This window comes from Corvus hawaiiensis, chromosome 27 (genome assembly GCF_020740725.1).
Source record: "Corvus hawaiiensis isolate bCorHaw1 chromosome 27, bCorHaw1.pri.cur, whole genome shotgun sequence".
Taxonomy (NCBI): domain Eukaryota; kingdom Metazoa; phylum Chordata; class Aves; order Passeriformes; family Corvidae; genus Corvus; species Corvus hawaiiensis.
In genome coordinates, this window is record NC_063239.1 from 44615 (window position 1) to 116703 (window position 72089).

General features: G+C 48.9%; 1 long non-coding RNA gene across 1 annotated transcript; it reads left to right on the plus strand.

Moving 5' to 3' along the window:
• Window positions 1-13555: 13555 nt before the first annotated feature.
• LOC125317604 lies at window positions 13556-35987 on the plus strand. The gene is made up of 3 exons (XR_007200128.1): window positions 13556-13567; window positions 19894-19897; window positions 35829-35987. It is a non-coding gene; the product is annotated as an uncharacterized LOC125317604 (long non-coding RNA).
• Window positions 35988-72089: the final 36102 nt, after the last annotated feature.

Consider the following 72089-nt stretch of genomic DNA (forward strand, 5'->3'; position numbering starts at 1 on the left):
CCAAGTATTAATTCCGGGAAAAGCCCAGACTATAATTAAACGACATCCAATTAACAGCTTGAAAAGACCCATCTGAAAGTTGCAGTTACAAACTTTGACTCCAGTGCCCCCTTGGAGCGCTGGGAGATGATTCCCTAATCTCCTTTAATTAAGACATTCATAAGAATGCCAGGCAGGGATTTTGGAAAGAGCTTTTTAAGCTTCCCATTCCCATTTAGGAAGGAACAGCAGAGGCTGGATCCACGTGAAACCATCAAGAGCTCAATTAAAAAATAACTTTCTGATGGACAGTTTTACTTCTTTTTGTGTTCTGGTGTAGAGCAAAGGAAAAGATTATTAAAAATATAATTCACACATTGAAGTGCTACAGTTGGAATGGGAATAGGCCCATTTGATCCTGTTATTCCAGGCAACAGGAAACGAAACTTTTGATTTTAGCTTGGAATTTGACAGAATCCTGGATTGGTTTGGGTTGGAAGGGACATTCAAAGACCATCGAGTCCAACCAAGGGGCACCTTCCACTAGACCAGGTTACTCCAAACTGCATCCAGTTTCTCCTTGAATATTTTCCTTAAAAACACCGTTTTTCCCCCCTAAAAATACCAAACAGAGCACCTCAGTGAAGCACTGACAGCAGGGATTTGACTTTTCCTCTAAAACCCCTGACAAACCCCCCATCGCTTCCCATTTCCCTCCCATTCCCGATGTCATTTTGGAGAGCAGCTCCCGTTCAAACCCACGTGCTCACATCGATCCCCTGCAGTTTAACCTCGGCCACATCCAGGTCCTTTTCCTCAAAAGCACATCCCTTTCTTTCCCTGTGTTCTGGGAGAAGGCTGATGTGGCAGGACGTGGCTCAAGGCCTCTCCCAGCAGCACCAGCAGCCTTTGGAATTGTTCCACCTCCATTTTCTCCGGGAGAGAGCAGCTGAAATCAATCTCTCTGCTGCATTCCCCTCTCTCCCCTCTCATTTCTCTTCCCTTCCTCGCCTGAGACCGGAGGTGGAAAAGCCATTTTTTGGGAACCAAGCCTTTGTCAGGATGATTTTCCACTCGTTATTCCTTCCTCGCCTCCAGCTCCACACAGAGACCTCCTACCTCCCCTCTGGAGGGGACACCCCTGATTGTATTTTTCAGCTGTGTATCCCCAAATTACAATAAATTCCTTGCTCCTACATCACTCCTTAACCTCAGTTAAGTTTATTCCTCTTTTTCCCCCCTCAGGACCCAACAGAGCAGAATTCCCAATGCATCCACTTCCTTCAAAACTCCTTTATCCCTTTTTTTCTGAAGCCCATTTCCCAACACATGGTTTGCCTCGAGGAGATCCTCGGGGTATTTATTCCTCTCCAGACAGAAATTTGGGATGTTTCCCTTCATGTTTTTTCCTCCTAAGGATTCCAAAACCAAAGGCTCTGGATAGAGATCATTAAGCCTTAAATGACCTATAAATTCCTATTAAAGGAAGGTTATACTTAATTCACTCCCCAGATTTCCACCCCGCATTGCTTCTGGCTGTGCCAAACTCCAGGAGGATCAATAATTCCAACCTGGTTGCAATTCCATTCCCGCTCAGGAACAGTCGCTCACCATCCCGGGATTTCTTACAGCCTCATTGCTTTCGTTTCTGAGCATTTCATTTCCTGCACGAAACCAACCACACCCACAAAGTCCTCAGAGGGTTTCTTGGGAGACTCCCCCAGTCCTGCCCTGCTGAGGAAAAGCATTTTCTGCCTGAAATGGTTTTTTTTTTGATCTTTTTCTTTTCCCTGGATAGGTGGGAACAGGGAAGAAAAGGGTCGGCAAAGGTTTCTCCTGAGAAAAGCGTTGGTAAAACTTGTTTCCTTTGGATTTGAAGATCCCAACCCTGGGCCAGGCCTTGGCAAGCCCAGCTTTTCTGTCCCAATCACCCTTTGCAAAGTTGTTTTGTTCTGCTCCACGAGCTGGCAAAGGAAACTCCGCAGTTTTCACCAAAAAATGCACATTAATCCCGTTGTATCCATCCAGGTTGTTCCTTTGGGGATGGGATCTACCCCTGGCTCCCAGCACAGCCTCGGTTCTCCTTGGAGGGATCCTTTGTGGTGCCCCAATCCCACCTGGGCCGCGTGAGGGTTTGTTCCTGCTCACTGGAGACCATCCCTGAGCGCAGGGTCCGGCTGTTCCCGCGGGGGCACGACCCAGGAGAGGCAGCCGGGGCCTGTGCCGATGGCAGATGGCTGCATGCACAATTCATGGAATCCTGGAATGGTTTGAGTTAGAAGGGACCTTAAAACTCATCTGCCACGGGCATGGACACCTCCCACTGTCCCAGGGTGCTCCAGCCTGGCCTTGGGCACTTCCAGGGATCCAGGGGCAGCCACAGCTGCTCTGGGAATTCCATCCCAGCCCCTCCCCGCCCTCACAGCCAGGAATTCCTTCCCAATCTCCCATCCATCCCTGCCCTCTGGCAGTGGGAAGTCATTCCCTGTGTCCTGGCCCTCCATCCCTTGTCCCCAGTCCCTCTCCAGCTCTCCTTGAGCCCCTTTAGGCCCTGGAAGGGCTCTGAGCTCTCCCTGGATCCTTCCCTTCTCCATGGGAACGCCCCCAGCTCTCCAGCCTGGCTCCAGAGGGGCTCCAGATTTTGGATCATCCTTGTGGCCCTTCAGTTTGTTCCTACTGGAAGCTGAGCCAGGGACCAGGCTGAGTCCTTCTTCCATAGCTCCGGCCCCGACACCACTGGAATCCAGTGGTTTTCCAAGCCCTAATCCTAGACCTGCCCTGGTGAGCTCAGGATTAAGATTTTCACACCCGCCCTGGACCTTCCAGCCCAGCAGAGGAGTTCTGCTGTCCCCTGGGCAGCTGGAGGGACGCATCTCCTCTGAGTTCCTTCTGAAGGAACAAATCCCTTCTGCAGCCAGGCAGATCCCACTCCCAGCACATCCCTTTCCTGCACTGCTCCGAATCCCTGACGGATTGCAGCTCCTGAGCCGGGGAAATCCATCTGCCGACAGCTCCAGAGCCATCAGGACACGATTCCCAGCCAGGTCCGGAGAGGATTCCGTCCTGGAATCACCCGGCCCTTCACAGGCACGGGCACCAGACCAGCTCCTTCTGCATGTCCTGGGGAATTGAAAGCATTTTTCCCAGATATCTCTCAGCAGAAATCCCATGTGGGTGGGGAGCTCCTTCACTCGCGGAAGGAGCTGGAGCCCAGCAGATGAGCTGGGCGCTCCAGGAGGTCCCAGCCCATCTGCAGATGTGCACAGATGTGGAGGTGCAGACAGGCTGACAGGAGGGTGCCCAAGTTCAGCCGCCTGTACCAATCCAGTTCTAATTAATATTAATTGGGAAGAGGTTAAAAGGCACTCCAAAATTTTCCTCTCTCAATCAATCAATCAATCAATCAAATAAATAAATAAAGTCCATGTTACAAGCTGACAGTTTTCCATCAGAAAAAAAAATTAGAAAAGTCATTGAATCAGAGAATCTTGGAATTGTTTGGGTTGGAGAAGCCCTCTAAGACCATCGAGTCCACCCGTTCCCCCAGCACTGCCAAGGCCACCCTAACCTGTGTTGCCAAGTGCCACGTCCACTCCCAAATTCCCCCCAGGAACGGGGACCCCACCACTGCCCTGGACGACCTATAAAGAGAGGACTGGATAACTGCTTCCATGAAGAAATTTCTCCCCCAAATCCCATACTCAATGGGGAATTCCATCCTGAGGGTGCCGGGGCTGGGATGAGCGTCGGGAGGGGATCATGAGTTGTCTCTTCACTGAGCAGCAGCCTCCTGTTAGTCCAGAGAAAGCTTTTGGATGTTTCATTCGTGTTAAACATCTGAGACAAAGCGATGCTGACGTGGCACAGGGGCTCCCTGGGCCTGCTCTCACATTTTTCATGCTTTATTACCCAGGATCTTCCCCACCACCTCCAAAACGCCTGGGGAAAACACGAGGAGATTAAAAGTAAAGCTATTGCTTAATATTGGAATGAAATAGATCCAAACTCTCGGGCTGGTTATGGAATAATAATAATTACAGCCGGGAGAGCTGGGCCCGGGAGAGCCCTGAGTCCTCCAGCAGCTTTGTCTCTCTAAATGAATTTGTCCCATAAACATTTTTAGTGATCTCATTAGCATTGCTAATAAAAGTCATTAACTATGACACCATCAAGAGCAGTTTGGGGACGAGGCTGGATGCAGGTTTGGAGCTCAAAGGCAGAGGGAGTGTTATCCAGGGAATTTGTGGATGAACCATCCCTGGAAGGGTCCAGGGCCAGGTTGGACGAGGCTTGGAGCAACATGAGATAGTGGGAGGTGTCCGGGCTGGAATTGGGTGATTTTTTAGGTCTTTCCCACCCCAACTCATTCCATGATTCCACAATAATGTCAAAAAGCACAGGACTCAAGACGCTCTTTGCCTGCTCTCCCCTGCCCTGTGCAGCTTTCGCAGTCAGAACACGGAATCGGGAGGTTAAATCGGCATTTTCACCCCGTGGATTCACTTGGGTTGGATGTTTTGCTCTGAAATCCCCCCTTGTTTGTCCACATGTCCTGGGGGTGCCTGGCCGAGCTCTCCATTCTCAAAGGATATCCAGAAAAACAGATTTTCCACCTCAGTTTGCACAAAACCTGGAAAGCCAAACAGACAAATCGGAAGAAATACAAGGGGAAGAAAAACCCAAGCTACACATCCTCAATCTGCATTTCACAACCCCAGTTTCTGGGGAAAAGTGGCTGTTTTATCCCATAATCACAAATTCAGTGTTTCCAGCCACGGCTGATCCACGGGAGGCTGCATTTCACCCCCTCTTCCCCTCCATCTGCCTCTCCTCCCCTCCAGCCGCGTCCCTGGGATGGCTCTGGCACCGAGAGCCCGGAATAAATGTGTTGTCTCCCTCCGTCTGGGCTGAAGGTGTTCTTGCAGGGGCCTGGAAATATCCGCAGCCAGGAATCCATCCCAGCTACTTCGCTCTGGGCTGACTCCGAGACATCCTGAAAATTTAATGTGATTGGAGAGGCAGGAGGTGCCGCTCCGCGAGGAAATGTCACGGCTGTGCTGGAGACAATGGCACCGCAAATGCCACCCCGAAGGACGCCTCTGTTTTCCCTTCCGTGGGGAGCGGGGGCAGAGGCAGGAAAAGAGAAGGGAATCAGATGATTTGTGTCAGATGAGGGGTTTGATGTCCCGTTCCCGAAAATGTTTTGTTGGGAGGAGAAGTCGATTAATTTGATGGATCCCTCTGGGGGTGCACAGACGTGTTCGTCTACCTCGTGGGTAGAGAGGCCCGTGACGGATGAAGCGCTGAATTCTCCGGGCTTTTGGAGCTGGTTTAGGGCAGGACGGGATGCGGTTGCTGCTGATGGAAGCGGAGCCTGCGTAAGGAACACAGAGCTCACGTCAGAGAAAAGCCTCCAGGGGAAACGAGGGGAAGAATCATCGTGAGGGTGAAAAGTGCGGAAGGACAGGGAAAGAAGGGCTCTACCCAAGCAAAACCAGCCCTGCTGGGTGCCAAATTTGTCAGTAATTCTGGATTTTATGATTATAAAACCATGGAATGCTTCGGGTTCAAGGGACCTTAAATCCCATCCAGTCCCATCCCCCGCCACGGGTAGGGACAGCTCCCACTGTCCCAGGGTGCTCCAAGCCTAATCCAGACTGGCTTTGAACACATCAGGAAAGCCCCAGGACAGCGTTTTTTAACCAAATATTCTTCCAAAGCTGTTGCCTCCCTCACCTCTTGGGGATAATTTGGAGTCAAGATCTTGGATTCAGGATCACAGTGTGCCACAGCCGTAGGAGGAAAAATGCTTTTACACCCCCCATCAGCACCCAGTGAACCACCCGGAGCTTCCCCCAGGCCGGAGCAGGTCCTGAAATTACTGAGGGAAGCACAGAAACATCCGAGAAGGAAATCTGTGGTGCTTTGTAAAGGTACAAATTTCTCCAGGCGGGGGACTCGTGTTACTGAAGCGTCTGGGAATGCTGCAGACATTTCTCCTGAACGACCCACGACCCCTTCTGCATGACTTGGAGCTGCTTAGATGCATGGCAGGAGATAATTCTCACTCCAAAGGACTCATCCACGAGGCAGCCAGAGGAGCGAGAGCACATCAATATTTTATATTTGCTCAGACGCCTCGATCCGCAAGGACAGGGAGAGTCTGCTGGCCACCGAGAGCAGGGCAGGAGTTCAGGCCCACGCTCCTGACGCCAGCAAGGATTTTGGACAATTGGCTTTCCCTCTGAATGCCTCATTGCCACAGTCTGAGCGCTCTTCCTCAGGCATCTGATGTGAATTTAAAGCTCGGAGCCCCTGCACCGGAACGTGAAATGTTATTTATTGTGTTAATGCTTTTGCCCGTTCCTGCAATTCTGTCTTGTCGAAGCATCGCTGCCGTGTCCATATTGATGGGAGGGGACAACACCCCCCGGAGCCAGGCCGAGGGCTGTGACACAGACAGATTGTCCCTGGGACATAAAACCAGAGGTGGACGAGCAGGGCAGGTGTCTCTTGGGTTTCCCAGTTTCAGGTTTTTACGGGGAACTAACGGTGCTCGGAATGAGCAGGACATTCCTGCATCCCAGAATTATCCTCCCCCTTCAGCAGCTGATGGAGCACGTTCATTCTTATCTCCAAAGGCAAGGATTCTGTGTTGGGAGACGCCGGAAAACTGCAGCCATGACCACCAGGAAACTTTCAATCCAAGGGGGTGGAATTGGCTCCACACTGCCAGAGGGCAGGGATGGATGGGATTTTGGGAAGGAATTCCTCCCAGTGAGGGTGTAAGAAGGGCTTGGATGTAATTCTCAGAGCAGCTGTGGCTGCCCCTGGATCCCTGGGAGTGTCCAAGGCCAGGTTGGACCCACCTGGGACAGTGGGAGGTGTCCCTGCCCATGGCAGGGGTGGCACTGGATGGGCTTTGAGGTCCCTTCCAACCCAAACCATTCCAGAATTTTAGGATTTAGAGTTCCTGGAGTTCACCTCTACATTTCTGACCCCCTTCTAAACACAAAAAGGGGTCTGACCCCTCCCCCCCCACCCAGCTCTATCTGCTGCTCTGCCTGGGGCCATTTCAAGCATTCAAACAGCCCAAATTCATCCTAAAACATCCCTTGTCAAAGGGAACAAAAAAAAGCCCAAACCCTTCCCCAGCAGGGACTCACCCCCTCACAGGAGCTCGCAGGAGACACAAACCACGTGTTCCACATGGAAACATCCTCAGGGTGTTGGGGATGCCAAAACCTTGGCACAGCTCCCCCTGACTCACTCCTGACTCCGGAGTTGGGAATTTTAACACGATCCCAAGGAAATGAAACCTCCAGAAGCTCCACGTTCTTCTCATGCCGGGGGCCCAGAGCTGGACATGGTGTTCTATCTTTATCTTATCTTGCCCTATCTTGATTTGGATTTAACAATCGAAACGCTCTGCCAGATCCCGATTTCCAAACCCAGCTTGTCTTGGGTTAAAAACTCAAAAGACTCAGAGGGGGAAAACCCAAAGGGGACACGTCCTGTCCCAAGAATTTCCTTGTCTAAGAGTAAACAGCTCCTGCAAGTTCTACATCACCAAAATTAATGAATTAAAAACTTTAATTCAGTTTAAACCCAAATTTTGCCCGACTCAAGTCCAACTGCAGAAGTCAGAGGTCAGGTTCAGAGGCAGATTCCAGATCTAGAGACACCCCGAGGCCTGAGATTTGCTGGATGCCACGGCAGGTCTGTGCTGGAGAGAACAGGCGTCCCCGCCAAGTCCCCAAGTGTAAAACAAAGTGAGATTTGGATCCGAAACCCGTCCCTGCCATCGTGCCCGTCTGTTACCTGGCTCCGGGCTGGCTCTGAGCAGCCCTTCTGCCAGGGGCTGACGTGTGACTCAGCCCCCAGACAGCCCTGGGGTAAATAAATAATATTGACTAATTATGATGAAGTGTCAGCTCAGCCGTGCTGGCGTTTCAGAAACCTGGGAGAGGCTGGGGAGGGCATGGAGCGATTTCCCAATCCCAGGAGCAGCACAAATGGCTCCAAGCCCCAATTTTGATGCTCGCTTTCTCCATCTCCGCCCCGTTTTTTGCAGCTGGGTCTGTGATGCCTCACAAATCTCCTCTCATCTGTTCTTTTTCTCCTCTGGCTTTCCACTGAGAAGCAATAAACTCCCTTAAAGTGACATTGGGGCCGGAGCTTTATGCGGGAAGAGGCTCATCCGAGACTGACAAATGCCCTCAGCCTTCCCGTACCTTGTCCAGCACATCCATGGATTCACACCATTCCTCACCCGTGCTCCAGATGGATAACAAGTGTCTCAGCCCAAAGAAATGCTCCTCTGACAGCTCCAAACCTCCCTGACTCCCAGGAATAATGGCGAAGGGCTCTCAGAGCTGGTTTTCTCTGCTCCAGAGCATCCTTTATCTCCCTGCCTGCTCCGAGTCCCATGGGAGGCTTTTCCAGCCCTCATGTCTTCGAGATCTCCCCAGGAACACACCCCAATTCCCTGACTGCTGTCACCTCCTCAGCGCCTCGTGAGCTCTCTCACCTCTAAGTTGTGTTTTGTGGTGTTTGGAGCCTCTGAATTTATTGGCTGCCATGGGGTGATTCGGAACAGGAATCTCCAGGGAGAGTGAAAACATCACCTTCATCCCAGGGTGTGTAATTTCCTGGGGTGACTACACAGGATCCAGGACAGCTTTGAGGGCTCAGGTTCACCGTGGATTTATCACGGCTCAGCAGCATCCAAGGATCCATCCTGAGCAGGGGGGATTCCCAGATCCAACTGTTGCCCTCAGCACCAGCCCCGAGTGATGTTGAGTTTTGTCTCGGGTTGAATTTCATCTGGATTTAACACTCAGGCACCACAACCTTTGTTTTCCCTGTGTTTTACACCCATGGCATCCTTGTCCATCCACGGAGAGCTGTGCTCCTGCTCCAACCCACTGATGGCACCTCACAGTGGGTTTTCCTTCCTCATCCTACCAAGCCACCCATGGGAAGGACAATTTTCCTTCCTTATCCTATCAAGCAGCCCTTTGGAAGGATTCTTTTCCTTCCTTATCCTATTAATCAGCCCTTTGGAAGGATTCTTTTCCTTCTTTATTCTATTAATCAGCCCTTTGGAAGGACTGTTTTCCTTCCTTATCCTATCAAGCATCCCTTAGGAAGAACAATTTCCCTTCCTTATCCTGTCAAACATCCCTTAGGATTATTTTATCCCTTATCATTATTTTCCTTCCTCACCATCCCAAGAGTCCTTCCCAAGCCAAGCTCTTCCAGGGAACTGCAAGCCTGTTGTCAGACTGAGCAAACACGACAATTTTTTTCCCCCCCAGCTTCACTCCAGAAAGACAAAAGTCCTATTTCGGGACACATCAGCCAGAAGGAAGTTCCCTAAAATAACCCCAGCTCCCAGGAGGTGCTCAGCCGTGGCACAGCTCCTGTACCGTGGTTTGGGCTGCAGGGATCCGTCCTGCCGACACCTTCCCAAGGCTTTTTATTCCAGTGACGCCCATGCTCTGGCGCCTCGTTGTATTTTGAGGAAAGCCTGGAGTACTCCTTGCTTTTATTTTTAGGCAGAGGCCGTCCTGAGCTTTCCCTCCCCGTGGGTGGGAGCAGAGTCGGAACGTCTGGGGTGCCTCTGGTGACAGCTCAGGGGGCCAGGGCTGTTCTCAGCTCCCTTTGGAGCTCCGAAGTTCCTGCTGGATTCCTCCTCCTGCCTCGTGTCTGTGTTTAGCTCCGGGACGGGAGCGATTCCCGATTCCCAATTCCCAATTCCCTTCATGGGTGACAGATGCGAGGAGGTGAAGGCGCCGAGCTGCGGGTGCCGCGTGTGACAAGAGAGTGACGGTGTCCCTGCTCCTCCTGGGTCCCTGCCAGCTCAGGAGATCCACATGGCCACCCCACAGCACCACCTTCTCCTCAGGAGGAGCAGGAACAGCCTGGGGAGCCGGGTTGGAGCTGGGTTGGAGCTGGGTTGGAGCTGGGTTGGAGCTGGGTTAGAGCAGGGTTTGGGCCTGGTTGGAGCCAGGGTTAGAGTTGGAGCTGGGTTAGAGCCAGGGCTGGAGCTGAGGTTGGAGCTGAGGTTGGAGCTGGGTTGGAGCCGGGGTTGGAGCAGAGCTGGAGCTGGGTGGGAGCTGGTTTGGAGCTGGGATTGGGGCTGGGGTTGGATCTTGGCTGGATCTGGGTTGAGGCCAGGTTGGAGCTGGGTTGGAGCTGGGTTAGAGCAGGGTTTGGGCCTGGTTGGAGCTGGGTTGGAGCCAGGGTTGGAGCCAGGGTTGGAGCTGGGTTGGAGCCAGGGTTGGAGCTGAGGTTGGAGCCAGGTAGGGGCTGGGGTTAGAGCTGATGTTCCTGCTTGTCACCTCACCATACCACGGTCAACTTCCAGAAGAACCAGCTTCTTTCTCAGAAAAGCTTCTTCTCCATGGATCTCAAAGCACTTCAAGGAGAACATCAACATTATGGCTTTTTTTCCCTTCAAATCAGGGAACAACCAACTTGCTAAATGTTCAAGGCCAGGCTGGACGGGCTTGGAGCTCCCTGGAACAGTGGGAGGTGTCCCTGCCCAGAAAAGGGATGGCACTGGATGGGCTTTAAGGTCCCTTCCCACCCAAAACATTCCAGGATTCCATGATTTTTATCGCTGTGGCTGCAAATCCACAGATGCAGCTGGAATCACTTCCAGGCAATCCAAGACTCAGCCCAGGAGTTTGGTCATGCAGTTTTGAGCTCGGGTGACCACGCAAGAGGCAGAGTCCCCGTTAATGGGAGAAGGAGACATTGTCTGCGCACCCCTAAATGGGAAGGGCAACAACCTGGGAGCCCTAGGATTAAGCTGGGTATTTCCTGGGATTTGGAAACGGCCTCGAGTTGTGCCAGGGGAGGCTGAAGTTGGATATTGGGATAATTTCTCCCCAGAATGGGCAGGGAGTGCCCATCCCTGGGGGGATTTAACAGCCGTGGGGATGTGGCACTCGGGGACGTGGTCAGTGGTGGCCTGGCAGTGCTGGGGAATGGTTGCACTCAATGACCTTAGAGGGCTTTTCCAACCCAAACAATTCCATGATTCCCTGACTTCTGTTGCTGGGTGTCCCTGGCAGGGGGTAGAAGGAGATGATCTGCACAGTCCCTTCTATCCCAAACCATCCTGGAGTTCTACAGCTTCCCTCAAAGCAGAGCAGGAGCGACAATCTGCTCACCTGGACATCTTTAACATCCCAGAATCCCAGCAGAATCCCACGTGCAGCCTCTTCCACACTGAGAGTTTTCCTCCAACGACATCGGCTGGAAACACAAGTTCCTTTTGTTGGTAACGAAGGACGAAGTGAGTGCGCGGAGAATGAATAAAAACACCCAGAGAAAAGGATTGTGAGGGATGTCAGGAAGGGCCGAGTGTTCCGTCTGAAATCCGAGCCTGTGACAGGCAGTGGATTAAACAGAAGATGAGTTACAGCTCCCCAGAGCCCGGCAATGTGAGTCCCCCTGCGCAGGCAGCGTGACAAACAACCCCTGATATGGAGGAGTAAAAATAAACCATGGCTGAGATCAGGGCAGGCATCACCGCTCGTATCTGCCACGGAAATCAGCTCCAAAGCTTGGGATGAGGATTTGAAATGCATGGATTCACTGGCGTAAAAACTATGAAACCTTAAAGGAATAAAAAGGCCAGTTCATGGAAAGTGTTTCTTTTTACTCTGGTGAAATAGTGAAAAAGGAGAGGGCTGTTCCAGCTGTTTCCAAAGGAAAAAAATTCCCAGGAAGGCAAAAAAATCAAACTCAAAGTTGTTTCCAGAAGCACAAGTGAGCCATGGACAGAGGACAGTGATTCTGAGAGGAGATCCGGAATTCCTACGGAGCTTTTCCAGACCCCCTGGACCTCCCCAGCTACTCAGACAGGGATGGAGTTATTTTCTCTTCTTCATTAAAGTTATGCCATGAAAAATCTCAGCAGGAATCAGGGAATCATGGAATTGTTTGGGTTGGAAAAGCCCTCTAAGGTCATTGAGTGCAACCATTCCCCAGCACTGCCAGGCCACCACTGACCACGTCCCCGAGTGCCACATCCCCACGGCTGTTAAATCCCCCCAGGGATGGGCACTCCCTGCCCATTCTGGGGAGAAATTATCCCAATATCCAACTTCAGCCTCCCCTGGCACAACTCGAGGCCGTTTCCAAATCCCAGGAAATACCCAGCTTAATCCTAGGGCTCCCAGGTTGTTGCCCTTCCCATTTAGGGGTGCGCAGACAATGTCTCCTTCTCCCATTAACGGGGGCTCTGCCTCTTGCATGGTCACCGGAGCTCAAAACTGCATGACCAAACTCCTGGGCTGAGTCTTGGATTGCCTGGAAGTGATTCCAGCTGCATCTGTGGATTTGCAGCCACAGCGATAAAAATCATGGAATCCTGGAACGTTTTGGGAGGGAAGGGACCTTAAAGCCCATCCAGTGCCATCCCTTTTCTGGGCAGGGACACCTCCCACTGCTCCAGGGAGCTCCAACATGGCCTTGGACACTTCCAGGGATTTTGGGGCAGCCACAACTCCTCTGGGAACTCCAACTTCCCAAACTGCTCCAAGATTTTTCTCTGAAAGACTTCTTGAGAGATCCCAGAGAAGTTGCTCGGAAAAAGACTGCCAGAGGTTTTGCACCAGGAATGCTCCAGCATCTTCTCCACTCCAGTGCATCACTGCCCCTCTCCAGCTCGGCCAACGCTGATCTGGAACGTCAAACACACCAATGCCAAGGACTGGGACAGTTTTCCAAGGAACTCCCCTGGATGCTGAAGGCTGAGAAGGGGCTGGTGGTGTGGGAGCAAGAAACCTTCACCTCCTTTCCACCAGTTTGGCTCCAAGCAGCTGAAATGAGGCGCTAAGAAGTAGCAGTTTGCTTTCAAAAGCAATTTACTTGAAATATTCCCTTTTTTTCTGGGAAGAAAATGCTTGTGGTACCCAGGAGCTGAACACAGACGATTTTACTGCTGGTGTTGGGGTTTTTTCTTTTCTTTGCTAACAAGGGAAGGCTGCGAAGCAGAAATGTGACACCCAGCAGTACCAGGGCGGGGCTTTATCCCCATCTCAGAACCCTTTTTCTTCATTCCACGTCATCTTCCCTCTTCTAATCTTCCCTGACAGGTGCTGGCTAAAAGCAGGAGCAGGGAAAAGGCGGTGTTCAGGGTTGGAAAGATCCGCCAGCAGCTCCTGAGCCCGCTCAGGGTGTGACTTCTCACACCCGCTCCGTGCCCGGAGCTGCGGCGGATCCATCCTGCCTGGTGCTGGGTCAGAGCCTCTCCCAGAGACCAGGACGGGGACTGGGAGCAGCAGCTGAGGGTTTAAATCACACCCATTCCATCCCTGACTTGGGAATTTTCACACATGGGAGCGGAAGGAAATTTGCCACCCCTGTGAGCTCCGACACCTCTCGGTGTAACACGTTGGGTGTTCCAGGCTGGGAGCTGCGGTGTTCCAGGATGTCTTGGCATTTGGAAGACCCAAGAAAAGTCCAAACTTCCCCTTTTTCCCAGCACTGGATACCTTTACCCATTCTCAGCGGCTGCTCCCAAAGTTGGGTGAGAGGTCCGGTTACTTTGGAAGGTGGAATTCTTCAGGTGTCCCTGCCCATGGAAGGGCAGGTGGAACAAATGGGTTTAAACTGAAAGAATGGGAGGTTTTCATTGGATTTGAGGAGGGAATTGTTCCCTGTGAGGGTGGGGAGGGGCTGGGATGGAATTCCCAGAGAAGCTGTGGCTGCCCTTGGATCCCTGGAAGTGCCCAAGGCCAGGTTGGACAGGGCTTGGAGCCCCCTGGGATGTGGGAGGTGTCCCTGCCCATGGCAGGGGTGGAACTGGGTGGGCTTTAAGATCCTTCCAACCAAACCATCCCGTGAATATCCCTGAGTCAGTGGCACGAGGAGACATTTTGGCTCCCTGTGTCCCGATTTTTCCCCTCTGGAGCTGCAGGTCTCCGGGCTCTCCCTACAGACGACTCCCAGATCCAACGGCACCCGACCATCTCAGCTGCCCCAGAGCGTCCTGAAGGCACAGCATTCCCAGGAGGGCCTCTTCCTCCCCTGGGATCATTAAAACCCTTCCCATTTCTGAGAGCAGGAAATGGAATTTGGGGAGAAACTTCTGGAGGCAGAAGAGCAAATCCTCTGCTTCTCCTCCTCCGTTATTGCAGTTTCCTCTTCCCATCTCTCTGGGAATACTGCTAAAGGAGAGGGGCTGTGACAGCTCCTCAGCGCCCATCACGTCAAACCCGCTCGAAAAGATGTTCAGGGAGTGAAAGGAAGTGCCAGCACCTGTTTTAAAATCATAGACTGGGATTTTCACAGGAGTAAAGGAAGTTTAAGTGCCTAAATTCCATCGGGTGGCCGCGGGATTTGGATTCCTGACTTCCTTGGGTTCCTGCATGTCATACATGAAATCCCTATTTGTGCTTGGTCTTTGCATATTAAGTGCTTTAATTAATTAATTTTGAGTTAAATATTTTTAAATTGAATGTTAAACTTAACCCATCAGCCCAGGTACAAAAATCAAGTTCCATTATCAGTGTTTTCAATTGTTCAAAGTAGTTTATTGAATTGCACCCTTCCCAGTTAAAAATTCCCCAGTTAAAAATCCCAACTTATGCTCCCCTTTCAAACTTCAAACCACCTGTACACCATAAGAGTTACCTTTCCTGTGTTTACTGCATACTTTTACAAGTGTTTTAAGATGTGTTGGATGTATTTTAATACTTTTTTTAGGTGTTTTTACTTGCACTTTGGTTCCAAGGCTAACTCCAAAAACCCCAGTTCTACCAGCCAGCAGCTATTTTTAGCCCCATAGCCCTTACCCTGTAGGCAAGTTCCGTGGCAACCTGAATTTTAATGAAGGCATTATAGCACCCTTATCTCAACTAATACCACCCCTCTGACAACGACGAGCCATTGGTGGACGGAGATGATCTGTCAAAGGGAAAGCACCAATCGCTTTGAACCGAAGGGGCGGGCTGTGGGCGGGCTGTGGGCAGGCTGTGGGCGGACTGGGGTGGAGCAAAGGCGCTATAAAACAACGAGACGGAGAGAGAGGTGGTCTCTCTCTCTCTCTGCAGGCTAGCTGGGGTGGAGGACAGTGCTGGGCATTAAAAGCCTTACTCCTATTACGGAGCCTTTAATAATTTTTTTCCTGACTTTCGGACCAGCTAAAAGTTTCGGACCAGCACTGCAAGTCCTTTTCTCTACCTGAGGTCCAGTGCTGTCTCAGCCAGAAGATCTCAGATCCCTGTGCTCCTGGGGCATACCATCTGCCGAGCCATAGGATCCCAAATTTTTATATTTTTCTAATTTCTGTAATTTTTCAATTTTTCTGTTTTCAATAAATTATTTTAGTTTTTTTTACTAAGAGTTGTCTCATTTCTCACACTGCAGAAGTCCCTGTCTTCTTCTGGATTTGCATTTCAGCTGGGCAAAGAACAGTTCGGGGTTAAAGCACTGAAATAGAGTTCATTTCTGAAGGAGCGAGGATCTGGAAGTCAGTGAGTTACTCCCAGCAGAAGCTAAAAAGAAGGATTTGCATCCTCAGATTTTTTTGGTTTTTTTTTCCAAAATAAAATGGAGTTCCTGTGATGGAAGAATCCAAGGTTTACAGTGAGCTGAGTCTAGCAGAGCCTGGTTTTATCTGAGTAAAAATAACTCTTCTGGACCAAATCCTCCTTCTACAGGTCCTGTAAAGTCTCCAGAGACTCCAGTGCCGTTGTTCTGGATTTATCTGGATTTTTCTGGATTTATCTGGATTTAGTTGCCCTGATCCCTGATATTGAACAGAGGAATTCAACGTTCCCGGGACCAGGATGGCCCCTGCCCCGGGTCCCCAGGAGGAACTGGCCCTGCCCTCCCGACCCAAACTGCTGCTGATGTTCTGAGTAAAAATTGACATTTCCCAGGAATTCCTGCTGCCAAGGCAAGGCCCAGGAAAGCACCTCAGCACAGATTCTTCTTCCATGAAAAAGCTGCACGAGCCAGCACTGGCAGGAATTAAAAAATAAAATTACAGCTGGGTTTCTGACCGGTTTTAAGCAAAAAACCACGAGAAATTGTGAGCTTTCCTCTCGCTTTTGGGGCTGAATAATTCACATTTCCATTGGTATAAACCCAGAGCCATTTTTTAAAGCACTCTTGAATCCATGGATTTTTTTTTCCAGGGAAAGGCTCTGATCTGCAGAATATCTAAATCAATGTCAGCCGGTTCGAGGTCCAAGACCTGGAGCGTTGAGTTTCCTGTCAGGTGGATGCACACGGACATGGATCACAGCATTCCCCCAAGGAAACTCCGGGATAAAGTGGAATTAATTATTGGATTTTTCTGGCTGTGGTTTCGCTCAGCATCTCCATCACTCCGGAATTAAGAAAGCAGAATTATTTATTTTTTGGGCTGTTCTCTGCATGGTTGGGTTTGTTCCCACTGAAGGAGACAACCAGGATTGTCACAGCTCTGTAGGGGATCTTCCATCCCTCCCTCTGGGGCTGTCATTCCCTTCCCATCACTCCTGATCTCAATTCCCACATATTCGCCTTGTTTTTGGAAGGAATTCTGAATTAATTGGAAATCTCTGCAGGTCTCTCAGATGAGGAAGGGGTTAAACCTTGGTCCCCACCATCTCCCATCTATCAAACCTCAGAAAAGACCCCAAAAATCCCAAATTAAACCCAGATGCCCAATCCAGGTAAAAAAATTTGGGATTTATGCCCAGCTGGTGCCGCGTGGCTCAACTTCCCCATTACCCAGTGAAGCTCAGGGTCCTTCTGCAGCCTAAATTTGGTGTTTTTACACATTTACACCAATTTTACCATGGATTATCCCCATGGAATGTCCCAGAACCAAATCCTGATGGATTAATAGAGGAGTCCAGGATTGGTCACTGCCATGCCAAGAACTTCCCCTGAGTAAATGAAAGAGCTTTAAATAATACAGGAAGACAGATATAAATATAAATATATGTTAAAAAATGTATACATATATGTATAAAGGGTGGATAAAGGAATATAAATATGAATATATGGATATAAAAATATAAATATAAATATAAAAATACAAATACAAATATATAAATATATATTAAAAAATATAACTGGTCTTCACCAAAGTCTCCTCTCTAGTACAGGGATAAAATCTTCTGCCTTTGTCAAATATTTTGAGAGGAATGTGACAAGATAGAGAATATTTGTAATATATTATTTATATTATATATTATAAATCCATATTATTGATACTATAATTGGACAATATCTAATTACTCATAATCAATATCGATTCTATCAGCATCAATAGCCACAGAACAATTAACTGCTAATATTAATAACAGTATCACCCGTGGTTTGAGATAACAGTTAATGGACTGATAATGAAATATTTGAGGTTATTTCTCTTTGGTTCTGTCCAGGGATTTGACACAATCCACAGGATTCCACCTGTGTACAGCCAGGAATCCCTGAATTCTTGATCCAACGACCAGGAATCCCTGAGTTCCTGATTCAACAGCCAGGAATCCCTGTATTCCTGATCCTACAACTAGGAATCCCTGAATTCCTGATCCAACGGCCAGGAATCCCTGTATTTCCGATCCAACAGCCAGGAATCCCTGAGTTCCTGATCCAACGACCAGGAATCCCTGAGTTCCTGATTCAACAGCCAGGAATCCCTGTATTCCTGATCCTACAACTAGGAATCCCTGAATTCCTGATCCAACGGCCAGGAATCCCTGTATTTCCGATCCAACAGCCAGGAATCCCTGAGTTTTTGATCCAACGGCCAGGAATCCCTGAGTTCCTGATTCAACAGCCAGGAATACCTGAGTTCCTGATCCAACGGCCAGGAATCGCTGAGTTCCTGATTCAACAGCCAGGAATCCCTGTATTCCTGATCCTACAGCCAGGAATCCCTGTATTGCTGATTCCACAGCCAGGAATTCCCGAGTTCCTGATCCGACAGCCAGGAATCCCTGAATTCCTGATCCTACAGCCAGGAATCCCTGTATTTCCGATCCAACAGCCAGGAATCCCTGAGTTCCTGATCCAACGGCCAGGAATCGCTGAGTTCCTGATTCAACAGCCAGGAATCCCTGTATTCCTGATCCTACAGCCAGGAATCCCTGTATTGCTGATTCCACAGCCAGGAATTCCCGAGTTCCTGATCCGACAGCCAGGAATCCCTGAATTCCTGATCCTACAGCCAGGAATCCCTGTATTTCCGATCCAACAGCCAGGAATCCCTGAGTTCCTGATCCAACGGCCAGGAATCCCTGAGTTCCTGATTCAACAGCCAGGAATCCCTGTATTCCTGATCCTACAGCCAGGAATCCCTGTATTGCTGATTCCACAGCCAGGAATTCCCAAGTTCCTGATCCAACAGCCAGGAATCCCTGTATTCCTGATTCTACAGCCAGGAATCCCTGAATTCCTGATCCAATGGCCAGGAATCGCTATATTCCTGATCCAACAGCCAGGAATCCCTGAATTTCTGATCCAATGGCCAGGGATCCCTATATTCTTGACTCTACAGACAGCAATCCCTGAATTCCTGATCCAACAGCCAGGAATCCCTGTATTCCTGACTCTACAGCCAGGAATCCCTGAATTTCTGATCCAATGGCCAGGGATCCCTATATTCTTGACTCTACAGACAGGAATCCCTGAATTCCTGGTCCAACAGCCAGAAATCCCTGTATTCCTGACTCTACAGCCAGGAATCCCTGAATTTCCGATCCTGCAGCCAGGAATCCCTGTATTCCAGCCCTGCCACTCTGCCACAGGTTCAGATGTAGGATTCAAATCTCCCTTTATCTTCAAACATTCCCAGTTTTATGACTCTTGTTTCCGTTCCCGGTCAGGAGCAGGAACCTGGGGGGACACAGGGAGCCGGCACCTGGCACTGGGAAATCCAGAGCCTCCTGTGCCAAGAGGGAAAATTTATTCTGTTGATGATTTTTCCTGACTTTCAGTCCCCCCAGCTTGCTGGGATGCAGATTCCAGCAGTGCCCGAGGCATTCTCTGTCTGGAGAAACAATAAAACTTCCGAGTGCCAAGGGAACGGCGCCAGCTGAGCACAGCTGGCAGCTCATTCCCGCCATTAATGTGGTTTTCGGGAGCTCGTTGACTCCTTTTCCCCAGAAATCCCCAGGGGTCCTTGGATAAACTGCAAGGAACATTTGGAGGATGCTCGTGAAACATTAGGAGAGGGGGAAGAACATCTCTGACAGCCAGGAGATCACGGAATCACAAATTTCTGGAATGATTTGGGTTGGAAGGAACATAAACGATTATCCAGTGCCACCCCTGCCATGGGCAGGGACACCTCCAGCTATCCCAGGGTGCTCCAAGCCCCATCCAGCTTGGCCTTAGGCACTTCCAGGGATCCAGGGATCTGCCGTGTCCATGTCTCTCCCATTCTGGAGCTCCGGATGAGGCTCCCAGTGCCGAGGGAAGGGGAATAATCCCTGTCCCTCCCAAATCAGGCTCCAGGTGCAGCGTCTGCTGCTGGTTTCCCAAAAAACTATCCTGGGGAAGTTTCCATCTTTAAAGGTCTCTCAGGAGATGAATTTTTGTTCCACCAGGACCTGGAAGCTCAATTTTCCACCCCTTCATCATCTGCAAGGACAAGATCCGATGGATTGGGTGTCCCAGAGAATTCCAGAGGGGTTGTTGTCTGCTTGCGCTGTTCTGGCTGTATTTTTCCACCAATCCATTAGTCACCAGCACCATTCCCATGCCGCTGGAGATATCCATATTGGAGTGCAGTATCTGATTCCCGGCGCTCTATCGATTCCCAGCTCTTCTCCGAAGGGCACTGACTCATCCTGCGGAGCTCCGGCGGAGGAGCTGCTGATAAAAACAACATTTAACATTTGGAGCCAGAGGCTGGGGGTGAGAAATGCTCCTCCACCACAGACATCCAAGGATCGTGAGCTGGATTCACAACAGGAAGGCTTTTCCCCCTGCTCTGATGCTGAACGCACCCATGCTCCTGATGGGATCATTTTTGGGGGATGGATTTGCTGGGATAACAGGGAATGGCTTCCCAGTGTCAGAGGGCTGGGTTAGATGGGATATTGGGGAGGAATTCTTCCCTGTGAGGGTGGTGAGGCAACAGACAGGTTGCCCAGATAAGCTGTGGCTGCCCCTGGATCCCTGGAATTGCCCCTTCCAACCCAACCATCCTGTGATTCCATGGGTGCACAGCCCTCCGGCCTGGCATCATTCCACAGGATGCACAACCTATGGAAAACTCCCAATGGGGAATTCCTTTCTGTGTGTGAATGTTGGACGGGACAGAGAGGGTTTCTGGAGAGGGAAGTTTTCCCCTGCCCACATCAGAACACAACCATCCCGTTTTTATTCCCTCCGAGTGTTCCAGCTGGGACCTGAACTAGACTGAGGAAATGAATCACAAAATCCTGGAATGGTTTGGATGGGAAGGACCTCAAAGCCCACCCAGTGCCACCCCTGCCATGGGCAGGGACACCTCCCACTGTCCCAGGGGGCTCCAAGCCCCCTCCAACCTGGCCTGAGACACTCCCAGGGATCCAGGGGCAGCCACAGCTCCTCTGGGAATTCCATCCCAGCCCCTCCCCACCCTCCGACCTTGCACCAGCCTGAGCTTTACAAACTCTTAAACTTCCAGAACCTATTTTTATTAAAGCTAAAAAGAGGAAAAACTGAGTGGAGAGAGAAAACTGCACATCCCAACGCGGGAGAGCCATCCCTCAGTCCTGGATCAATAACGCCTGAGGAGCTCCTCTCCCAGAGCTCCCATCGATTTCCATCGGAACCTGATTCCAAGGGAACCAGTGCCACCTACTGAGGCAATTTCTCAGTCTCGTGGCATTTTTCTTAATAATTATGAAGACATCTTTAATTTTTTTGAAAGCAGGAACCGTGAGATTAATGAGCGTCCCAGCTTTTGATGCGTTTGTCTTCCCGTGGAGTAAAACGTCCGAGAACTTGGAATAAAACTGGAAGGGCCCCACCCAAAAGGCAAAATACACAAAGAAGAATGATAAAGTTGGGTTTTATTTGATAAGCACATTTTTTTCTTCCCTCCCATGACCTCATGAGCTCTTCTGCCCAACCTCACCTTGTCAGGACACATTTGATGTGAATCCAGAGGGATTAAAGGAGTGGGTGTGGTGGCTCCGGTGCCGGGAATGCAGCATTCCTCCTCTCTGACACACAGCAGCCAAGAATTTGACTCATGTGGCTCCCCACATCTTAAAAAGACAGAGGTAAAATGGTGTCACCCAGAGAATCGGTGGCTGCCACATCCCTGGAAGTGCCCAAGGCCAGGAAATGAACCTTGGAAGTGTGAATGTGGTCAACCCTTCCAATGCTTCTCCTTTTCTCATTTTCCTTCATGGAAACCTCACTGCTCTGGGAGCCTTTTGATTCTTCTTGATCCTAAGGAAGCCATGCTACAAAAATTCCAGTTCCACTGAAATCACCGAAATCAAAGAAACACTGGGACTCTGATTAACTCAATTCATTATCAATTTAAGGGACTTTATTCTAATATGGGCAGTAAGTGAGGGTTTTTCAGTCGAATCAGCATTTGGGGGCCTTATGCAAAATTTCCCCAACAGCTCCACCTTTTTCAATCCCATCCCTAACTCCAGCCCTATCTGGGCCGGCAATTAAGTGCGGCAGGAAGAGAATTAAATGTGGACACGATTTTTAATGAGGATGTTTTCCAGGACTGGGGCCAAATGAGCCCAAATACATCAGTGCCCAGGGGTGAGCGTGGAGCCGCAACAGGGAAAGGAGAGTCAGAAAGTTTCCCATTTGGACTAAACCCGAAGCATTAATTAGGACATTAATTTAATTTCCCTTCCTGTGTCAGCTTTTAATTAAGCCTTCATTCACCCTCTGATGTTGGCTTTGGGATTGCATGGAATTGCCACGGAGTCTGTGGCATCCTACGGAGCATTGCCAGCTCTGAGCCTGGGGGTGGCTGGGCAGAGGGGACGAAGGGACACAGCTGTCACCTGGGCTGGTGGCCTTGGCAGAGGGAGAACAGAATTCCTGAGGCTGCTCCAAATCCCAGCACAAAAGCTCAGGCCTTCCACTAACCTGGATCTCTGCAGATGCCCAAATTTCCCCCCACTTCAGAGCGGGCCCTAAAATAAATGCAGGAAAATTCCTAATGGTGCCTTCGTTAAATCCTCTCCTAAGCCCAGCTCATTAAATGTAATATCTGGTGGCTCTTCATTCATTACTCCTCAATTTCAACTTTTTAAGGCTTTCTTTTCATTCCAGGATATTGGATTTGATGAAACAACAATGGCCTTAGCAGAGGAAAAAGCTTTTCCCTAAATTATCTTTCCTGCTTCAGCACGATCGTCCTTCTCCATCTCCCTTCCCATTGTGTGCTCGCTCCATTCCTCATTTCCATGGTGCAAGGAACACCCAGAGCCACCCAGACTTCAGGATGACCTCAGCTACTCCCTCAACGGGAAGTTTTACGGGAATTAGGACCTGGATGTGGATAAAGACACAAGACTGAGTTGGGTAAGCTGGATTGGAATCCTGGTCCTGTCTCAGTCTCCTTGGAGGATGCTGGAAAAGCCATTTCCTGGGAGAGTGGAATAACAGTTCCTAACCCCCTGAAAGGATCCATTCCCAGTCCTTGGGGAAGGCTGGAAATCTTTCCACATCCGGCACAGAAACGTCGGTTCAGTCAGGAAACAGAACAGACTCTCTTGGATCTGATTTCCCAGAGAAGCTGTGACTGCCCCATCCCTGAAATGTCCCAGGCCAGGTTGGATGGGGCTTGGAAGTTGTCCCTAAGGTCCCTTCCAGCCCCAACCGTTCCATGTTTCCGTGATTTTGTGTTCCCACAAAAATCCTCAGTCCAACGCTTCCAGAAAAATCTCATGGGCAGAAAATCATTGCAAAAAGCCCAACTCTTCCCATCTTGGAAGAAATCAGTGGATCACCACTGGGGTGCTTTGCCAGCCCATTTAGACCAGGAGGAATCCGGTGAATTTAATGGAGTGAGAAGGATTTTCCCAGACATGTTCCTGCAGATCCAGCAACGAGATTTTTGCTCCAAACGTGACTCAGCAAAGTCCCTCCCCATCATTCCTTCCCCTCTTTCCAGGAAATTTGGCCAAGAATGAACTTTGGCAGGGGGGCTGTGGAGGATATTCAAGTGAATTATATTTTGTCATATAAAATTAAGAGAGGAACCAGTTAAAAATCATTTTAATCAGGAAAACAAATGGAAAAAGGAATGGAATGATCCCATGTAGACTGCTTTTGACATTTGTGGATTTGTTTTGTATTCCCTCTCACTCAATAAACTGAAGGATGACTGAGTTCATTTCACAGGAGATGGATTGGATTTTCTCCGAGCAGCTCTGCCGTGTCCATGGAATTCAACCAGAAAAAACCCAGACCCTGTGCTTTAAAAGTCCTGGATTCTGCATTATCAGAGCCCCACTGCACCCCTAGGGCAGGGCCAGGGGAGCAGCACAGCCGCTGTCTGGGAGGGAGGTGATTTTCTGATGGTGCTGGGGAATATTTGGGTGGAATTTAAAGCAAATCTGTGCCCAGACACAGCCATGAGCCCAAATTGGAGAGTTTAACTTATGTATGAGCTGTCACCCAACCCAAATTCCAGGTTTGTTGTGGGGAGCCAGTTTGGGAGTGGGAGCAAGAACAAGGGGGAAACCAAAGTGGACACAGGGAATGGCTTCCCAGTGCCAGGGAAAGGTGGGATATTGGGAAGGAATTCCTGGCTGGGAGGGTGGGGAGGGGCTGGGATGGAATTCCAAGAGCAGCTGAGGCTGCCCCTGGATCCCTGGAAGTGCCCAAGGCCTGGTTGGATGGGGCTTGGAGCAGCCTGGGACAGTGGGAGGTGTCCCTGCCCATGGCAGGGGTGGGATGAGAGGATTTTAAGGTCCTTCCCACCCAAACCATTCCAGGATTCTGTGATCCTATGAAAGCAAAGGACAGTGGATGAAAAGGAGACAGGAAAAGCCATCGAGGCTCAGTTCTGTCTGGCTGGATGAGGTCTTTTCCCTCCCAGCCTAATCCAGAAAAGTCCCCACCACTGGGCTCTGTGCCTTTGGGGTGAAGAGGCTTTTCAATATTGCGGGAAAACTGGTCTTTCCTTATTTTCTGCAGCCTCAAGCATCAGGGAAATCGATGTCAGTGCAGGGTTTATGTCAGGGCAGCCCCCACCAAAGCCTTTGCAGCGACTGACAAGAAAAAAGAAGAACAAAGCAGGAAAAATAAATAAAACTAAACCAAAACCAGCCTGCTTATTCCTGGCGGAGACTGAAAACAAGGAGAGGCGGAGGCTCTCCTGCCACCCAGGAGGTCCTGTCAGGGATCAGCCACCAGCTAAAGGCACTAAATAAATCTGCAGCCTGCATACAAGACCTGCAGGACAGGTTGGATCAGGCACGAGCTCCCTTGAGGATTTTGGGGAGATGGAAGATAAAACGTGAGCCCTTTATCAGTTACATCTCTGCCTTTTAAGCTTCTGGGCTTCTTTTATTATTTTAAGTGGTGAGGGGAATAGGGAAGCACATTTGATTTATTTGTGGGCATGAGAGGGAGCATAAAGCCAAAGTAAATCCCGATCCAAAGTCTTGGCTCTGCAATTCCATCACTGCAGGAGCCTGACTCCAAAATCAGAGTGTCAAATGTCAGGGAGAACACCTCTCCCCATCTTTTCAGCCAGATAAACTCCCCACCTCCACACACGCTCCTCTCCTCCTTTGGCAAAGCCAGAACATCAATAAAAATATTTCCATGAGTTTTTTTTTTCCCACTGGGATTTCTTTATTCCCTCGTTGTCCTCAGGTGACGGTGGCACAACAAGGAAATCATCCCCATGCCAGCACGGGCCATGCTCCAGGCAGGAACTCACAAATTGGCGTCACCATTTAGCACGAGAAGCTTGTTCAAGATTTAGCAGATCCATTGCCAAAAATCTACTTTGGGAAATTGTTGCTTTTCCCTGCTGCCTGGGCTCATTGGAATGCTGTGAACACTCGGTGCAGACGCTGAGGACACTGAATTATTTAATGCTCCACACCTCGCTGAGCTGAGACCCTGTGGAGCCAAAGGGAGTTGGGTGCAGTTCCTTCATCCACAGTAGATGGGGATGAGACAGGCCCTGGGAAATATTGCAAGCATGGATTTGGAAATTAGGAGAAATTCCTTTTGGCAGTCCCTCCCAGCCTCTCACACACCCAGTTCCATCTTTTCCATCCCCATTAACACTTCAGTCTGTCATGTCCAGGGTCTCAGTTCCCTCCATTCCCTCCCTAAAGCTTTTCATAGAATCCCAGAAATGGTTTGGGTTGGAAGGGACCTCAAAGTCCCACCCCTGGCCATGGGCAGGGACACCTCCCACTATCCCAGGGTGCTCCAACCTGGCCTTGGACACAGCCAGGAATGGGGCAGCCTCAGCTGCTCTGGGAATTCCATCCCAGCCGCTTCCCACCCTTACAAGGAAGAATTTCTTCCCAATATTTAGTCTAAGCCTACTCTCCTTCGGTTTAAAGGCACAACTCTGTGAGAGCGGCAAAATCCTAAAACCTTCTGAAAATTGGATGAATCTCAAAGAGTCACTTGCTCCTTCTCTCACTTATCCTCGTCAGCCTCAGCTCCGAGCATCTTGTGGCCCACACCCCAAAACTCGTGAAAACCCGAGGAACAAGGACACCAGCAGATCAAGAAGTCACCCTTGCCCCTCTTGGCCACTCTCTGACCCTCACACCAAGCAGATTCCGAGAGGATTCCACAGCACAGGACCCTGTTACCTTAAAAAAGGCCATTTTTACTCTCCCAAAAATGCATTTTTTCCCTGGAAATAAATGCACAGCAGTGAGTTACAAAGACTTGAACAATTAATCATTCCAGGAGCACCCCAGGCCACTGCAGCCACAGCTGGGATAATGTATTCCAGACAGTCCACGCTTTTCACTGGAATAATAAACATTTTCAGAAATACTCAACAGCCAATGTGCTGAGTTAGGCAGAACCTGAAGTTCTGGCAGCGCAAAATCACATTATCATAAAAGCATTGGAAAAGCCCTCTGAGGTCATGGAATCCAAGTGTTCTCCCAGCCAAGCCCAAGGCCAACCCACATCCCCAAGTGCTACATCCACACATTTCTTAAACACTTCCAGGGTGTTCAAACCAGGCTGAAGACCTTGACTCAAACATCTTTATGAAGGGAGATGCAAGACCAGTGGTCTAAGACCTGCAGGAATGAATTTTGAATACTCACCCTTGCTGATAAAGTTCAAAAGCGCCCATGGAACACCCGGCAGGACAAAACCACCTCTTTTCTATGTTTTAAAAGAACTCTCCCATATCTCCTCTCTCATCTGCCTCGTCTCACCAAGCAGAACCCGTGTTTAAATCCAATTAAAGCCCATTTGTCACAGGGTAGAACTGACACCGAAATGCTCCTGGTCTGCTCACAGCTCACTCGCTGCTCCTCCAAGTCACAAATCACAATAACCATTCTGTGGAAATCGTAAGAGAGGACCTTGAAATCCTGCTGAACTCAATGAGCCATTAAATAGTTGACAATATTCTTTATAGGAACCACGAATAGTTAATTAATCCCCAAATACGAATGGTGAGCATGAATAATTACCACCATAGATCCCGATCAAGAGATCTGCAGTGAGCATAAATTGACATTGCTTCGTGTACAACCGCTCACGCCAGCTGCGAGACTGGTCCTAAAATGCTGGGCTTGGGCTTAAAACGTGGGAATCCCAGATGGGAAGGTCTCAGTTCTGTTCCCAGTGTGCCACTCCATGGACTTTCCATGAAATCTGCACTTCTTTTTTTTGTCAGTTTGCCTGTTTGTGTCACTTCTGTCAGTCTCAACACGTACAAAGGGTCTGTCTATTCCTTCATCTTCATCGCTACGAGAACCTCTTTTCCTGGTTCCTATTCCTTCACACTTCCTGGATTAACAACTCCAGGGTTTCCCTTCCCCTTCCTCTTCCCCTTCCCTTTCCCCTTCCCCTTCCCCTTCCCCTTCCCCTTCCCCTTCCCCTTCCCCTTCCCCTTCCCCTTCTTTCCCCTTCTTTCCCCTTCTTTCCCCTTCCCTTCCCTCAAGTCTTGTGTCATTGAGATGTGACCTTCAGAATTTCTTGCATGACACAAAAACAAACAAGGAGCCACCGTGGCGGTGAATGCAGGGAATTTTTCGATCAGTGAATATTTGCATATCCTTGGATGGGAGATATCAGTGGTACCAAGAGTTGTCATTAATCAAAGCCCACTGAGAGTCTCCTGCCAGGCAAATGCTGGTCATGACGTGTCTTGGCTCTGTCTTGGTGTCCCACCAAGTGTCACACGGGCTTTATCAAATCCCAGCTTCTTGCCTCAGCACACAAAGCCCAGCAGAGTTTGGAGGGGTTCAGATGATCCAGGTGGGAGGCAAAGTTCAGACAGGAGGAGAGACCCTCCCACATCATCTCAAAGGTGTCACATCCTGACAGCGTGCACTGAGGTGGCAGCAGAATCGGTCCTTTGAGATCTTCACTCCCCTTGCACCGTCTGAAGGTGACTTCCAAATCCAGCCGCTCAGCTACCTGGAGATAAACTCAAATTGAGTATTTCCTGGCTCAGGGTCATAGGGCTCAGCATTCCTTAGGAAACTCGTTCTGCATCCTTTTGTATCCAAGCATCCTTTCCAACTCAACCACGTTTTCCAACCCAACCACCCTTTCCAACCCATGCACCCTTTCCAGCCCATCCACTCTTTCCAACCCATCCATCCTCTTCAACCCAACCACACTTTCCAACCCAATCACGCTTTCCAGTCCAACCACCCTTTCCAACCCATGCACCCTTTCCAACCCAACCCATGTACCCTTTCCAACCCATGCACCCTTTCCAACCCAACCACCCTTTCCAACCCATCCTCTTCAACCCAACCACACCTTCCAACCCAATCACGCTTTCCAGTCCAGCCACCCTTTGCAACCCAACAATCCTTTCCAGCTCAACCCAACCACGCTTTCCAATTCAGCCATTCTTCTCAGCCCGACCATCATTACCAACCCACCCATTCTTTCCAACCTCCCTCTTCAACCCAGATACCCTTTTCAACCCAACCACCCTTATCAATGCAACCACCCTTATCAATGCAACCACCCTTTCCAACCCATCCATTCTTTCCAAACCAACCCAACGCAAGCCAACCCAACAAGCAGCAAAACAGTGCCCCGGATCCTGCAAATATTCCCAAAGCATCACGGCTGCCCACATCCAGCTTCTGACTGTTCCATCCTGTCTAACTGCTTCGTTTTTGATGGTGGAGCTTTGAAACTTCACCTCAACCGACTGACAAAACACCTTCAATTGAGCTGCAGCAGCTCTGTGACCTCTCGTGCACCTTTTGTCTTTCAAAACACAGACAGGTGCTGCAGGAGGGAATATTTGAGGACTTGGAAATGGTTCCTTCCCCTTTTGCTGCCCTGGTGTCCGTGGGGAGCCGAGCGCCAGGATGTGCTGTACAAATCCATTTGTTACAGTAAACAGCCCCGGGCAAGTGCCTGCACTCCCGGACCTTGGGAGGATTCCTTGGAGGGTTTGTTCCTCCTTGCAAATTTAGAGATACGAACGCAGGAGGGACCAGAAGCTTCTTCCTGGCCTGAGGCCAAGCATGCAAAGTATACAAACAGACTCTGACAATTTTATACGCAACACCAAAAAAAGAACAATAAAAACAGCTAAAACAAAAAATATTTTAACTAAACTGGACAGACGGTCAGCCGTCATTTCATGGAGTGGAATCATGGAATGGATTGGGTTGGAAGGGACCTTAAAGATCACCCAGTTCCACCCCCTGCCATGGGCAGGGACACCTTCCACTAAACCAGATTGCTCCAAGCCCATCCAACCTTGAACACTTCCAGAGACAGGGATCTTAGAGGTCTTTTCCAACCTTAATGATCCCATGATTCATTAAGTTTAGAGGCAGCCCTCGCCAGTGGCTGAATCCACCTGGAGAACTCTGACCTGCTGCCAGGACCAAAGCCAGGACCAACATTTCTGTGTTTCACCACTCACCAAATTCCCACCTTTCCGCTGAGGCTGGGACTAGCAGGGATCTGCAACAGGAGTTTCCTTGTGGGAACCTGACTTTAGTTTCCCTTTCCAAGGCCCCATCACCTTCCCCATGGAGGTCCCATCAGATAAGCTCTGTTTAAGGCTTTGATGGCTGTGAAAATAAAAACGAATAAACCAGACCTCGCTGGCAATGCTGGGACAGACTGAGCCTGACCCTATTATTGCTGTGACACGAATGCCATTAAAATCTGGAGTGGCACAGAGATAAGCTCCTATTGAAGACCAGGGATGGCAGTGAAATTCCAGCAGAGTCTTGAGTCAATGGCAAGTTCAGCCCCCCTCGTCCTTGAAATAATGATTCAGCCACGGTGGCTGTGAGTTTGGAGTGTCACACAGAGCAGCACAAAATGATTTTTCCAAAAGATGTCCCTGGAGAAGGGCTGCAGGCAGAGGGAGGAAATGAGGCTGACATCACGCTCGATGCAGGCAGCAACAAGCCCTGTTGGATTTACTCTGCTTCTGCGGCATGGGAGGGGTTTCAACAAAGTTCAGCTGCTTTTTAGGGCATCAGAAGAGAACAGAGATCTTCAAGAGGCACAAAAAAATGTAAAAACCCCAAGGTCTGGTAATAATCCTGCTTTTTCTGGTGTTTATAACAACAGCGGCAGGGAACTCCCACGTCATGGTCCAACTTCTTTTCGATCTACTTGACCTCAACTTTCACCAGCTGCACAGAGCAATAAAGTTCTGTCTCAGGCACAGCCTAATTAGCCCTGAAAAATCGGATTCATCCAAAGGAACAGCACAGGGAAGATCCAGCTCCTGTCCCAGAAGCCCCGTAGCTCCAAAACCGCCAGCATCAGTTTGGGATAATTAACGGGACGAGGCTGGGTCTGGTCTGGTCCCCCTGTGCAGCGAGCATGAGCCACCGTCAATTTAACTCAGTGAGAGAGAATCCGTCAAGTTATTTCCAGGGTTAACAACTCACACTGTTTAAAATATAAATTCCATGTCTGGCCTGAACTTGGCTGCTTTCAGGTTCCCACTCTTGGGTCTTGTGATGCTTTTGTCAGACACATTAAACAGCCTCGATGATCAGAACCATCCTCCCCACATGGACGGGGATAAACCACATCAAGTTACTTTTGGAAGGATTTTTTTTCCTCAAATTAAGGTAACAAGGACTAAACCACACCAGGGCTGGTTCCACCATGGGGAGAACCTGAGCAGAGAAGGCTTTCAAAAGCACAAAGGAGCAGTTAAATGCTCGTTTCCCACTGAAAATCACGGGCCCCTGTGTGTTCTGATCCATTTGTGAAACTTCGAAAGCCTCCTCCCCTGTCTTGGACAGATTAATGGGAAATAATAAAAATATCATTTAAACGTAGAGTCTCAGGGAGGTGATTCAGCTCCCAGTCCCGGCTGCCACAGTTGTCAGTAAATTAGGGAGAAAAGAAACACAAAATGATCCTTTTCCAGTCCCTCCAATTACTCCAGGATGGTTCTGCCTCTGATGAATGATTTTGAGAGCCTTTCCCTTCATCGAGTTGGGAAACTGCTCGGTGAGGAGTGGAGAGCTGGGGAAGAGGGGCCAGGAGGGCAAGAGAGGACACCCCAGCAATTCACGGTGTGCCAGGACACAGAGCACTGTCACCAAGTGCCGGGTGACATCCGCCATCCGACAGGGAACACACGATGCGAGGGAAGGAAGGGAAAGGAGAGAACACAACCCCTGTCTCCTCTGCACCAGCTGTTCCCAGGGGACGGCTGTCAGGAATGGAGAGCTCCCAACAAAGCCGGCTGAGGAGCGAGAGACAGCGCAGAAAAAGAAGCGAACAATGAAAAACGACACATCACAGGTGCACAAAATAAAACAAATCCTGATTTTAGAGCCTGGGACACACACACGGCTGAGCTGCCCGACCTGCTCAGGTGCAGTTTAACTCCTTCTGGATCTGCCTCAGTCCTCCTGTTTCCTCCCACCAGGATGTTCAGGAACTGCCAAGCACTCCAATTGTTCCACATATTCTTGTGTAAAAGAGCTTCGATGTTTTCATGTTGTAAATGTGAAACTTTGAACTCTAAGAGGGGATTTTGGGTTGTGGAGTCCAAAGCTGGGACAGGATAAGGGGGAATGGCTTCCCACTGCCAGAGGACAGGGATGGATGGGATATTGGGAAGAAATTCCTCCCTGGGAGGGTGAGGAGAGACTGGGATAGAATTCCCAGAGCAGCTGTGGCTGTCCCTGGATCCCTGGGAGTGTCCAAGACCAGGTCAGATGGGGCTTGGAGCAGCCTGGGACAGTGGAAGGGGTCCCTGCCCATGGCAGGGGGTGGATGGGATGGACTTTAAGGTCCCTTCCCACCCAAACCATTCCATGATTCCGTCCCTCATTAACACCCACGATCAGATCCCTTTCCAGCCCATTTTTATACCTCTCTGGTTCTTGTTAATTGACCTCCAACAAGTTAAGAGGGAAATGAATGGGAACTTCTCAAACCCAGCTTTGCTGTGCTCCAAGGACAAGGCCAGGACCTTAACAGCCAACAATTTCATTGGGAAAAGGAATTCTTGCTCCATTGAGAAAGGGAATTCCTGCTTAATTGAGAAAAGGAATTTCTTGCAGCTCCTTTTGTACGTGGGAAGTTTGAGGTCCAGGCTCAGGAGAACAAATCCCTCCCACTCCACACGAACACTGCATTTAGTGAGGCAGCCCAGGTCTGACGCCCCCAGAACTCGTTGGTTTGATGGCCTCAGCTGTCCATTTTTGATGGAAAATTTGTGCTGATTTCATGGTGGCTGCTTGGAGGAAAGTCACCACATGTCACGGTTGTTTCATCGCTGGGGGGCAAGTGGAGAAAATGATTTAATTAGGTTTCTGTAATAACATCTCCATTTCCAAATGTCTGCCCAGATGTGCTAGCAGGGAAGGATTTCAATTACTTTGTTTCCTTTAATTCTGTGACTTTAATGCTGATGGAGGCTGAGAAAGGCTGAGATCAAAAACTAAACCAGGAACTCTTTGTCCACAGAAAGTCTTGAATGTATTGAATATATGAAATTAATGTATCCATGGATGCATGAAGCATTTCACGCTTCATCTCCCTGCAGCCACATCCACGTGTAAAATCCAAGCCCGTATCAGAATGAGGGAATCAGGTTGGAAAAAACCCTTAACATCATCGAGTCCAACCATTTAACACATAACTAATTAGTGCAAACATTTGTATTGGTGACGATGGTGCCCAACCAAGGCCACCATCACAAACACAACCCTGAGGAGAGGAGTGTCCTGGTGCTCGATCGGTTCCTACAATTCCAGTGGCAGAGTAAGGAAAAGATCAGCCAAGAGTTTGTGGCATCCCCTCATGTTTAACTTCCACCCCAGCTTCCAAAATCACAAAATATCCACCTGCTACCAACACAAATCCATGAAATAATCCGGGTATCTTGCCTGGGAATTTCAGGAGCTGGCATAAACACGATTTACCCAGTCTTGATGATCCATCTTGTCCGTAGGGCTGGGCCAGGGAATGTGTGGGGATGTGTTATGGTCAGCCTGGTTGGGGATGTGTTGGGTTCAGCCTGGTTGGGGATGTGTTGGGGTCAGCCTGGTTGGGATGTGTTGGGGTCAGCCTAGTTGGGGATCTGTTGGGTTCAGCCTGGTTGGAGATTTGTTGCTGTTGACAGAAGCATCAGGGCAAATAAAACATAAATAGACCCCAAAGAAGAACCCAACCAGCAGCTTCTACCTCCTAATTTCCTCATTAGAGTGTCAAAGCCTCAGCTCAGCTCATCCTGCTGTACCCTCACTCCATCTGTTCCGCCTCTAATTTCAACGTCAATCAAAATAAACAGAATTCCTGAAAATGTGAAAGAAATCTGATATTTCCAAGTTTCTTTGTCTCTTTGAAGACTTTACACCCTCCTGTTCGGCACAGGCAATGTTCCAAGCTGATTTTATTAGGGAATACTACAAATTGGAGAACTCCGAGCCCTCCTAGAGAGCTCTTGTAAAACTCCATGGTTGGATGGAAGCTGGAACAGATGGGAGAGCTCCTCCAGGCTCTACATTAACCCTGCTGTTCCCTGACTGGGGGCCAACAACACTTTCAAAAAGTACAGAGCTAAAAATACATCTCCAAGCCAGAGATGATCCAAAGTTTCAATAAACATCAACAAGATGGGTGACACCCTTTTTCTGGGATGACAAGCAGCTCCTTCCGGGGAAATGCAGGAATTTCAGCATCTCAATGGCTGAAAGAGGGGAGGTGTTTAAGGGAAAGATGTTTCGAGGGAATTTGGTGGCCACTGGTCCATTACAGCTGGAATCCTTCAACCATCACCTCATTACATGGAGAACAGAGCCAAGAGAGCGCAACGAGGGCCTTAATTGGGGTGGAGAAGCGGAGCAGAATTCCTGGGGGGAGATTTGCCATGCTCCACTTGGTGCTGTTTGATAAAAAGTCTCCATTTTTGCAGCCGAGTACACAAATTCCCGTTAGATTCCAAAGGAGCTATGGGTGTCCAGAGTCTTTTAATCTCAGCCTATCTGAGGTTTTCCATACCCACCTTCCCTCCCTGCCACACAGGAGTTGAATGACACAAGTCCACAGCTGGCCTGGGAGCTCTTGGATACCACAGGGTGAGGATTTCAGAGGTGTCAAAGGGACTCAGGCAGCCCCAGGATGCTCTGAAGGGTCTGCTGTGGAAAATGTTCCATCTCTGCAGTGAAGACTCTCCTTTTCATGGAACCATGGAATGTTTTGGGTTGGAAGGGTCCTTAAAGCCCATCCAGTGCCACCCCCTGCCATGGGCATGGACACCTCCCACTATCCCAGGGTGCTCCACCCTGGCCTTGGACACTTCCAGAAATGGGGCAGCCACAGCTTCTCTGGGAATTCTGTTCCCTCACCACCCTCACAGGGAGGAATTCCTTCCCAACATCCCATCTAACCCCTCTTTCAGATAAAAAATCCATCTCTCTCATTCCATTCCGATGATATTATTCCAAACCCTCAGGAGGGCAGACACTCCAGGAGCTCCATACAAGCCATGCAGCAACGTGTCCCTAAAAGCCACCCCTAAGGGAACAGCCTAATCCCAGAGGAGCAGGACCCAAACAGCTGAAAAATCCATTAAAATCCCATTTTTTTTGCCCTGAGCAGGCATCCAAAAGCCTCATCCAGAGGAGCAGATCCCTGCCCTGGTTTGTGGGATGATTATTCCCCCAAACAAACCCACCAAGCTCCATCGTTCATCCTTTCTGCTGACAGGCACGAAGGTTAATTGGTCACAATTGCATTTCTAATGTCCTAGCTGAGAGAAATGCCAGGAGCCGGAGGTAAATCACACAACTACCCACTTGCTGCCTCCGAGTTTAAATAAATAGAAATTCCAGGCTAATTAATATTTAGGAAATGCAAAAGTTGTCATCTTAAATCAGGCTGAAACACAATAATCACATTAAGTGCTTACTTCAGCAAAATACCCCTGAAATGCAAAGTGTTGGTGAGTTATGGGAGTGTTTATCCCCTTAATTGACTCCTGGCTCTGGCAGAACTCCATTACCCAGGAGTTAGGAGGGAATTTAATTCTGATCCTCGCGTTTGCACTCAAGGACTCCTGTTTGACTTGGGTTTATTTTCAGCGGCGGGACTGAAGGGCTGCATTTTTCCAGTTGCAATCCTGCTCAGTTGAGCAACAAATGTGACATTTCGTATTTCATCTGCTGACCTTCCCTTCATATCTGGGAAATCTTTCATCCTGTTCCCCTTCTGTTTCCCTTCCAGACGTCCCTTAAGGCAAGAAGGAGCCTGATGTTTTAGCAGGCAGAGCCTGGTAGGAATTATTTAGACAAAGAGGGGATTTCAGACACACTTTTCTTGGGCTCAGTGAGCAGCCTGGCTGCTGCTTGGACCTCAGTTTCCATGGAATCGTGGAATATCCTGAGCTGGAAAGGATCTGAAAGGATCTTTGAATTGGTGTCCTGGCTTGGCAAGGGACAACGCCAAGAATCAACCCAAGAAACCCCAAGAATCAACCCAAGAATCATCCCAATCACATTTCATTTTAGGAAAAATTTCTTCATCAAAAGGGTGGTCAAGCATTGGATCCAATGTTCCCAGGACATTGGTGGAGTCCCCATGGCTGGAAGTGTTCCAAAAACGTGTGGATGTGGCAGCTGGGTACCTGGGTTAGTGGTGGCCTTCGCAGTGCTGGGTCGGACTTGATCTTAGAGGGCTTTTCCCACCTCAGCAATTCCCTGATTCTCTGATTCCATGGCAGCACTGTCCCAATGCTCCTGGAGCTCTGGCAGCCTCGGGGCCGTGACCATTCCCTGGGGAGCCTGGGCAGTGCCCAGCACCGTCTGGGTGAAGAACCCTGACAGGAATCAGGGTTCCCTCCTTGTGCACAACTCCTCGTCCTGACGGTGAATCCAAAGCGTTTCTGCTGTACCCAATAATTGATTGTTTGAGGGTCACTCCCCACTGTTCTGGGTTGCAGTGTTGTATTCTATGCCCATCCCCAGGAGCTGTTGGAACCAGGTGGGGCAGGGTTTCCTTGCCTCCTCCCTCCAGACTATCTTCTGTTAATGAGCCCATCAACGCCCGGCCTCATCACTCATCATCCCACTGTGAGATGCTCCACCCAGAGGGAGGAACCAAGCAGTCCATCCTGGATATCATCTGAGATTCCCAACACCACAGACACCCTTTCCACGGGATTCCCAGAGGACAGGAGCTACACAGCCACCACTGGACCTTCTGAGGAAGAGCAGCCCCTTCTACAGGATCACTGCTCTGACAGAACCACATCCAGCACTTCAGGAGGACTGCAGCCCCCATCTTATGGGACTGCTACTGCCCCCCTGACTAACAGGGTGTCAGGTTGTATCCTGACTCTGTCACTTTGAACCAGTGTTTTCTGCCTTTTATTCTTTTTTAAAATTTCCCTATTAAATTGTTATTCTGACTTGGTGCCTCCCGCTGGTTTGTTTTCAAGCTAGTACACCCACACACCACAAGGAGCCCCAGAGCTGTCACAGGGCGAGGACAGCTCTCGTGCAGGCACGGTTAATGTGACAACTTGACCCAGCCAGGGGCACAAAACCTCTCCTTAAAGCCGGGTTTAAAATCATCCCGTTAAATAATCCCTGTGCTGGAAGAGGAGGGAGCGCGATCGTAGCTCCTCTGGCGCCCACACCTTTGCCCAAGGGCTTGCTGGGGTTTCACAGCAATTTGGGAATGTCAGCACTTGGGCTGCTCCAGGGGATTCCTCCTCTCTGCTCCTGTAAGCCATCCCAAAACCGGTTTCCTCCTTCCCACAGGCACAAGGCTGGAGCTGCTTCTGCCGGTTCTCCTGTGGGTGACACATTTCGATGTTTTAGCAAGTTCAGGAGGTGTTTGCCACATTTGCCTGACTTCCTGCCACCCTGGAAATAAAAAAGTACCCTGGAAACCTGCACAATTCCCACCTGGCACAGGATTGAAGGAGCTAATGGTGCCTCTCGGATTGACAGCGATTCCGACAGGCAGCACTCAGGGATTTACAGGAGTCAGGCTGAACAGGGGAATGGAAATACACGCACAGGAGTGTTGGCACACAGGCTTTCACAGATTAAAGAGCAGGATTTCACAGATCAGATCAAGGACTTCACACATTAAAGACCAGGACATCACAGAAAAAATCCAGGAGTTCACAGATCAAATCAAGGACTTCACAGAATAAATCCAGAAATTCACACATTAAATCCAGGACTTCACATATTAAATCTAGAACTTCACACATTAAAGGCCAGGATTTCACAGAATAAATCCAGGAGTTCACAGATCTAATCCAGAAATTCACACATTAAATCCAGGACTTCACATATTAAATCTAGAACTTCACACATTAAAGGCCAGGATTTCACAGAATAAATCCTGAACTTTACAGATTAAATCCAGCATCCTGAGCTGCAGCAGGAAGCAGAATAGGAACTCATGGAGAAGTGATGTTGTGGGAAGAAATGCCATGAAAAGAAATCTCACTGGAATCCATGGGAGTCCCTGTGCAGGTGCAGCATTTACAGGTTTTATTTTAGCATCTGGAGCCAGTTTTGGAGGGTTTTCTGTGAGCTGACCTGGCCCAGAGAGAAGAAAGTTGAGAGTAGTTCAAAATCCACAATTCCCAGCCCAGGTATGGATGGTACAGAGCAAGCCCTGATGGAAGCTCAGAGTTCCTGATGTAAGAGAAGGGCTGTGCTTGCAGGGGAGGGGGACAGGAGGGAGCTGGGGCAGGGAAAGGGAACATGGGGAGGGGACGAGCCAGAGAGCCCAGATTGGAAATGGAAAACACCTCAGTTTCAGGGATACTGGGCAAAACAACATAAGGGAGTCCTTGTCTAGCTCCAGTGCTCGAGCCAAGCCAAGTGCAACAGAGCTGCTCCCCTTCCCTGCCTCCAGCAAGGAAAATCAAACACAGGGAGCTGCTTGTTCTGCTTGGCGAGGGAACTGAGATAAGGTTCACTCACAAAGCCACAGCGACGCTCCCGCTCCACCTGAGAGCAGCAATCGATGTCTCCAATCCCTTTTAGAGGCACCCCACGAGGACAGGCCTTGGAAGTGAGGTTTTGATGGATGCTCCAGCCCCTGTCAGTGCCTGCTCCATTATCCAGCAGCAGGAGGACTCTGCTGGCACTGTCAGGGGGGCAAATGCCCCTCCCTGACCGTGATGCCTTTGGCTGGACCAAACACTGCTGTCAGCTCCACCACTGCAACCCAGCCTTGGACATTCCAGGGATCCAGGGGCAGCTGCAGCTGCTCTGGGAATTCCATCCCAGCCTCTCCCCACCCTCCCAGGGAGGAATTCCTGACCAATATCCCATCTCACCCTGGCACTGGGAAGCCATTCGTCCTTGTCCTGTCACTCCACCCCTTGTCCGAAGTCTCCTCTCCAGCTCTTGGAACCCCTTTTGGCACTGGAAGGGGCTCTGAGGTCTCCCCAGAGCCTTCTGAACACCCTCATCTCTCCCAGCCTTTATCTTTGATTTTCATACTATTTTAGCAGCAGAAAACCCCTCCCAGAGTCGCAGACAGGGCCTGGGGAAGATCATTAAAGGCAGAGCGTGGCACAGTCATCATTATGGAGATGTTAGGTTTAATTCTGCAAAGGAACCAATCCCCTCGATGCTCTCGGGCGATCAATACCCACCTCATATCTGCCTACAACAGGGACAAACCCGGCGACACTGAACTGCCACCACACACTTCCTGCAGTCCCTGCACTGAGATCCCTGATTTCCATGCTGGAGTCATTAGGAGAGGTCCCGAACTGTTCCCAGCTAGGGAGGCTCGCCCCAGGCCAGGATTAATGAGTCTGACTCCTATTGACTCAACAGACCCAGAGCGGAGCTGCAGCCCTTGAAGCGGCAGCCAGCGCACAAAGAAAAGCTCCTGGCACTGGGAGAGAGGCCCAGACCCAAACTGAGACCGGAGCCACCAAAGGCCCCGTCACTTTTTTTCTCACCGTGATATGAACAGCTCCAAGCGCTTTGATTCCACAACCCAGATCAGTTCCCGGGAGCTGAAATTCCACACCAAATTCCATACACGGGGAGCAGTTTGTGCTCAGATTTGTACCCGTACAAACCCACAGAAGTGTCTGTGGGTGAGCCTGTGCTGGATGAAATGTGCACGGAGCAGAGGGATTGAGAATGGAAAATAACACAAAGGCCTCGTTCATTTTGTAGTATTGATTCCAGCACCAGCCACGGCTGTGCCCAGCCTTCAAAAGCAATCAAAAAGCTACAGTGAAAGGAGGGGCTGCAATTCCCAGATTTCCAGGCAGTCCCTCTATTCCTGTCTGGCTCATCCCAGCAGGTAAAAGAGTTGCCCCAAGCTGAGGGCACAACTTTAGGATTCAGGAGCAATTCCTTGCTGAAACTCCCTAGGACTGACTCAAGCCCCTGTGCCTCAGCTTCCCTGCAAAGCTGAGCTGAGATTTCCCACCCCACACAGAAAATGGGAATATTCGGGGATCAGATACCGACCACGACCAGAAAATACACAAAACAATTAACACTTAACACTAACAACCCTTGCGCTTTTAACCACACACACCTGCATTGGTACCTCTATTTATTCATTTTTTAATTGCATATTCTGCTATTTTCAGCTCAAAATCTCAGTAAAGAGATTTATCAATAAAGGAAATTGATCAGGAAAGGAAATGGGACTGACTTCATCCCAACACAGGATCCTGCCAAGAAGGTGAAACTGCCTATTCCCTCCTTTTTTAAGAGTCAAACCCCGCCTAGAGAGGTGATTAAACTGATAAATTTGAATATAACCATGACATCATCCCACACTGGATCCCGGATGAGCTCCAGACAAAACCACCTTGTCACCTGCACGCCCCGCGAACTCCTCCAAGCGCTTATCCCGAAAGAAATCTAATTCCCTCCATTTTCCCCATCCCAAAGTTGAGGAGTAAACTATATGTTTAATTATAAACTTTCCACTCGGAGCAGCTATAATTAATGAGCCAAGGAATCTGCAAGATGCCTGGAGCAACCTGGGTTCCTCCCGGGGACCTCGGCGCCGCTCGCGGTGCAGTTTGAGTCACTTCCCATTAGTTTTAGGAGCTGGAGTGCCCACCCAAGGCATTAATCATGGAATGCTACAGCTCCCAGACTCTTAATTACCCTCACTCCGTGTGCTGTGCATGGATTGTCCCACCCTGGTAATAAATGGCCTTCCCGGGGCTACTGAGGGCCTTGCTGGGGTTTGGTTTGTGTTGTCCAGTTTTTGTGCAAGGTTGTTGGAAAAATGTGATTCCCAGCGCTGGGAATGGCTCTGGGATGGGAGAGAACGAGCTGCAGCCTGGAAATACTGAGGGATTAACGCGGTCTGGAGAGTGGGATGCTGATGGGGGACAGGATTTGGGCGCCACTTCCAGCTTTTCCACTTCCAGTGATTTTCCCTCCTCTCTGAGAAAGCCTTGTCACCGAGTCCTCTCTGCAATGGGTTCCTCTGGAAGTAAAATCTCTCTTCCCCTCTGCCTCTCCACTCCTCTCCAAACTATAATTTCAGGATAATTTTATCATTTTTTCCCCTTATTTAAGTAAAAATGACCGGTTGGGCAGCACAAGGTGTCAGTCCAACTGTAACTCCCTCTGTGCTCTAAGGAAAACCCTTCAGAAGAGACTGGGCAGCTTCCCAGATCATGGAATCACGGAATGGTTTGGGTTGGAAAGGCCCTTGAAGATCATCCAATTCCAGTTCCCCTCCCGTGGTCAGATGTTTAACAACGACTTGGACGAGGGGATCGAGTGCAGCCTCAGGAAGTTTGATTTTAAACCCCTGGGGGAGATTTAACAGCAGATGTGGCACTTGGGGACATGGTCAGTGGTGACCTCAGCAGTGCTGAGGAACAGTAGGATTTGATGATTTGGCTTCTCCAACCCAAACAATTCCATGGTTTGTTGATTCACCACTTTTTGCCCCTGGGTGAATGACTCTTACTGAGGTGATTTTTCTCCAGTGCAAGGGGACCCAACCCAGCTCTGACTTCCAGAGGACTCTGGAAAGCTGAAAGGAGAAAAAAATCCTTAACAAAGTAAGAAACAAAGAGATCTGAGAGGAAAAGGAAGAGCAGAGGAATTTATAAAATGACGTGGTTTGAATTGGTGCCAAATGGGGAAAATCAGGGTGAAAATACCCGAGTTTATCAGCGCTCCAGAGGAGAAACAGCACCTCTGGTCGTATTTGGGTTTGTCTTTGTGGAAAGCAAACATGATTTTAAAAAAAAAAGAGTCTGCAAGAAAAATCACTTCAATATTTTCCCTTAGTAAATAAAAGAAATTAAAGAATCTCTGAGGTGTCCCCTTCCCAAGATCCTCAGCTGTTTTCCATAGATTTCCCCTCTGAGTGGGATCACAGAATCCCAGAATGGTGGGGATGGAAGGGACCTTGAAGTTCACCCAGTTCCACCCCTGCCATGGACAGGGACACCTCCCACTAGAAGTGGAACTGGACTTCCCACTAACGTCTAGTAAAGGCTCCGCTGCACCACTGGAATCACTGGGAATCAGATTCCCAGGCCCCACTGGTCCCTCTTTACATCCAGGAGCAAAGCACCGACAAACAGGGGACAGGAGCTTGTAAAACATTGAAACCCAAGGCTCAGAGTCTCCCTTTCAAACGCTACGAAGGTGTGATTGCTGGAATATTCATACCCTGCTCGTCTGCCTGGCTCAAGGCTGCTGAAATTTTCATTCAAGGACGAGGCGGTAAAAGCAGGAAGTTTTGTGAGATGGGAAAACGGGCATGGAGAAGGAAAAGGGGGATTTAATTCAGCTCTGCTGTGGTTGGAGCCCCTGCCCAGGTGGACAAACAGCTCTTCCGCCCTCAACAGATCCTTGAGTAAAGACCCTGTGAGAGGAGACTCAGCCCCTCTCCTGCCCCGCCTCCAGCTGCAATTCCCAAGTCCTGCCCTCAGCAGCTCTGCAGAAAATTCTCTTTGTTCTCCAAGTGTGCCGTGCGTTATTCCCAGGCTCGCGACAAGCGGCTCTGAACAGCAGCTCCCCAGGGAGCCCCGTCAGTCACGGCCGCTCTGAAGAGCTCCTCAAGAATTCATCCAGCGCTCGAAGCGTGTCTGAGGCCGCCTTTCCATGGGTGCCACTTGAGGCCGCCCATCCTGTTCCCAGTGTTTCAACATTTCCTCGGGATTTAGGGGCAAAACCGCCTCATTTTCTGGTGCATTCATTATCTTCCCTGAGTTGGAGGGGGTTGGATGGACACGGTTTTGTCACAGCTGCCAAAACCAAACCTGCATCAGTTCTGTCTGTGCCTGCTCACAGGGACACGTCCCGCTGTCCCAGGGTGCTCCAAGCCCCGTCCAGCCTGGCCTTGGGCATTTCCAGGGATCCAGGAGCAGCCACAGCTCCTCTGGGAATTCCATCCCAGCCGTTCTTACACCCTCACAGCCAGGAATTCCTTCCCAATATCCCATCCATCCCTGCCCTCTGGCAGTGGGAAGCCATTCCCTGTGTCCTGTCCCTCCATGCCTTGTCCCCAGTCCCTCTCCAGCTCTCCTGGAGCCCCTTTAGGCCCTGGAAGGGCTCTGAGCTCTCCCTGGGTCCTTCTCTTCTCCAGGTGAACATTCCCAGCTCTCCCAGCCTGTTTCCACGGCAGAGGCTTCCACTGCTCAGGAATTTCTGAAAAATCCATGGGGAACATCTCAGTCAGGACAAACTTGTGCCGCTCCTGAGACACCTCAGGCGACGTCACCTTCATCAGCTTTTCCTCCTCAGACACTTCTTCCCCCGCTCTCAGGCACAGTCCTACCTAATGACTATCAATTAGCACTTAAGCACTAATTAGGGCTATATTTGAGCGACTGAAAGCAGCTACAGCTCTATTTGTGCTTCTTGATCTAGAGGAAAAAAAAACCCTTCATCATTTTCGGCAGCTCTTCCCTGCTAAATTTATCAAAGCCTTTAAATAAGACAGGGCTCAGAGAGAATATTGGGAATGAGGAGAACTTGATATTCCTTGGATAGCGGAGGTTTTTTTTGTCTTGATTAACTATTTCTATTTATGATATTTATCAGGGGAAGAAGAGCATGATGGTGATTCTCTAATGTATTAAATGTGTCCTCTGCCTTCAAAAAAAGCTGCTCCAGGATGACACTTAAAAAACTTCTCCACAAATATAAAATAAACTAAGATTTACTCCCAGCCCTGAATTCACTCAGTGACAAAGAAATGGAACTGCTGAGCTCCAATGAAGGGCCAGAAAAAACAATGATTGTCCCCAAAACGAGTTCATTAAACAGCCAAATTCTCTCTTTGATATTCTACGGTTGGCGTTCAGTGCTGGGGAAAAACCCTGTGGAAAGAATTCCTGATGGTGGCTTCCTGTTTCTCTCCTTCAGCCTAACTGGGATTTTCCATGGTCCATAAAATCTGTCTCAGTTGAACAAGTCCATTTTCACCTCAGGACCCCCCACTCTGATAAGAGCTGGGAACTGAGGATGTGCCAATCACACTCCCCTGCTTTGTGAACCTTATCAGACACAAACCCCAGGACTGATTTCCTTAAAAACAAATTTCCAGAGCTGAATTCTGCCTGGAAATCTGGGAGAAGCATGTGGATTTTATTTTACTTAATTTAATTTAATTTGTTTTTATTATATTTTATTATATTTTATTTTATTTTATTTTATTTTTTGTATTCTGAATATTATTTCAGAAGCAAAGAAAAATGAAATGAAGGCCTCATTGATTTTTCTGCTCATCCAGGATATTCCAGACACTGGAGAATGCAGGGAAAAGAAATGGACAGAGAATATGGAGGGGATGAGCTTTCATTTTTCAGCCTTTGGGTGTGAATGGGCAGAAGAGGACTTTGGGCTGGGGGAAAAATGTGGAATGGGATTGACTTTATCTCTCTTTATTGGCTAAAAATCCATAATCAGGGCCAGGACAGTGCAGAAATTTTTCCAAACTCGAGTGGCAAACAAATGGCACAAGTGAGGTTGGTCCTGTTTATCCCGGGGAATGAACCTCCTGGGTTCTGCCTCCTCAGGAGGGGAGGACGCTCGGAATTTTTGGATGTTATTCACCAGACTCAGACTCAGCACCTGGCCCTGGAATGTCCTTGGACAAACTCATCCGTGTCCCTTCCCAGACTGTTCCCAGCACTCAAAGCCCTCCAGAACCTCAATAATTCCTGTAAATCCAGGAAAACAGAGATTCCCTTTGGATGAGGAGAATCCCCCAGTGCCCCGAGTGTCTGTGAGTAACTCCCCAGCCCTTGATGAGCCTCAGAGCCCCCGTGCTGAGCTCAGGGTTAATTCACCATTCCTCGGTGAAGGAATTTAGATTTCCATGGATTTCTTTCACACAAAGCCAAGATCCAGGTAATGTTGATGGTGGAATCCCCATTCCTGGGGGGATTTTACATTGGATGTGGCACTTGGGGACATGGTCAGTGATGGCCTTGGCAGTGCTGGGGAACGGTTGGACTTCATGGCCTTTGAGGGCTTTTCCAACCCAAACAATTCCATGATTTTGGTTCCTTCTCCGTCCTCTATGAGATCACATGAATTTTTTTGGGGTTGGATTATTGGGATCTTAATTCCTGACCAAATTCTGAACCTCCTGCTCATCTCTGAACCCAAGATGATGTGAACAGCATTTATTGACCAGAAAATCTCTTTTTAAACCCATTTATTAATGGCACATCCCCATGGGAGCACTGGGCACCTTTATCCAGGCTTTCCACGCCTGAATCCATTTATCCATGGCCACAGATGAATTCCCTGGGCTCTGCCACCGCCGTGGGGACCTGCTGGAGATGTGGAGTTATGGCCAAACGTATCATGAGGTGCTGTTGCTGTTCATCACACCTGGCAATAATTCTCAGCTCTGCTCCGTAGCTCGGGATGGGGAAGCAGCGAAATTCCAGCAGTAAATCCTGGAAGATACTGTCTGTTAACATTTAATGGGTGTCACCACGGGGCACTAAATAATTCCTGCTGCAAAATCCTACAACTTCCCCCATTTTGTTATTCTTCAAGTGCTGGTGAAGCCCAAACCAACCCGACCTGTGGATTAAACAGGAGATTTTTCCAGAGTCGTGGTTATTCCAATGAACACAATTCCATTAACATTCCTTTCCTGTTATTTCTTTAAAAGGAGAGGATAAATATTGGCTGTGCTGGATGCTCACCAACTCTGCTGGGTGCTACTTTTAACCAAATTTCATCTTGGTGTTGTCACCATCCTGTGTTTGAGGACACTTTTCCTTCATTAGCACTTCCACTCGCATGGGAGAGGGATGGAATGGGATTCCTGTGAATATTGCGGGAGACGGCTGCCAGTGGAGTTGGGAATATTGATACCCTGCAGGGAGAAATTGCTGCTTTCTTCAGATCTTGGAGTTCTTTGTGATAGATTGGAATAATCCCATTTTTCCTGACTCGTAGCCAGGCACAGGCAGATCCAATCAGCAAAATTGGGATTAATAATTGGGTCGGGAGAATGTGTTAAGGTTGATCAATAGGAAATCCTCATGAGAGGCAGCACCAAACAAACCAGGAGCAGAAGGCAATTCCCATCTGAAGGAGCCTAAAGATGAAAATGTCACAGAATCCCAGAATTTTTTGGCTAGGGAAAGCCCTCTAATGTCATCAAGTCCAAATGTTTCCATGTCACCAAGTGCCACATTCCCAAATCTGTTAAACCCTCCCAGGGATGTGACTCCTCCCCTGCCCTGGGCACCTGTGCAGGGCTGGACAACCCTTTCCATGAAGAAAATATTCCCAGTATCCAACGTGAACCTCCCATGGCACAATGTGGGGCTGTTCCCTCTCATCCTGTTGCTTGTACCAACCCCCACCTGTCTCCATCCTCCTTCCATGTCAGCGACAGATCCCTAAAAACTGGATCCAAAAAGTCCCAAACCGGAGCTTGGCGGACTCTTCCCGGTATCCTGGAGTGAGACTTTGGGAAAGGAATTCAAACCCCACAACACCGGCAACTTAAAAAATGCTCCTGCCTTCCAAGCCAAATTTTGGGAAGAGACACAACTTATCAGGACCTCAATTCATCCCTAAGCTCTGACCCTCCAAAGTTCTTTCCCACTTTGTCCCCTCCGAGTCACTCATCTGCTTGTGGCAGGAATAATTAGGAGGAGGAAGAGGAGGCACGGAACAAGCTGGAAATAAGGAATCAATATGGGAGAACCATCCTCGAATCTTGTCCTTGTCCCAGTGTTTGGTGGGGTTTTACCTTCTCTCACCTGATGCCCAACCTACCCCCAGGAGTAAAGCCCAGGAGCTGTGGAGGTTAATTATTAATTATCGACAAATGACATTTGAAAGTCAATGATGCAAAACTCAAAGTGATCCAGCACAGCTCCATTTGTTTCCGGGATATCCGGAACCTTTTCCCATGCCCAAGGCATCACTCTCCTGTCATGGCAGGAATATCGGAGCCACATCAGCCTGCAAACGCTTCTGCAGGAAATTGGGTTTTTCGCTCTAATAGGAGCATTTCATTTTGATGATTAAAGTCAGACAACAATGTTTTCCCCGGTCAAAGTGCGACGTGCAAAGTACGGCTCTGCTGGAACTGGGTTTTGAAATCCTTATCTAAAGTGCTCGGAAGAGGCATTCATAAATAAGGATGAGAAATGACAACTGCATTGCTGGCGTGGTGCATATTCTGTATTTTCTGTGAGTTATGGACAACAGGCTTTGGGGAAATAATAATAATAATAATCAGAGTTTACATTTTTGTACAGCAGCTCTCAGCGGAGAAACTTCCATCAATAAAACACCGAACTGCAATCAGAGAGAAAGGAGATGATTCCTTTGTCACTCAAAATTAGGGAAATCCAGGCAGAGATTAATAAAAACCAACATTTAAACCCACAAAAACTTCACCTGGACTCTTATTGACGGAACTGTTCTTACGATCCCTGTACAATTCCAGCAGGACAGCCTGACTCACGATTTTATCCCCTAAATATAATGGACAGAGGGGTTCTGAGACACCTTTAATAATTCTGGATTCTGAGTGTCCAAATTCACCCTTTCTCGCACAAAATTCACCCTTTCTCACACAAAATTAATTATTTCTCACACAAAATTCACTATTTCTCATACAAAATTCCCCCTTTCCCCTACAGAATTCATTCTTTCCCACACAAAATTCCCCATTTACCACACAAAATTCACCTTTCCCACCCAAAATTTCCCATTTCCCACATGAAATTCACCCTTTCCCACACAAAATTCATCCTTTCCCACACAAAATTCATCCTTTCCCACACAAAATTCATCCTTTCACACACAAAATTCCCCATTTCCCACACAAAATCTCACAGAGATTGGGATTTTGTGGGGGAAATGAGGAATTCTATGGGGGAAATGGTGAATTTTGAGGCTGGCAGGGTCTCACTGGAGGTTGTTCAGTCCAATCCCTGCCCAGAACAGGGACAGCTTCAGGAGGGTCCTCCCTGCTTTTCCAGCTGAGCTTTGAGATCCCCGAGGATGGAGACTCCACAAACCCTCCCTGCTCTCCTGCAGGGTGGAGGTGAGTTCTGTCCTCTCCCAGCACCAGGCACTCCCCAAACCCCAAACCCGCACAGTTCCCTCCTCCTGCAGCAGCTCACGGTCTCCGATGATGAGGAGCAGCTGCTCCATAGAATCCTGGAATGGTTTGGGTTGGAAAAGACCTTAAAATCATCTCGTTCCATCCCCTGCCACGGGCAGGGACACCTTCCACTATCCCAGGGGGCTCCAACCTGGCCTTGGGCACTTCCAGGGATCCAGGGGCAGCCACAGCTGCTCTGGGAATTCCATCCCAGCCCCTCCCCGCCCTCACAGGGAGGAATTCCTTCCCAATATCCCATCCATCCCGGTTCCTGCTGCACCTTCCCCACAGACTCAGAAGTGCTGAGACTTCTGGCTGCTCCACCTGCACGGAGCTCTGTGGCTGCTCTGCCCTTCAGCTGCACTCACAGGATCAGGGAGAGCAATCCTGGAATTGTTTGGGCTGGAAAACCCCTCTGAGATTGAGTCCAACCATCCCCAGCACTGCCAAGGCCAGCGCTGCCCATGTCCCCTGGTGCCACATCCAATCCCCCCAGGGGTGGGGACTCCACCGCTGCCCAGGGCTGGACAGCACTTTTAGGGAAGAAATTTTCCCTAGAATCCAATTTGATCCTAAACGAGAGCCGTGCTCTAGGCCAGCACTTGCACTCAGACTGTCCCCACCTGCTGAAGGGTTGGTGACCCTCCGAGCTGACCCTCACGCTGATTAACTGCTCTTGCGAATCCTCCTCCTGAAGCGACGTTTCTGTGCTGGAGAGAGGAAACTTCAATGGGGCAGCTTTAAAAAGGGACCAAAGAAGAGCCAGTGGATCAGAGGAGGAGCCCTGAGGGGAACTTGGGGAGCGCTGGTCCAATCCCATCGCTGTTCTGACAATGCGCTGAGCGAGCTGGGCCAAAGGCCACGGGAGCTATTCTGGATTTCCTCCCGAGACCTCCGAAACTTCAGCAGCTTCCAATTCCACATGGCCACACTCCGGAGACTGAGGAGGCTCCCACCCCTCCTTTTCCTTTTGAGATAAATGACAGCCCAAAGTCTTCAGAGAAAAGGCCGAAATTGTAATTTAAGTTAATTTAAAGTCTCAAAAACCAGGACAAACCCCATGTTTCTCTCCCGCTGCTCCCTCCTGCCAGCACACCTGATTCTGGCTTTGTGAGCGTTCCGGACTCATCCCGCTCATTTCAGTTCAGGTAACAGAGCTGACACGTTCCTGCAGGATTTTAACAACCTCCGGCCACACCTGCACCTGCAGGACTTTCCAGCGTCCATGAGGAACGACCACCCAGCCGTTTCTTTCCTTTTGGATTAACCTGATGATCCGCAGGCACGTGGACCAGCCCATTCCCACCATGAAGCACCTTGGGGCTGCAGGATGCGTGGGGAGCCTGAAAACACGGGATCCCTGCCTTCAGGAACCACTTTTCCTTGGTTTTCCTGCAGGCTCTGTCAGCTGGCACTGATGTGAGTGCAGTAAAAGGGAATTTGAGACCTCTGGCTCTGCCTATTCCATCCCCCCTGTCCGCGTGTCCATCTGCAGGACACTCCTGTGGCCTCCCATGCACCAATCACCCACACAAATCCCTTAATTCCTCGCCTTTTCTGGGATCTGTCACACAAACCACACAATTTCCTGCTCTCAGAGCCAGCCAGCAGCTCCCTGTGTTACATAATCCTGGGCAGAGCTCGACATTTGTTGATTTATTCCTCTGCAGGAGCTGGAGCTGACGGAGCTTCCAGTTCTTCCTCCTCTAATTCCGCCTCGTTTGGATCCACCCTGAAACCAGGGGGGCTGGAAGGCTCTTGGCAGGAAGGTCTGAGATGACAAAACCTTGAGTAAAAGAAATAAACAGAGAGAAGCTCAGGAAAAATGGAATCCCCGTTTCTTCCGGAGATGAAGAACCAGTTTTGGATGCTCCGTTCTCAGTGGGGCCAGAGGGAGAAGGAATTCCCCTCAACCACAGGATGGTTTGGGTTGGGAAGGACCATGGACAGGGACACCTTCTCCTAGCCCAGGTTGCTCCAAGCCCTGTCCAACTTGGCCTCGTGGATTATCCCTCCCCATTCCACCCCTGCCGCCTCCTACCCAGGGTCTGGATGTCTCTGGGAGCAGGACACAGCTCGTCGTCAGCGGGAACACAATCCTTAGGATGGCATCACCCAGAGGTCGCTGCTCTTCACAGCCAGCCTGGACCTGGAACCAGCAAGGAATTTCACTTCCCAATTTCCCAGTAGCAGCCACTAATTAGTATGGATTATTAATTACGAGAAACATGGTAAATTAACCCCCTCGTTTCCCACCTTGGTCTGCCTCTTCACATCCCAAAAATATAATCAGTGATGGTTAAACCCAGCCTGGTTGTTTCTGGAGCAGGTATTTCCCCCTCTCCTGCAAATCACCGCCATCATTAATTTTAAACAGCGCTAATTGCCGTCGTTTGGCCTTTCCAAGCACATCTCGCCCATCTGCACCGGCAGGACCTGAGCACGCTCAGAACAGGCTCTGAGCCTTGTCAGAGGAGGGAGAATGTGCAAAGCTGCGCCCAGGCTGTGAGGAGGAGGTGTCAAAGGCACCATCTGGATATCCCACATCCCGCCTGGAGCTGCTCGGAATTAGGAGAGGCACTGTTCGAGCGCTGATATTCCTGCAGGGAGCCACAGCCACCGTGACTTCAGCGTTTCAGTGAGCTGGGGAAAAGGCTGCGTGGAATCCTGGAATGGTTTGGGTGGGAAGGGACCTTAAAGTTCATCTCTGCCGTGGGTAGGGACACCTCCCACTGTCCCAGGTTGCTCCAGCCTGGCCTTGGACACTGCCAGCGATCCAGGGGCAGCCACAGCTGCTCTGGGAATTCCAGCCCAGCCCCTTCCCACCCTCATTCCTTCCCAAAATCCCATCTCTCCCTGCCCTCTGGCACTGGGAAGCCATTCCCTGTGTCGTGTCCCTCCGTCCCTTGTCTCCAGTCCCTCTCCAGCTCTCCTGGAGCCCCTTCAGGCCCTGGGAGAATGGAACAAAAGCAACGCGTGCCTTGGGATGCACAAGCCCGGGAATGGCAGGATACTGAGAAGGGACCTTGGAACTCATCCAGTGCCACCCCTGCCATGGGCACCTCCCACTGTCCCAGGGTGCTCCAAACCCCGTCCAACCTGGCCTTGGACACTCCCAGGGATCCAGGGGCAGCCACAGCTGCTCTGGGAATTCCAGCCCAGCCCCTCCCCACCCTCATTCCTTCCCAATATCCCATCCATCCCTGCCCTCTGGCACTGGGAAGCCATTCCCTGTGTCCTGTCCCTCCAGCCCTTCTCAATCCCAGCCAGTGCTCTCAAATATCCCACAGAGTAAGGGCTCACTTTGAAGCTCTTGCAAAGACCCCCATGCATAAAATCCCATTTGCTTTCACAATTCCAATTTAATTTGCAGGAAATCTGCATATTTCCAGGAGGCAACATCCCCCAAAAAGTCCACCAGCCACTTCTCCATGGAGACAGACCTGCTAAAATAAAGTCTCTACACAAAATTTTAAGCCAATGTGGGATAAGAGGCTGGGAATGTCCCATCCCTGCTATCCTTAGGCAAGGATGATGGAGCCCAACATATTTCATCAGAAAAGCCCCTGCCCAAAGTCAGCTGGGCTCTGGCTAGTGCTGAATTAACAGAATTTAGGACAAAAAGGATTAATTAGCTCCCCTGGTGTGACACCGTGGAGCTGCTCAGTGTTGAAACCAAGCTGAACAAATCCAATTTCGAAATTCTCAGAAATCCAACCAAAACTGGAACGGGCTTTTCCTGCTCTCTTTGTGTTGGTGTCAAGTGCCTTCTTTCCATCCTTGGCCGTTTCTTTGTGCCAAATAAAATCATAACCCATGGGAAGGGAACCACAGAGATCACAGATCCAACCCCTGGACCCCCCAAATTCCCACCTTTTCCCTGGGAGCGTTGTCCAAACACTCCCGGGACAGCTTTGGTTCTGAACGAGGGGAGAGGCAGAACCTGCAGTGTCTCCTGACAAAAGTCTCTTCGATTTGCAGCTCAGTTCTACGCACCTCAAACATTCTCACGCCTCCAGCAAGCCAGGGACAAGCTGGAATATCTGGAATGAACCTCCAAACCTTCCGAATTTCCCCAGCATATGCAGGGAAGCAGCTGCCAATCTCAGTGTACATCTGATGAGGCAGCTCTGGAAAAATAGAGAGGAACTATTTTCTAACAGAGCCTCCTATGAGTCAGCCTGAGCTCGAGCTTCCACATTCTGTGACTAAATATTGGTTACACAAGAGGAATTTGGGCCCAGCTCCTCCAGCGCTGATTGTGATTTGCTCAATTAAATAATGTGAGGCTGATTTGTCTTCAATTTGTGTGTTTTGAAGTCCAGCATCGGGTTGGACTCGATGATCCTTGAGGGTCCCTCAGGATAATCTCTGGTTCTGTGAGCTCTTTGAAGTGATAATGTTAATTTTTTATACTTGTTGCAGGAGCTGAGGGTGTTTGAAGCTCAGCTCGCCCTTTTTTTCACTCATGCCAGTGGAATCAAGGAGGTTTTGCCATGGAAAATGCAATGGATGTTGCCAGCCAGGCCGTTCTTTGGGATGAGGGATAAACTCCATAGTCCTGACCAGTTTTTGGCCTGCAGACCACACAGGCACTGAGGGTGCTCATCTAAACCATTGTGCTGATCCCCAGCTCTGCCAGGAATGATGGTTTTTTCCCAGAAAACAGATCCCTGAGCTCCCACAATCCGGGGAAAGCCGCGGCTTTGCTGCCTTAATCGGATCCCACAGAGCTGGGGCTTCCCTGCACTCCTGGAACGTCCTGGACATTTCCCTTCCCAGGCTCAAACCGTTGGTTTGTTGAGCCAAGACCAAACTGTGTCTGCCAGCTGGAAACAGAATGGGAAAAGGAAACACGGGAAAAGGAAACACGGGACAAGCTGTGCAGGCTTAGTGATCCCAGCTCTGCTGCAAAGGGAAATCCAGGGAATGAAGGGATGACTCTCTTGGAGAATCCTGGAATCCTGGTTTGAGCGGGAAGGACCTTAAAGCCCATCCCAACCCCTCCCCACCCTCCCAGCCAGGAATTCCTTCCCAATATCCCACCCATCCCTGCCCTCTGGCAGTGGGAAGCCATTCCCTGTGTCCTGTCCCTCCATCCCTTGTCCCCAGTCCCTCTCCAGCTCTCCTGGAGCCCCTTTAGGCCTTGGAAGGGGCTTTAAGGTCTCTCTAGAACCTTCTTTTCTCCAGGCTGGACACTCCCAGATATTCCCTATTTACCTACCCCTGTACACCTGGATTTAAACAGCTCCTGTTCCTTATCCACGACAAACCCAAGGGTTTTACACAACATCCCTTTGGGATGTTTTCAGGGATTTTTTTGTATCCCAACCTCCGGCAGTTGTTAGGATGCAGATCCTCCAATAATTGGGTTTTTGTGGCTGTCACATTCTCAGCCCTGTGATGCTGCTAAAACCGAGCCCCAGACTCCAAACATGGAGCGCTCTGATCTCCAGGGAGAGAAGCAGCTCATTTTTATTTCTCTTTCAAGCCTAGTTTAGGTTTGGGATTCTGTCTCTTACCTCAATCCCGAATTTTAACAGCTCTCCAGATAACAAGGCTTGAGACTCGCAATCCAAACGGAACCAAAATTCAGATAAATATAATTGGAGTCCATAATGAATCTGCCCATCAAACATCAGCCAGAGTTTCCCTTTTTCCCCTGTAATGCCAATATTAAAATCGTTGGATACGAGGGGTGGCAGCAGGGCTGTGCCAGGCTCTCAGCTGTGGTGCCACAACAGCCACAGGGTGCCACAGGAGTTAATTTTCCCGTGTGCAGGACGTGTTGGTGGGAGAGGTTGGCCCAAACTTCCCACACGGAATTGATCCGATCATCCTCTAATGAGAACCATAATTCCAGCAGCGCCTTTTTGACACGATCTTGACAACGTAATTAACCTGGGAGATGCTGGGGCAGCGAAAGCAGAAGGGAAACCTGTGCAATGATTGGCAATAAAATCTAAAAAATGCTACAGAATAATAAAAATCTTCATCTTTTGTCTCCCTGGTTCATCACTGTAATTGCACCTTTGAAACCGTTGCTCCAAATCCTGTTGCTGTCCCAAATTTGCGATCTTTTTAGAAGAATCCCATTCTGGATCTTGCTTTCCATGTCCAGAATTTCAGGCAGCCTTATCCCTGGATTTTTACCAGTTCAATGGCACAGCTGTTTGGAGAATCAAGGAATGTGGATTATCAAGGAAAAGGTGAATTTAGGAAGCAATTCCCAGGGAACAGGAAATTATATTACTCATAACCGATGGCCTCAGTGGCAATGTGTCCCTAAAGATGGGGTAGGACCTGAATCCTCGCTTTTGGAAGCTGAAATGTGCAGCTTTTAATTGCCCTGATTTAAAGCAGAGAATGATTCCTGTATTTTATATTTTTATTATTGCTTTTTATCTCCTCTCAGCGTGGGTATTTTATAGAGGATCTTCCTCAGCTTGCTGTGGGGGCTGAACAAACACCAATTAATGCTCTCCAAACACGGGGCATTTGTCCAGAAATGTCCCAAACAAGGTTCCCAAATGCCTTTTTCTCACCTTTTTTTTCCTCCACAGGATTTTTTTTCTCCTCTGATTCAGAGGGGACTCCAAGGGGAGGGAGAGATGCTGCTTCCAGCTCTGGAATTGCTTCACTCACTGACACCAAAAGGAAGGAGGGGATTCGTGGTGTTCTCCAGCTGTTTCGCACAAATACGATGGAAAACAATACAGAAGGTGCAGCTCAGCAGCGCAGGATTTCTGTGTGGCCCTTGGAAACTCCTGGATTTGGATTCAGAGAGGTTTGGGATCAATTTCTCAGAGGCTTTCCCAGAGTTTCTGACTCCTTCAGCTCTTGGATTCAGAGTGAACTATAAAACCTGCAGGACTGTGAGACTGCAAATTATAAACTCATGAGAGCTACCACGTCTCTCATGGATAAACCCCTTCTCTGGAGTTCATGGAAAGGATGAATTGAATTCCAACCCTACAAATTCCTCCTTTTTCAGGGACAGGCTCAACCTCAGCCTCTCAGCTCCCGTGGTGCTTTGGGACTGACCCATGGGTGGGAGGCTGAGCTTCCCTGTGATGCCTCTGGAGCGAAGACAGTGAAATCCCCTCCAAAGGTGAAGCATTTACCAGCTGGGAGGAGCTGGGATAACAGGATTCTTGATTATATTGGATAATTGAATAGGATTGAGTAATATTGATTAATTGAATAGGATTGAATAATATTGAATAATATTGAATAATTGAATAATATTGAATAATATTGAATAATATTGAAGAATATTGCAAAATTGAATAGAATTGAAGAATATTTAAGAATATGGATTAATTGAATAGAATTGAATAATATTGAATAATATTGAATAATATTGAATAATATTGAATAATTGAATAGGATTGAATAATATTGAAGAATATTGAATAATTGAATAATATTGAAGAATATTGAATAATTGAATAGAATTGAATAATAATGAAGAATATTGAATAATTGAATAGGATTGAATAATATTGAAGAATATTGAATAATTGAATAATATTGAAGAATATTGAAGAATATTGAATAACTGAATAGAATTGAATAATATTGAAGAATATTGAATAATTGAATAATATTGAAGAATATTGAATAATTGAATAATATTGAAGAATATTCAAGAATATTGAAAAATTGAATAGAATTGAAGAATATTGAAGAATATGGAAGAATATTGAAGAATATGGATTAATTGAATAGAATTGAATAATATTGAATAATATTGAATAATATTGAATAATTGAATAGGATTGAATAATATTGAAGAATATTGAATAATTGAATAATATTGAAGAGTATTGAATAATTGAATAGAATTGAATAATAATGAAGAATATTGAATAATTGAATAGGATTGAATAATATTGAATAATATTGAATAATTGAATAATATTGAAGAGTATTGAAGAATATTCAAGAATATTGAAAAATTGAATAGAATTGAAGAATATTGAAGAATATGGAAGAATATTGAAGAATATGGATTAATTGAATAGAATTGAATAATATTGAATAATATTGAATAATATTGAATAATTGAATAGGATTGAATAATATTGAAGAATATTGAATAATTGAATAATATTGAAGAATATTGAAGAATACTGAATAATTTAATAATATTGAAGAATATTGAAGAACATTGATTAACTGAATAGAATTGAATAACATTGAAGAATATTGAGTAACTGAATAGTATTTAATGATGTTATCAATAAAGCAGATTCACAGTGGATCTCCTGATCTGTTCCCATTCATGAGACAGATTAAAGAGGCTCTTCCCCCTTTCCCATCCCGGTGTTCCCGATGGCCTTTGGGGAGGAGAGAGGGGAGTCTCCTGCAGTTGTTGGACAGGGAATTTCGTGTTTAACCTGCACGAACACCCAGCTGCCAGCACAGCTCCTCATGGAGCTGTAACACCAACCTCATCAGCCCAGAAAAAGCTGCTGGCACAGACACGGCACCTCCTCAGCCCATAAATAATCCCAGGTGACCAGGACGGGGTTTTTTAACCATGAGGAGGAGGAGGGGGGATGTTAATCCTGCGTGGAGGAGGCAGCACAAGGTGGGTTTGCGGGGTGGGGTTCCCTTGGGGGGTTTGCTTTGCTCCTTGGCACAGTTTAAGGTGCCCTAAACTCCTTTTCACACCTCCCACCGCCCTTTTGCTGCTGATGTCCGACCACTCCTGGCTCAGAACATCTCGGGAGGTGGACAAGGGGCAGCAGCTGAGTGGGACAACCACAACTGTCCCTAAAAACGGTGTAGGAGGAGCGGGAGGAGGTGCTGGCTCAGGGGTCATGCCCCTGGAGTGGTTTGGGTCATTCACTGCTCTGTGGGGCTGCTCTTGGGTGGGGCAGTCAGGCAGGTGGGGATGGAGGAGGATTCTGTGGGTTTATGCTGAATTTGTGGAGTTTTGGAGCCCTGACCCAGCCTCCCCGACCCATTGCACGAAGAGTCCGATTCACTTTGAGCTGAAAACACCTGGGTGGGTGAGGAGAGCTGTGACGCTGCTAAAGACCCACTAAAACCCTCTGGGCATCAACTTTAGGCAATTTTTAACCATCTCGTTGCTTCCCACACCCCATTCCCTGCAGAAGGTGCTGGTTTGGAGGGAGAACTTTTGGAGGAAAGGCCCACAGAGCTTTTTAGAGCATCGCACACACAGCAGGACCCATCTTCCACCTCTGCTGTGCTCACTCAGCACCAATCAGGGTGTGAGGAGCCCTTGTGCGATGCCGTTAGCTGGGGATGTGCTTTGAGTCAGAAACACCAGGGATTGGTGGCTTTGGAAGAGTTCAGATTGGGAAAAGACAATGAAGCTGTTGAGAAACTGCTCTCCTGTTCATCCTTCTGCTGCCCTTCCTCCTTTTTTCCCAGTACTCATGAGTCCAGAAGGAAAAGCAGCTCTTTCCTGTTCAATTTTAGGGTAAGAAACACCTCCCTGGTGCTGTTTAATCTCTTTTCTTCCTACCCCCGGCAGCGAGAGATGAATTTCGTGGGGAGAGAGGAAAACAGGAGCAATCCCACACCTTCCCCAATGGGATGGGATGGAGAATCCAATTTTGGATTGGAATTGGAGAATCCAGTTTTTCCGTCTGTTTTTTGCAGTCATTTGACTCCAGCCTCCAGCCTCTCCACCTCCAACGGCAGCAGCAGGAGGAGGAGGCCCCTGGGGAGCTGGAAATGGAGTTTAAAGCTGGATTTTGTAGGTTTTGGAGGAATGGGAAGGAGAGGGAGCGGAAGGAAGGCACCACAGAGCCTCTCCTCAGATCCTGGCATGGGACCCACGCAGCAGCAGAAGAAAAGAAGGATTTGATATAAATCTGTGATATATGCACATAAATGCTTTTCCACATGCATAGAGAGATGTGCATATTTTGGGGTGGGTGGGCTGCACGGATTCCTCCGAGGGGGAGGGAGCCATAAATATTTTCGGAGTCTCTCTGCACACATTTTGCAACCCATAAATCATATTTTCGGTGACGTGCAGTGCAGCTGAATATTGGAGATAAACACAACTTTCAGGCCATGATTTCTAAATCAAAACCAAGGGTTTTAAATTCACTGGCAGCTTTTATAAATCAGTGGCCCAGGATGTAAAAGCCCAAGCGCGGGGATGCGCGGAGTTTTAATTTCTCCTTGTAAATCATGGTGGGAGGAGGTGGGAGAAAGGGAGAAAGGGAGAAAGGCTGTGGGGTTGGAATGTTTATTTGCAGAAACACACAGGGAAATACAAGAGAGCTGGAGAGGGGCTTGGGACAAGGGCTGGAGGGACAGGACACAGGGAATGGCTTCCCACTGCCAGAGGGCAGGGATGGATGGGATCTTGGGAAGGAATGAGGGTGGGGAGGGGCTGGGCTGGAATTCCCAGAGCAGCTGCCCCTGGATCCCAGGAAGTGCCCAAGGCCAGGTTGGATGGGGCTTGGAGCCACCTGGGATAGCGAGAGGTGTCCCTGCCTGTGGAACTGGATGGGATTTAAGGTCCCTTCCCATCCAAACCATTCCAGGATTCCACAACATTTGCCACTTCGCAAGCCTGGTTTTGGGACATTAAACATTCCCCGTGCACAGCCAGAGGTGAAAACATGGGATAAGAGGTCAGGAGCAGGAGATCCAAGGGCCAGGTGGCTCTTTCAGGAAAAGCAAAGGGAATTTTCCCCACATTCTGTTGCCAGGGTTAACTTGAGACATTCCAGCTCTCCCTGCATCCCCACATCCCATGTTTGCTTCCTCCAAACATTTCAGTGCTTGGCTTTTCCCTGCCAAAATCCGTCTTGGGGAGGGGAATTTTAAAGCTGCATCTGTGAATGTGCAGAGCAGGAATGTTTTAAAACACTCCCTCGCTGCACCCTGGGCTCCAGAACAGGATGCGCAGTCAGAAATAATGCGGAGTGGTTTTCCAGGCTTGTCACGGAATGAATGACAGAGTTCGTGTCATTCCAGCTCCCCCAGTGAGCAATAAAGGTGGAATTCACCAGTCTACTGGAGAAACCCAAAATGTGCTCATAAGTGTGGGTAATCCTCAGATCAGTGAGGCTGGATTACATCCCAAATCCCAAATCCAGGTGGGAATGGTCACTCCAGCCCCCCCAGATCCAAACAGTGCAGAGAGCTCAGCAAACTGCCCCGACAGTGTGATTCACTTCCATGGAATTATTAATTGTTCAGTGCAGAAATATTTCCTAGGGGAAATTACCTTGGCGTGAGGGGTTGTCCAAGGAGGAATACGGATGATGGGGAAGGCATTAAAATCCCAATTTTTGTGATCACAACATGCTCGGCTCTCACAGTCCCAAACCAGCCCGTGGAGCTGCTTAAAACCCCTGGGATTTCAGAGTGGAGTTCAACACATGCACAAATAAGGAGTCCAGGCCAGAGCAGCCCAAATCCAAGGAATTCGGCTGAGGAATCGAAGCATGGATCAAGGATCAGGCACAAGACATTGCGAGTTCTGATGGAAGATAAAAGTTGTAAATGGGTTTTACATCTAAACCCACGTCTGAATTCCCATATAAACCCAGAAACGTTCCCTCCTCATTCCAGTGAGAATCCATAAAAAAGCAGCTTCATTCAATAACTGAAATGCTCCAAACTGCACATGCATGGATGCAAAAACCAGGAAAAAACTGGCATAAAAATTAATTCCCAGTTCATTTTTATGCCATGCAGATGCTGCAGAACCCTTGGACATGGAATGGTAGAACCATGGAATGGTTTGGGCTGGAAGGGACCTTACAAGCCATCAAATTCCACCCCTGCCTGGGCTTTGCTTCCAGAGGTTGCTCCAAGCCATGTCTATGCTAGCCTTGAGCACTTCCAGGATCCATCCGTTCCTCAAACAGCCCCAGCAGCTCTATTTCCTTTTTCCAGCACAATTATTGCCCCTTCCTCTCCCATCTTTTCCCTCCTGGGGGTAGCTGGGTGGTCTTGGATTCTCCTGAGGAGCCTGGGATGACGACCAGGCCGCCTCTGAGCTGGGAAAAGCAGGAATCCAGAGTTATCCCTGACCCTCCTGATAAATGTGCCTCACACCAACCAGCCACTGGTGTTCTTCCCGCTTAGCCGAAGCCTCTGGAATGGTTCCACTGGCAGTCAAGGTGCTCCATGGATTGTCTGACCCCCTTATTCATCAATCAGATGAAAAACGATGATGGGAAATCTCCAGTAGTTATGGAGCATAATTAAAAGCCTGGGAAACCTGATTTAGGGCTTGTTAACCCTCAAAGTCCTTCATTAGCCATATTAGCTTCCTGCATCTGATCCCAAAGGGAAGATGGGACTGTTACCCGGGAGTCATCAATATCCGTCTGGGATATTCATATTTAGGAATATTCAGTACTCAGGTATTGGGCTCACTCCTGGATTTGGTGACCTTTGGGATGTCAGAGTGGAAAACCAAAGGGTTTTGCCCTTCAGTCTTTCAGTGCAGACACCCATGGATTTTATATCAATTTTTTCCGCATTTTATGGGGAACACCCTTCTCCATAAGGGAAACCAGAAGAGAAATCCATGATGACCAACTCTTTTATCCTAATGGATAAAATATCCTCTGTCCTCCTGGCAATTCAAATTCTGACCTCGATTAACAAAACATTTTGACGCAAATCTGCTCTTTTTCATCTTACCCAGATTTATATTTTTCAGGTACATTTGCTCTTGGACTCTGGGACAGAAAAGAGTGGGAAAATCAGGGGTTTCCTCTTCAAGGCAACCGAACACCCAGGCCAGGTACCACCACACAGCCCTGCAGGGCCTGTCCTCATTAATTAGTGGTAGAACCTCTTCAAATTTGCCACTTGAACTTTAAAGGATGGAGACAAATTAAGATGATGAGGGCTGGATCCACAGTGCTCCTGGGAATGATCACAGAATCCTGGAATGGTTTGGGTTGGGAGGAGCCTTTAAGATCATCCCCACTCCAACCCCTGCCATGGGCAGGGACACCTCCCACTGTCCCAGGGTGCTCCAGCCTGGCCTTGGGCACTGCCAGGGATCCAGGGGCAGCCACAGCTGCTCTGGGAATTCCATCCCAGCCCCTCCCCACCCTCCCAGCCAGGAATTCCTTCCCAATCTCCCATCCAACCCTGCCCTCTGGCAGTGGGAAGCCATTCCCTGTGTCCTGTCCCTCCATCCCTTGTAAACAGTCTCTCTCCATCATTTTTGTTGGCTCCTTCAGGTGGATGATCCCTGAAACAAAAGATTATTCCCTCCAAACTTAAATGCTGAACAAAGGATCCACCAAGGTTGTGACAATCCTGAAGACACGGAAGCAATGCCAGGAATCCTCTGTGGATGGGGGGGAGCTCACCCTGGATCAGCCAAGGCGCTTTCAGGTGACCTGGCTGAGCTGAGTCTGCTCAGCACCGCGAGATTGTCCCTCACCAACGTTCCAGGCTGTAAATTCCAAGCAGGACACACAAACCAGAGGAGCTGTGGTTGCCCAGGCAGCATCTGGCACCTTCCGAGGGGCTGCGGGAGCAGCTGCTGGCACACGAGGGCCAGAACTCCTCAAGTGCCTCCCCCTGTGTGACAGCAGCTGGCGTCTTTCCCATTCCCTCCTGTCCTTCCCATCCTTCCCGTCCTGCTGCAGCGTCCAAGGGTCTTTCTGTGCAGCCTTCCCACCTCTGGGCAGGAACTCTCGTGCAGGTCTGGGAAGCTGAGGGGGAACATGGAGTTTTTCCCCAATAAAACCAGGAGGCTTCTGGGTCCCTGGGTGCTGTTCCAGACCAGCATCTCCCAGGATCACCTTCTCCATTCAGGGCTGTGAAAAAGGCTGGAATCAATGGTTTTGGAGGCCTTTTCCAACCTAAATGATTCCATGATTTTCTCTGCTGCCTCCCATATCACTCTGGAATCCATCCCTCACCTGTGATGGGAGCACCACCTATCGAGCCCTCCATGGGAACTTCTCACACTGGAATTCTGCCCATTTCCCAGCCTGCTGTCCCATGGATTAAAGACTCACTGGAGATCAGTTCTGACCTAAACTCAGGTTCAAACAGGTTCATATTTACCTTAATTCCTCTTTTTTTGGATAAACCCTCCCATCACTCCACAACTCTGCTGCTTTTTTCATCCCTAGACAATCCCAGGGGACAAACAGGGATTGTGCCAATATTTTCCAAGTCAGCTTCACCTCCAGGTTTTCCTGGACAGGTATTGGCACAGTCCATATTAGCAGGGTTCTGCTGCTAAGTTCTTAATTAACTTTATTTATAATCTCCACCTTGTTTGCACGGGATGAGGAAACCCTCATTTGCATGATCAGACAAGCCCTGATCCCCTGATGGAACCAGCCGAGCAGGAGCTGAGGAAAATCAGAGAAGTCCTTCCCTGCCACCCACTCCAGGGCAGGATCCATCCCGCCCACCACAGCATCCGGGCAGCTGGAATTGGGTATGGAACACCTGCTGGAATTGGGCATGGAACAACTGCTGGAATTGGGCATGGAACAACTGCTAGAATTGGGTACGGAACACCTGTAGATCCCAAAACTCCTCCCGTTTTCCTCCTAAGCGGAGCTTTCCAAGCCTGACGAATTATTTTGGCTGGGCTGGCACGGAGCTAATCAGAGCTGCTTGTTCCTGAGAGCCTCTGGAGCACATTCCCGATTGCTCCTTGTCTCCACGGGGCTGAGGCGCCTCCTCCCAACCCTTACCGCTGGTGCTTTCCCACAAAGCATCTTCCCTGCTGCAACACGGGAAGGGATCTGCTAATTAAGTCCCATTGCCAGTGGCTCCTGGTGGGGAGGCAGCTGCCCCGCGTCTCCTGGGGTTTTAAAAGCATCCTGCTGTTTCCAGGAATTTTTCCACATTATTTTCTCTCCAGCTCCCTCCTGGATCCCATTTAACACATGGAGGGAACGCGTTCGCTCCGACATCACCTTGCAGGGATCAGGTTTTCCTAAAGGACCGTGACTGTGGATTGTATCCTTGCCTTCCACGCTTCCAAGTGAGAGGAGATGGTCCTGGGTTTAAAGAGCTCCCAGCCTAAATGCACGGAAAGAGGAGAAAATATCTAAAATTAATAAATAAAGGGTTGGGTGAGAAGTGCAAGGTGACAACACGGAGCTGTTCCCAGTGTTTCAGACACAGCCAAGGATTCCATCATCATTTGCACCCGGATCCTTCCCACACTGTGAACTCTCTACTGGAGAGCCAGGCATCACCATGGAATCCTGGAATAGTTTGGGTGGGAAGGGACCTGAAAGCGCATCCACCTCCCACTGTCCCACGGTGCTCCAAGCCCCATCCAACCTGGCCGTGGGCACTTCCAGGGATCCAGGGGCAGCCACAGCTGCTCTGGCAATTCCATCCCAGCCCCTCCCCACCCTCCCAGGGAGGAATCCCTTCCCAGTATCCCATCCCACCCTGCCCTCTGGCACTGGGAAGCACTTGGAGGTTGGATCCTTCTATAAACTGTAAAACTTTCAGATTATTGGAATTTCACTGATCTGGATAATTTTCCCTGTCCTTAGGAGGAGAAGGGCAGTGGCTTGGATGCCACCAAGGGCACTGAGAAAATCACTCCTGACGTGTTCTGGTCCCCCAACAATTTCAAATTCCTCCTCCAATCTTTGCAATTTACAGCATCTAAAATGGGAATTTTTTAGAATCATGGAATCCTGGAATGGTTTGGGTTGGGAGGAACCTGAAAGCCCATCCAGTGGCACCCCTGCCATGGGAAGGGACACCTCCCACTGTCCCAGGGAGCTCCAAGCCCGAGTGTCCAGCCTGGTCTTGGACACTTCCAGGAATCCAGGGGCAGCCACAGTGACAAGGAGCAGAAGGAAGAAGGAGAAGTGGATCTTTAAGAGACCTTTGCAGAGGACAAAAGTATTTCTGGAGAAAATGATCTGCTGGGAAAGGGGTGGGAAAGGCATGGACTGGGCAGAGCTTGAGACATGACAGCAAAGCAGCACCGAGCTCTGAAGATCTTTTAAAACCAGGACTTTAAAAAACAACTTTTAAAATTGATTCCCTTCCCTGGGCATCCACAGCCGAGAGCTGGAAGGTTCACCTTGGATGGGGCTTTAATTCCATGATAACAATTAAATCTACGTTCCTCTCCAGATGCCATTCACTCGAAGGAGGAGCTGAATCAGCAGGAAGAGCATGGATGAGACGTGGAGTGTGAAAATTGCCTTCTCCAAGCACCAAACCCCCCCAGCTAAAGAGAGGATTAGGCAGGAAAAGCTCAGCCTGGGCTGTACTGGCTCCATTCTAGGCAGAGCACCTGAGTTTTCAGTTAATAAAGGGCAGGAGATAACTACTCCTATTACAAATAATTGCCAGGAAAAAGAATGGATCAGGCTAGGAAAATACAGAGCCCATAAAAGCTCTCGTTAACATTCTTTCTCCGTGCTTATCATCAATTTTATACAGGGTTAAATATATTTTCTGGTGACTACCACGGCAAGGCTGAGGATTAAAAAGGATAATGTACAATGTGATTTATGAAGTTTTAATGGAAAATCCCCATGGGTTGTATATAAATCTTATTTATAGCCTTAAAAGTATGTAATATACTTATTGTATATTTTAAAAACTGTGGGAGTGCAGTCCCTGTCATAGTTAATCCATTAAAAAAAGCAGCTCCTGAGGGGCTCCTGGGGATAAAGCGTTGGATGTTTCAGAGACTCTCCGTGTGTTCAGCGGGAAATGTCCAACACGATTTGGTTACTGGGGGGGAAAGGGGAATCAAAGAACCCAAACCGGCTGGAAGGAAGGGCCAGACTGGCTGGGTTCGGAGTGAGCTGGGACCATCTGGATCAAGGGGGGAATTAAACAACTCACGGGGGCCCAGCCTGATGCCTGGGCTGGTTAATCCCCGCCTGAGGCTCGGACTAAGCTTCAGCTTTGGGTTTAGGTGAGAGGAGCCACCACGGCGCCTTGAATGTCACCTGTCCAAGGAGGCACATTCTCCTGGATCATCTTAAATGGAACCCACGGAGCCCAGCAGCTCTGCCTGGGGAGGAAAACAGGGTCCAGTCCACCTGTTCTTGTGGAATTGCTTCCGCTTATCCTTCTGAAAACACAGATTTTTTTCCCCTAAACATTCCAGAATCCATTTTCCATCAATTCAGGATAGAACCTGATGGACTCTGTGCTTTGGGTTTAGAGGGAAAAAAAACAATTTTGTCTCTTTTTTTTGTCTCTACCTGAAAAAATCTTCATTGCCACCAATGCAGAAAAGCCACTAAAAGGATGAGCCAACACATTTTCTGCTTCAGACCACCCAGGCCTGGTTTTTTCCAAGGGGAATGTTTCCCAGATAGTCCCATAGCTCCTAATGAAGAAGCAAGATTATCTCTTGCAAGATAAAATCAGGCTTTGTGAAAGATCCTGATCTGCTGCGGGAGGCTGTGTTGGGTTATTTTTAATATAGGGAAAAATTCCCAGGCTCTGGCCAGGGAAATAAAATCCCTGATCTCATCTGAGTCAGGTACAGGGGACTGAAGAAGGGGGGCTGAAAGTTAATTTTGTTTTTTTTGTTTTCCTTGCAGTTTCTTAGAAGGATGTTGATAGATGGGAATTCCTAGACAAGACAATTGGAGCCGATGATTCATTCCCAAAGTGCCAAAATGAGCCAGCACAGGCCTTGGATGAGAACACGGCATGAAATCAGACTTTTTTTAAAGGATATTTTGGAAGAAATGATGATTTCTTCTCTCCTAAGACACTCAAATGTTTTAAAATTATATCCTGTGGCTCAACATCTTTGCTCCTAATTACAATGTGAGGAGTTCAGGCGTATTTCAGCCTATCCAGGGAATCAAAGACAAGCAGGGCTGGATGTGCTCACCTTTTCCGTGTGCCAGGCAGGATCACTCAGGGAATAGGGAATATTGCTGTTCTCACACTTTACATCCAGCCAAGAGCTCATTTTCTGCTTCAACAAAGCAACACCGGGATACAGAGGAGGATTCACTGCTGTGGGAATGAGGGAGCAAAGAGCACTCTCAGAAAGTGGGTTTTGGTGAAACCCATAATTTCCATGGAATTGGAATAAATGTGGTCCTCATGGAGCAGAGACAGGGCTGGAAGGACCCTCAGGAGAAACCCCCACATGAGGAGAGACATCCCCCACTGGAGCTGATCTCCAGGAGGGAGGAGATAAAGGGAATGTGAACATCCCAAATCCCAGAGGAACATGAGCCTTCCCAGCCTGCAGAGCTGCATTTTATCACTGAGTGTTATCACTGAGTGTTATCACTGAGTGTTATCACTGCCCCTCATCACTGCATCACTTTTGTTTCCCAGGGTAGGACTCTGATCCAGCTCTCCCTCGTCCCTTCCAAGTTCACACCTCCAGATCCATCTCATCTCTTCCACACCCAGGTCCCTGCAACAAAACCCCCCTGGTGATGGTGCCAAGGTATGGAGCGTCAGATGGAATTCCCATCTTAGGAAATGCTCTGGAAATGCCCCACGCTGGATGGAATCGCCCCGCACTGGATGGAATCGCCCTCATTGGATGAATCACCTCATATTGGATGGAATCTCCCCACACTGGATGGAATCGCCCCACACTGGATGGAATCACCCTCATTGGATGGAATTACCCCACATTGAATGAAATCGCCCCACACTGGATGGAATCGCCCCACATTGGATGGAACTGCCCCACATTTGATGGAACTGCCGCACACTGGATGGAATCGCCCCACACTGGATGGAATCTCCCCGCACTGGATGGAATCGCCCCACACTGGATGGAATCTCCCCGCACTGGATGGAATCGCCCCACACTGGATGGAACTGCCCCACATTTGATGGAACTGCCGCACACTGGATGGAATCGCCCCACACTGGATGGAATCTCCCCGCACTGGATGGAATCGCCCCACACTGGATGGAACTGCCCCACATTTGATGGAACTGCCGCACACTGGATGGAATCGCCCCACATTGGATGGAATCGCCCCACATTGGATGGAATCTCCCCACACTGGATGGAATCGCCCCACATTGAATGGAATCGCCCCACATTTGATGGAATTACCCCACATTGAATGGAATCGCCCCACACTGGATGGAATTGCCCCACATTGAATGGAACTGCCCTACATTGAATGGAACTGCCGCACACTGGATGGAATCGCCCCACACTGGATGGAACTGCCCCACACTGGATGGGCTTGGACCACCCTGGTCTATGGAAGGTGCTCCTGCCCATGGCAGGGGTGGAATGAGGCGTTTTCTTTAAGGTCGCTGCCAACCCAAAGCATTTCGGGATTTCTGTGATCCCATGGGCTTGTGCTCACCTTCCTCCTTCCGGGAATAAATCAGGACCTCACTGAGAGACGGAAGGAATTGCCATGGAGTCATTCCCTCTCTGAAGAAATGCTCCAGCTCTTTCTGCACCCTTTCATCCGTGAGTTTTCATGTACCCATTTCAATTTTGGCAATGGCACCAAGCTCCATGGTGTGGTTGCTGTGCTGGAGGGAAGGGATGCCAGGATGCTCCAAGGGCTGGAGAACCTCTGGAGCCAGGCTGGGAGAGCTGGGAATGTCCAGCCTGGAGAAGGGAAGGCTCCAGGGAGAGCTCAGAGCCCCTGGCAGGGCCTAAAGGGGCTCCAGGAGAGCTGGAGAGGGACTGGGGACAAGGGATGGAGGGACAGGACACAGGGAATGGCTTCCCACTGCCAGAGGGCAGGGTTGGATGGGATATTGGGAAGAAATTCCTGGTCGTGAGGGTGTAAGAAGGGCTGGGATGGAATTCCCAGAGGAGCTGTGGCTGCCCCTGGATCCCTGGCAGTGTCCAAGGCCAGGCTGGAGCAACCTGGGATAGGGGAGGTGTCCCTGCCCGTGGCAGGGGAGTGGAACAAAATGACCTTTAGGGTCCCTCCCACACAAACCATTCCATGATTTTATGATTTCCACAGAACTTTTTGGATTTATGACTTTCACATAAGTTTTTTTTGGGGAACTCTGGACCTCAAGAAGGGCTCACCAAACCCTTTGCTATCAGAGGAGAAGGCACTGACCAGTGCTGGCACCACAGTTGGGAAGCAACAAGGACAAAGATTGAGGACCAATACATGGAATTTCCTTCACCGCCTCTGGAAACACCTCCTGGAAGGGATCCACCCCTCAGAGACACAAAATACAGCAAAATCAGATCCACGTTGGGAAAGCAGAGCAGAGGATGCAGAAGCAATGAGCTGGGCCAAGAACTGACAACATTTCATCAACCCGGCCCCAAAAGTTCCAGGGGACTTCAGAAAGTGCTGATTTATTGGCAAGGCAAATCATCACCTATGAAATATTTACACTCCTGACAGCCTCATAATCGGAAATTCCACCAGAGAGGGATCTCAAAGGTGTTTTTCAGAAAGGAAAGACAGCTGAGAAATTAGAGAGGGGTGATAAAGTTTTCCCAGATAACTGCAAAAAAGAAACTGGGAAACAGCCTGAGATCCATCCCCCCAAAACAGTCTCTTGCTGTTACCAGAGTAATCCCTGGGGGCATTTCCAGTCCTATAGAATTTAATAGGAGTAAATCTCGATAGGATTTCCCAGGAAGTGCATTAAATTCTGTATTTGTGATAGAAAATGATAACCTTTCTGTAGGGTTGGAGCAGCAGAATTCCATGGCACAGCCAACATTTCCTATTACATTTTATGGAATGATTTAAAGCCTATTTTTTTTTTTTTTAATGCCAGTGCTGCAGATATTGAAAAGATCACGGTGTTCATCTTAGAGAGGGGGAAAACACCAAGTGTGGTATTGTGTGTGGGGAAAATGTGGGAAAGTGTGACGAAATAAACCCTGGAGAAAACGGAATGAGAATTCCTGAGCATCCCATAATAACTTATTGGGACAAAAAGAGTTTCTTTCCATATCACACTGAGGTATCAGGAAAATCAAGAGCTCAACCAACTCAGAGCTTCTGGATTTCCAGATGCTTCCAGGTGTCTGGTCCTGGCCGGTGCCTGAGCGAATCCAAACAGAACAGGATCTTTAAAGGAAAAACCAGCCCCTTTATGGGCATGAACATCCCAGATCCCACGGAGAGACGCGGGGCTGTGTGGCTGCATCCATGAACTCCTGCTGGATGCTCTCCCTTCCCTCATTACCACTTCCATTCTCCCGAAATCCCAACGGAAAGGCTTTAAAGGCGCTGTTTAAAGCGGATCAGTGACGTGCGGCAACAATCACAGGCACAAAGTTCAGCGAGAGGAATGAAGTGTTTGGGAAGGGGAATGTGTGGGAGTGGAGAGCAGAATGGAATCGCTGCTGCTCGTGGGCAGCTTTGATCTAAGAAAGGAAAGTGGGTCACGGTGGCAGCGCACAAAGAGGAACTCGTCAGCGCCGGAGTTTGGGATCGGTGTTAATGAGGCAGCCCTGATGTGTCCAGGAGGGGATGTGGCAGCAGAATTCCACTCTTAAACCATCACAGGCACAGCTGGGAAAACAGGCACGGGCAGGGATCCTGGGGATGGCAATGCCACGGCTCCTGTCGAACATCCACGGAGCAGAATGGCCCTAAAACACAGGGAAGGGCCTCTCCCTCCCAGGAAAATGGGGAAACTGAGGCAGGGCAGGGAAGGCAGGAGGTCACTTGGAGCAGGACATGGAGCTCGTGGTTCCTCCTGCTCCATGTGGAGTTATTTGCCAAATATGAAGTAAATTTACCCCGGTCTTAGAGTGGGGTTTTGTTGTGTCTTCCCAGTGATGGATAAACCACAACTGTAGGAATTTCTCCAAATTCTCACTCACTTCACAGGATCATGGGGTTGTTAAGGTTGGAAAAGACCTCTCAGATCAAGTCCAGCCATAACCCAGCACCACCCCAGGGTCACCCGGAGCCATGTCCCCAAATGCCAAACATCCACACGGTTTTTTTAACTTCCAGAGAAGGTGATTTTTAGAGTCACTTTAAAGAGTTCCCCTTCAGTTTTGAGATTTTTTTCCCTAAATAACTCCCAGCTATCAGGAACTGCTGTTTCATTGTCACTCAGGATAAAAGCCCTTTATAATCACGTCACTCCTCCTGGGGGGACAGGCTGCGATCAGGTTTCCTTCGGCACTATTTTGATTAACTTAATAAATTGAACTCCTTAATTCTTTTGTTGCAGGGGAGATTGTCACCCCTTTTCTCTCCACCTGATCTGCAGAAATAGTGAATCCCTGAGGAATAAAAGCCCATTTTGCTTTCAGTTGTGGAAATCCTTTGACAAAGGCAAAGATTTACTATTGGCGTCACACCTTTTATCTGGAGTGAGACACAAACACAAAACCTGCAGCTGGAGTTGGAAAAAAGACAATTTTTTTTTCAGTCGCTCCATGAAAAACGACCAAACAAACCTCTCTTAACAGGGGAATTTTGCTCTAAAAACCTGTGTCCTCTCTGTGTGATCAAAATGCCATAAATCCAGTTCCCTGCCTTATCAGACAATTCCCAAATGGCCCCCAGGGTACCAGGAGCATCTTAGCGGTGGAGAAGCAGCTCCGTGTGTGCAGCCCCTGCCAAAGCACCAGAGCTACAAGAGACACTTCATTCCTTTAGAAGGCAAAGAATGAAACACAAAAATCAACCTGTGTGCCTGCGCAGGGAGGTGAGAGCCAAACACCCTCTTGGTGCTGTCACAGAACACAAAATCGTGGAATATCCTGAGCTGGAAGGGTCCTGCAGGATCACTGAGTCCGGCTCCAAGAGTGCCAAGTGCTGACACCAAACGTTTTTCCTCAAAAGTAAAATTTCCAAGGATATTTTTTTTCCTTTGTGTCTTTTTTTCTTCTTTCATCAGAAGTGCATCTCTGACTTTCAGCCTCATCCTGGCTCCGAAGTTATTTTAATAATGAGATGCAGCCCACAGATCTCTGAATTCATCTGGCGTTTTTGGATAAAAAATAACCCCCAGACAAACCCAAGCAATTGGACATTTTTTAAAGTTCATTTTCTGAGTGTGGGAGCATCCCTGGAGGTGCTGGATGTGCTTTGAAGACCTTGGTGATGCAGAGGGTCGAGTCCCTCCTGCTGTGTCCAGGTTGCAGCACATGTTTTGGGAATTTTGTTGCTAAATCCCATCAATATCCCAATCCACAGCAGCCTGAGTGCTGCAAAGACAACGTTTAAAGGCAGCTGGTGCTCCCTGAGTGGGAACAATGAGTTTTCCTGATGTTTCCCAGTAATTCCTGGATGATCAGTGTGGGATATTGCTCCTGCTCCATCAGCAGAGCGGCCACAAACACATCAAATAAATCAGGACCAGCCTCCTTCCTGCCAGGCATGTCCTGGGTGTGGGACTGGTGGGATTTATCCCCCAGGGCCTCATTACCTGGAATATTCCAGCCTGGAGCCACCTGTCCTTTGGCATCCCCTGCAGAAATGGAATCAAAATCATTTCCCATCCCTCTAAAGAGTCATTAAAACCCCCCTTTTCCTGAAAACAGCCTCAATAATTAATCCCTGCGATTGCAGAGGGGGAGCTGTGGGATCTGTTGGAATTTTAAGCACCAGCTTTCACTTTCGATGAGAGGCGAGAACACCGAGATTCCCACTCCACCACCACCACAACCCCTGGAAACACTGAAAAATCCATGACTTTTCCTGGCCATCTGACACTAAAAACAACAGAGAGGGTTTTCCAACACCTGTGTTGCCTTTTGCAGAGGGAACAGGTTTGTTCCAAAGGAGTAGAAGTGGAAACCCACAACTTTTGGGATAGTTTTAGCTGGAGACACTCACGCTGTGATCCTGCCTAGACATTCCATTTGGGATGGAGCACTGGGAGCCATGGCAGAAACAGAGTTTCTTTCCCTTTGCAGTCAACAAAATAATTAGTTGGATGTTCCAAGTCTGTGGAAAGGAGTCAACGAGGAGTTTGTAATGCCAGAAACAGGTGGGAAATAGGAAATAAAATGTCAAAACTGAGCACGAATTACTCCTCCCCTGTGCAAATCACCTAAACCTGTGGGTAGAGCTTAATTTATCCCCAAATCCTCACAAATTCGAGAAGTTCTTACAACTGGGGAGGCACTGAAAGAGCTGCTGCTCCTGAGGGTGTGGAATCTCTGCTGGCAGAACTACCACAGCACCTGAAACTCTCAAATTAAGTAAAACAAAACCCAGGGAAGACCATTTTAAATAAATTTACCTGAAAGAGACACGATTTTGGAAAGCAATAAACTGTGGAGGGAGGGGAATGGCAAATTCCTGTCACTTGGAGTCCTAAATCAAGGCTTGATTTCTTTCTAGAACACATCCAAGAGCTCCCAGGGACTTTCACAGGCTGAGCAAGGCAGATGTCGGGGAGGGAAAGTTTTCCAGCCTCTGTTTCCCAGGATGCAGGAGCCGATTTTCAAACTGATTCCTCTGGCCTGCATGAAGGACTGCCCCTAAATCAGAAATAAAAACTCAGATGAGAGGCTTCTCTCAGGCATTTGAGGAAGGTGGCACCAAAATTCACCCCTTGAGCAAATGACGTTATTCAAAAAAATGAAGAAAAACATTATTCAAAATCCATGAACAAACCTTAACTTGGAAGGTGGGAAAAATAAGGTGGAAATGCCAATTGTTCAGGCCCTGAGCTCTTTTGAATCCGAAAAACATGAAGCTTAAGGGCGCTTTTAAAATTATTTTTAGGGTCTCAGTAGCTTTGGGATGTTACAGAGAACAAACCTCAGGCTCCACAAGGAACTGGGGGTGAAAAAACGGTGTCAAGCTCTCACCAATTACTGCAGCAGGAGGAGTTACGTTAACAGGGGCTTTTTATAATATTTTTTATAATATTTTGCTTGGTTTCCAGGAGCCACTTACATCCCACCACCATCCTGGCTGTCAACAGGATCCAGCACAATCCTCATTAGCGGTGTGGAGGGAGGGCTCAGAGAAGGTCAAATCATGGGCCAT